Here is a 72,089-nt window from a genome sequence, read left to right on the forward strand (position 1 = left end):
TTTATTAATTTAAATTTTATTGTTCACCACAAATACATAATTAAAAATAGTTTTAAGATAGTTACATATTGTGTAGTACGGTGGACTTACGTGCATATGCTAGTTATCTAGCATGACGCGGTACATAAACATGGCGACAGAATTTGTATTTTCAGATGCAGGTCCCGTCCGTCGATTTAAGCGGTCGCTGTGGACGATCTGTCGTTGCCAAACTGTCATAGATTAAACATTCAGAGCAGGAAATCGTAGAGCTAACACAAATCTTTGTCTACACGTTCCTTACACCGCTATACGATTGTTACCAAACGACACGTGCTTATGTGAAGCAGCCAACCATACATTTATAATGATTGTGAACTTTTTTTAACTTTCCTATACTCATTATTGTATCCAAAATATTTAATTTGCCAGTTCATAGGAAAATGTTGCTCTCAATATCGTGTTTCTATAACTTTTTCATTTAGTTCGTTACTGCGCTGAATTTCCTTTATACATTTAGATGAGCAAAACTTTTTTGTTATATTTGAATTACTGTTAATAAAAAAAATATGCAAAAACACAAATTTTATTTAAAAAAAAAAAAGAAAAAAATTTGTAACAGTTGTCTGTCTAAATTATCAAAATTTGTCATATGGATTGAAATATGAAGTATGTCTTCCTCAAGTAAAAAGTTCAGTATATTGTTAACTTGTTTCAAATTATAACAACAATAAATATCTCAAAAATCCTTTTCCCCTGTTAAATTAAAAAGTTAAAATGGAAAAAAAAAACAAGTATAGCCCTTATCCGTACGCTGCAGTATCCACAAAGTTATTATAATGAGAAAAGATATGTAGTGTACAATATGACGTATGTATGTACAAAATTTGTATTTTTTTTTGTATTTTTTTTAACTTTTTAATAATATACGGACACTAGAAGACGCTGTAAAAACGATAAATTTAATTTTAAATATAATAAAACATTTTTTGTAAATTTACAATTCAAACCTTTAAACACGTTAAATATTAACAATTGCAATACGAGTTATGGTATACAAAACCTTGTATATAAAAATGGAGGTCTATTTATACATAATTATATACCTACAGAGGGGAATTTGTAAGCTTAGGCACTTATCATCTAAAATTTGATCTTACTGAACTATCTAGTATTAATACTATACGAAGGAATAACTTATAAAATCCATTTTCAAATTTAACGTCTCATAATAAGGTAGGAATTTCAATGACGTCTGTCGCTAACCAAAGCCCACCTTAATTTCGTTTATCGACATGATTTTACGGTTACACGTTGAAATCCTTTGTTCAAACGCCGTGAAAGTCTGAGAATATCAATTTCAATGATAATGTACTACCTTTCTAATTAAATTTTGAATAGTCTCATTGTTAACAAGAGCTTCTAGAACTGTGTAAGTTTTAAAGTCAAATGTACGGTGTGTTCAAAAAAAAATCGTTTAAATATAAAATTCTACTAAGCACAAATGTCACTAAATTAACAAAAATTTGTAAAAATATTTTTATGCAACGTAAATTTTGTGGTACAACTTGGTTGCAGGAAAATTCTAGAATAATTTTAATTGATTGACTAGAGCACCGACACGGTCAGTCGGAGATGCAGGTTCGGTCCCCGCTGGAACGGTCGATTTTTGATATGGCATTAAGAAAATGTTTAGAATTCTAGATTATTTACTATATAAAGTATGGATATTTTTAGTGCTAATAATTTAATTAACTCGATTATTTATTGGTTTTATTCTATAGGTTTTATATTATAATACTTAAAATCCTTTATGTTTATGGTAGAAATTTGAAGAAAATGTACATATATAACACTAGTAAATGTCGTTACAGTTTAAGTATCGATTTTTATGTAATCTTTACTGCTACCTAAGTTGAAGTAAATGTAGCTAAAAGATGCTTATGTAATCATAAGTGTCAGAACATATCACATATACACGTATATATAACATATCCATGTCACTTAACATACATAGTATATTAACTTTCTACTCAGAAACTAATAAACCGATGTTGATGATGGTGTGAATATTTGCAGTTTCAATAATGTAACATAATATGTATATTGATGACCCACTATTCAGTGCCAGCTTAAATGAAATATTCGTTATATTGAATTAGTGGAATGTTTAATTAATCCAAGATCAAATAGATGCCTCAATAAAGTTCCAATGCTAATAAGTGACAATTATCAAGTTTTTCAAGACCTAGCCTATAACGTCTATTGTAGTGATTAATGCTATTTCACGAACCGTTCATTTTACAGATTACGTCAAATGTAATTAAAAATTCATTCAATGAAATCAAATTTAGGTGAATATTAAAATAATTTCACAGTTAAAACGGTGTCAATAATTCCGTGTGGCTATGAGGCTGTCATGTAATGGCTGTGTGGCTACGGCATTAAATAATATAGCCGCCACCTCTTCTCTTCCCGAGGGTATCGTAAGAGGCGACTAAGGGATAACACAGTTCCACTACCACCTTGGAACTTATGAAGCCGACCGATGGCGGGATAACCATCCCACTGCTAGCTTTGAAATACACAGGCCGAAGACGGACAGACAGCACTGTCTTAGGTGCGACAAAGTCAGCCCTGGGGTCACCAACCCGCCTGCCCATCGTGATGACTATGGGCAACACACATGAGTTCACGCTGTTTTTGGTGCAAACTTGTGGGAGTCTATGTCAAGCAGTGGACTGTGGTAGGCTGAAATGATGATGATGTGTGATGAAATTAGGGAATTGTTTTTTTTTCTACAAAAAGACTTAATGTTCTAAAGTTATTTGACGGGACACACTTCAATCGTTTTTTTGCTTATTACGATTCGATTCAGCCTGTATCATCCCACTACTGGGCATAGACTTATTCCCCGCGTAGAAGGGACGGAGATTATTCCACCACGCAACACCACTGCGGGTTGGCGGGTATGTTCCCTGCTATGCTTAACGATTTCTATCAGCTCTCTATGATGATAAGCGGGACCAACAGCTTAACATGCTCTTCAAGACACGGGTAAGCCCACAAAAACTGATACTCATACTGGAAAGAAATATTTGCATAAATACAGATATCCATCCCGAGCGGGATCGGGTTCGGTACTGCCAGTATTTGAACATACACGTACCACTATACCAGAGCGATGCCAATGTCGGTTACTTATCATGTACATAGTTGATGTATAGACATGCTTGCGTTTGACTGAGATGAGAGATGGCACTTTGATGTAGGAATGTTTTAGGAGAATCACAAAATTTGTTATTAATTTAGCTAATAATAAATACTCTGTTATATAAATATAAAGAATTTCGAAATTCGATCCATGTATCATTATCATATCTATGAAGCATTTTTTTGCATTAAATTTACTCATGTCGTTAATATCTTATCAGATTAGTGTACATTTGTTTTGATTAGTACGTTCGAACACTAAAAATGTTAAAATAAATGTCGGCTCCTGTGCTGTCGTACATCGTTAGCAAGGAATTTACAAACAACAGATGCACCAATCACGCCATCTAGCACATCTTTCAAAACTCAACTACCCTCACTTATTCTATTACTCGAGTTATTATGACCTGTATAAAATGGCTAAGGCAGCCTAGGCTTAGCACGGTGCACTTGTTGTATTCTGCTAGTAGCTTAATTTAGACGCTTTGGATAATTAATTTGTACAAACGAATTAATCGGTACATATTATATTACGATCTATAGTGGTTACCTAATAATTATCTTGTGTTACCTTACATTCTAATTAACTAGGATGACCTCATTCCTACATATACAGTACGCTTTTAATAAATATACATTATAATCAAATATTTTATGTAAGTAAAGTTCATTATATAAAGAAAATTGTGTTATGAGTAATATTCATTATTCCTAGTCACAGCGTATCTAGTGTATGATTATTTTTTACAACATACTTTTTTTCTTCTTTTGTTCCTTTTTTGAAAAGATTAAAAACAATAAAATAAGTGAAATGATTAATTTAAAATAATAAAATAGCTTGTTTTGTGTCAGTGTTCTTACGACATATCAAGCGCTGTATATTTCATAGTACTTGGGCAGTTCTTTGCTCATAAAAAAGGTTTCTTATGACCACTTACAATGAGAATCTTTATCATCATTATTATATATCATAAGAAATAGTCACGATTCGCATATATAGCTACATTGTTCGTTTACTTATTCAACGCTACGCAACAAATTCTGATACGATGTTCACTGTTATATTTTTTATGTAACTACCCTCTATATTGTAACATACGTTAATTGTGAATACTGTTTATTTTACTTTTCTAGTCAAGAAGTTAAATTCTTTGGTGAGTTGTTTCATAATTATGTATCAAAACAATATATTTTAATTCAATTTGAATAAAATAAAATATTAACTTTTATTAATTGTTAGTAAATCGATTTATGTACCACATGACATATATATTTCCTAAAGCCTTAATATTCTAAAATACCTAATATAAGAAATAATTGTAGACATTTTGAAGAATTTTCCTCGGCAACATGGTTATGTCTTAGGCCTTCACCTATAAAACATTTTTTTTATAAACATACTCGTACATTAAGCTTTTTTAGGGTATTCCTTACCTCAAAAAGAAAAATTGAAACCCTTATAGCCTCACTTTGTTGCCCGTCTGTCTGTCAAGACTCTTTTCTCAGGAACGTGAGGAGTTATTCCCTTGGAGTTGTGAAAAATTCAAACTCCTATGCTAACGCAATCAAAAGATACAGTCGTTTCTGTGCAAATTTTCGAAACGAGCAAGGGAATCAAAACCTACTGAGTACATCCCGTGAACTTAGAATCCTAAAATTTGGTACAAAGCAACATATTAAGCTTATTATAGCACAGATAGAGAAAAAATTGCGAAATAGATAATTTTTTAGTAATATCATATATTAAAAACATTTTTAATAATTTGGTTTGTAAAGAATCTTCGGTGCGCGAGTCCGACTCGCACTTAGCCGTTTTTTTAAGGCATTGAATATTTTGAAAAATATTTTATTAGGTACGTTATCCTTTTGAAAGAGACCTTTTGAAATAAAACTAAAAACACTTCTTGTAGTCGAGTACTAAGTTTGCCCAAATAAAGTTAACATAACTTGATCACTTAATGGATACCAAAACTTCAATTTCCATTATTAACTTTAGTAAAATACTTAACAAGATACTACGGTTATAAAATTAAGCTAAACAGTATTATAAGTAAAAAGCGAGGGAAGCAATTGTATGAACGTGCTAATCATGGAATCTTAGGACCTATTTCAAAAAATTGTATTTACATTGACATCCTATCTTTTGAGGAAGGTAAAAAGGTGTGCACGTGAGCGTGCACATACTTGTCTCTGTATGTATCAGGTTATTATTTCAACGTGATTGTTCCTTACACTTATGATATTTGGTTGTTATATCAGATGTACGTTTAAAAGTGCAAATTATAGTCGTGTAAATAATGGGGGCTATTACACACACACACACATACACATACACACACACATATATATATATTTCATAAATGAATAATCTTTTAAGAGTTCTATTGCTGTATTTATCGAGAGCAATAAAAAACGGGCGTGGTCCAATTGTCCAATTTAGGGACAATAAAAACTTGTGAAATTTGTTTCTATTTGATATACTTAGATATAAAATGAAATTTTCGGTTTCAGTAATTTCTATATTAAGTATTGTTATTGATTTATGTAATAACGTCACTGGCTACGCTAGTGGCTTAGAGTGTTAGAGTTTGTTTTCTTGTGAGTGAGTTGTGTTAGAGATTTAAATTTACCATTGAAGGATATTCATATAATCTGAGAGATTTTTCTAGAAGATTTTATTTCCTATTTTCTATAAGGTAATAACTTCATATATCTACATATCTGCTCCATAAATTGTAATCAATCAAAACTAAAATAATATATTTCTGAACTGATTTTGCACTGTACCATGTTTTATGATTACGTTAAATTTGAATTTGTTTTATGGCATTTGTCAGTATATTTATAAACTATATTTTTAAACAATTTTTGCGTATTTTACGGAGAGTAATTGTCTCATTATTGTATTTATAATTTTTCAATTGTATCACAATGTCCGTAATTAACCTATAAGACGTATATCGCTAATAGTTTTTGAGATAAACATTATTGTTTTTTAAATTGTTTCAGGACTATGGATCCAGATCTTATCGTAGAGGAAATAGGGGAAGTGACCACCACTTCCCCATACACCACCTTTCCAACCAATCACAGTTTCTGGAAAAATGGCACGGAAAACAACCTGAATATCTACTATTTTTATGACGTAAGTATTTAAGCCAATAACAAAAAAGACATATTAAAAAACTAAATAGACATATTAAAAATGCAAATTTTTAATAAAGTATATTTTCCTTCAAAAAAGGAGGAGGTTACTCAATTCGACCGTATATATACATATTTTTTTTATGTATGTTCGGCGACAACTTCTTCGTTTATGAACCCGGTAAAAAGATATGAGGTAGCCCACACACAAAAAAAAACATTTGAATTGAGAACCTGATTATTTTTTAAGTTGGTTAATAAAGTACCCAAACTATTTACTGATTGAAATACACCCCTAAGCTATTAAGGACACATTTACAGATACCAACATGCTTAATTAGAGCAGCAGGTACTTATTAGGACAATAAGCTTAAAAAGGGGGTGTAAAAGTTTCGATAACTTAAATGGTATATAAAAGTTTGTTATAAATGAATAAGCCTGACCCACAACAGTTTTAAAAATTCAGCACGCAAAATTTGGTGAAACGATAAATGAAAATTTGTAGTGTTACTATTTAATATATTATTTATTATTAGGATTTGGGTTACAAATAAATAACAAAATAAAACAGCGCGTTAGAAAATAGCATCCTTACTCGTATGAAATAGGGACTGACAGTTTATACGAAGGTCTCTGTATTGCTAAAAAGTTATTTTTGGCATGAAAATTGATATAAATATACTGTCATTTTCAAAGCATAAAAATAAAATGTGATTTTTTCGGCGTTTATCTATAAAACAATAAGTGTTGAGTATTTTTCGTTTTTTGTTGTTTTTTGTTTAACTACACCGCTGTGTAGGTGAAATAGGTTAAGTGATTTTTTATAATTCAGGTTGTTTCAAATTAATTTATATTTTAACACTATTGAATATATATTTACTTAATACTTTGTGGCAAAATGGTAGGTAACCTAACGCAGTGCAATTGTGGTCTTATCACTGACAGTGATTTCTTACAGACAACTCCTGTTTATCAAGGAAATACTGATAATATGGCAAACTACACATATATATATTTTCATTCTGTATTTATTTGACTTTGATTATTTGTTCGACATAAGCTTACCTTAATACAACTACATGAGGTAGTACTTTCGGTTATTAAGTTAGACACAAAGCCTTACGACCAATGGAAATTGTTAATTAAGAAATCGAATAGAAAATACAAGCAATATATTCTCAACATCCAGACGCTATATCACCAACATCTTTGTTATTGTATTTTCAATAACATCCACCTACAAATTAACAATCCCATTGTTACTCTATAAACTATAATTACATTTTTAAATTTTCACTAACTTTTTAATTTAGAAGAAAAATACCAAAAAGTGATATGCCTATAGGAAATTAAAATAGTAATGAGTGACTAAAATATAAAATTTTAACATCTAATCATAAAATAATCTTTTTATAAAAATTTAAAAACAAAATAAGTTTGGATATTATCCTAAAATAAAATATTTATATACACGTGGGTTCACAAAAATGCCTTGTTTACCGTTTGGCGGTTCATTGATTAGAAAAGTTTGTGGATTGTTGACTTGACAGCTTTTTTATATTTAAGTGTATTGTAATAAATTAGAGCTCGATAACGAAAGACTTGCGTTTGGGTAAAGATGTGAAATTATCTCGGTAACATAAAATATGTTCCGTAATAAAAAATAAAAAACCATGCTTTTACTGTTTTTCATCACAAAGCTTGCACAATGAGCTTAGAAATTTCATATTTACGGTCCGCTTAGATTAAACCACGCACAATTTCATTAGTTTACATTTGAGAGCAAAAGTTTAGGGTACAAACACATACGTTTATTAAACTTTGTTAAAACATTTATGCACGGGAAATTGTATTAATTTTATAGTTATTATATTTATTACTTCAAAACGGGCTTTAAAAGCTTAAAACAAGCATTGTGTAACAAAACAGAAATATACACTCGTTAGGTAATATTAACTAAAATACACATTTATATTGAAATGACCAACACAGTGTGGTATGAAAGTAGCAGCTCTTATTTACATTACTTTAGTAAGTTTGATTCTGATCTGATGTTTATTATGTATATATATATTGTATAGCTGGAAGGTACCTCACGGATATTATTCTATAAAATTGTCTATTATAACAGATTTGTTACTCACTGATGTAATGACGTGAGTAGTATATATAATCTTTGCCACAGCTAGAGTTTTATCAAATAAACTGCTGGCGTTGTAACATATATATTACCATCCATATTGTCACTGCAGACAAACATATTATATCGTTATAATATACAAAATTCTAAAAACTTACAATAAAATTGGAAATTTCTACAGCCGGCTATCTTATACATTAAATCATTCTGTTAAAATAAACATGTTTAATTGATACTTAAAATATAAATTGTTAAACTAATCGAACAAACAAGAAGGTAGTTAAAGAAAGAAGAATTTAAATAACATTCCTTTTTCATAAAAAAAAAAACAAGTTACTTTTTAATAACTAGCGGTTAAACAAAGGTTAATCCATAGAGGTACAGTTTTTAATTTTTAAGACAATTTCATTTAGTACCTTACTTAATAATCTTTTACGGCTTATGTAAGAATGAATTTTCTTATGATTTTTTTCCGTGCAATAATATTAGAGAGAAAGTAATTAGTTAAGGTAATTATGCTACTTCATTTGACGTTTAAGTAAATTTAATTCTTGTAACTCTGATTGGGTTGAATTATTTTAGGTCTACTGTGAAAAAAAATGATATGAAAATGGTTTATGATTCATAATCGTAATGAATCACATCTTAATAAGTCTTCGGAAATTTTGCGTCCCAGATCGTTGCTTCGACAACAAGGACAGGCAATTGAAAATAGGGACAGTTCCATTCAAGGTACGATGTGTATCAGGTACATAACGGGCTGTTCTATCCAGTTGGGGATATAGTTTCCCTGTCAAATGTGACTATAGTTAAAAGGTTTAATAAACTTTATTCAATCTTATTGTTTTAATTTATTATTTCGTTGTATCATTAAAGAAGACCACACGAAGGACCACAAGGAAAAAGAAAGAGAGGAAGACCCTCTACCCGATGGGAGGATGAAATAAAAAAAGTTGCTGGCCCAAAGTGGTGGCTAATAGCCTTTACCCAACCTGGGGACCTTGTTTAACTTAAGTAATTTAGTATAAGTAAAAGTAAATAATTATAAGCAACTAGTAAAACTTTAAAATAATATATTAAAAATAGTTTCTTTTGTACTATAGCATGGTCAAATAAAGGCTTTTTTATTTATTTATTTATTTTATTTATCATTAAAGAAGGCAATAAATACTAAGTCATTCATTCAAATATTTTATATATCTCTGAGTATCTTATTATAGTATGTCTAAATAATGTGTTTTAAAATTAATTTTGAATTGACATGACGCTTTATTTTGTTGAATATATTTAATCAAGACGCTAGTAGTAGTTAGTCTAGAGCTATTATTAAGAACTTTCCGTTACTATCTGATATCTCGTAAAAAGTAAATTTCACAAATAACATTATAAGAAAAGGTATAAAACTTCTATTAAAAACGTGTCCCTATTTGGTATGCATAACGACATCATATCAAGGAATAATAAAATAATATGAATACCAATTTAATTTGTTACATAAAACAGATAAAACTAAACTTAAGAGGTATTGATTTTCCTTTTGTAAAGGATAATCTTATCATCTTCAGGAAGGACTTAGTTTTAGTTATACAAGTTATTTGTTTATCTAATAATTCGAATATAGTCCAATATTTATTTTTCGATGTACGTATTTATTATATTTTCATTCGAGAGTTTGGAACTATGCATTGATATCCTATAGGGTTGATTAGCACAGTTGAAATATAAAATTATAACGGATATTCATTTAAACATTTCGAAAAAAGTACTTTAACAAAAGTTCAAAAGATTTACCCGTGTGGATAAACAAGAACATTAAATAACTTGATCTGATTGATTTCAACTTTTAAAATTTGCAAACTAAGTAAGTACGAGTACAAAAACCTCGGAACAAGCTTTTATCAATAGAAATAAATAAAATCGGAGTGGCTGTTTGTAATAATAAAATAATCACTTTTTAATAAATGCATATGGATGTATACACGGTACATAATTATACCAAAATAATATTTTTTAAATTTTCTGTCTGTCTGTATGTCTGTCTGTCTGTTTGTACCGGCTTATCTCTGAAACGGCTGAAACGGGACTTTCACTGGCAGATGATGTCATAAGGAGTAACTTAGGCTACTTTTATTTTACAAATTTATTTATTTTATAACTCTGCAAACTGAAAAATAACTTTTTTATTAAATTCCACGCGGACGAAGTCGCGGACACAGCTAGTACAATTGTGTAATGACGTTAATGTAAAAGTTTTAAAGGAAAAGTTTATTTTATCATTTTTAACACATTTAAAATAAATTTACTTTTAATTTATTGGTATACAAACTATAGTCGTTTTATATATGTAACTATAAATAAAGCTTATACCTTTTGAAGGAGTAGTAAAAGTACACAAAACAGCTTTGTAATGATACCACTTCTTAAAATGTTTCAGGCCTTGGGAAAAATAAAATTTACTTGAAATAACATAAACAATGCAATATGCACATCATAGAAAACAGAAATTGAGTTTCAATATTTTACTCATGTATGTTTGTGTGTTTGTTTTATTTTGTTGTATTATCGATGCCTAACTACGAATAAAGATCCCAAATGTCTTCATAAGAAAATCAATTACAGTCGTTACTTTCTGAAAAAAAAACAAAAGTTTAGATAACTAAACTTTTGTTTTTTTTTCAGATTTTTTTTTTTATTTTTTTTCAGTTTTCACAAAATTTCTTTATTTTTCCTGTGTTTTAGTAAATAAGATTTGTAAGATAAATGCTTATGAATCGCTTTACGGCTTAGCAGTTTCATAATTTGTAATTATCTAGAAAGAAAAGAAAGTATATTCGATCTTATTGCAGGTGTGTAAAATAGATTTACAGTTATAATACGAAATAATAATTTTATTATACATTTGTAAATAACGCGTGTAGTCAATGATTTCCGCCCACATGTTTATGGGGATTAGGGCCATAACGGCTGAAAGGTTTCAATTCTGTAATGGACATTTTCGTAACACTGTGTTGACGTGATAGCTTATCAGCTACTTTTATCCAAAATGTTGTATGCTTTTAATATTGTATGTGTAGCATATCTCGATAACGGTATTTATAATTAATGAGAATATTTTTCAATATCAACGTTTATCGCTGAGCTAGAAATTCGGTCTCCTTATAATATATTAAAATAACATAATATTATGCAATATTCCCACACCAATAAATTAGCCTTCTTTTCATAAAAAAGTATAAATTTAGTAGTGAAAAAAGTAAAGGACAAACAAAATCGATCTTTTATTTTATGTCTCGTGCACAAACGTTCTGCATGGAATACTTGGCAAGCACAAATCGTTTGTCAACTGAAGCCACTGTCAATACGCTTAAATTTATATCACCGCGTTCCATTTGAGTTTGAAGTATATCGATGTGATTGAATATTACCGAAATGTTCATTGAATAATCACGTTTTATTGTTATTTATATCATACAACTGAACATTTATCTAATAAATAGCCGTGTTTCTATAATACTTTAAATTTATTATTACTATAAATTAAAATATTTTAGTAATTAAAAGTCATGATATGATAATAAATGTAGTAAAGAAGTACACACAGTAGACACATATAAGCGGTTGAACCATGGTGTATCAAATAAAACTTTATGTATTGCAAATAAAACCTTATACTATACCTACAGCAGGTAACCAAATATCGTAGACAGATATAAAAAACCGTTGTTAAAAATAAAACGCTAAACAGATCATTCATTTACCAGAATCTTGAACTTGTAAATGAATAAACTTTTTTTAAATAACACTTTATTAAATTACTTTCGCTAATTCCATACATATATTTTAGAAAAACAAGTGTTAGTTAGGTAGGAAGCAAAGTGCGCAGTAAAATTTTAAGTGCTTGGGTGGATTTTAGCCAAATTGGTTTCTATTCTATAGTAATATCTATATATCTACCACTTGACGAGTTTGTTTGCTTAAATTATTATTTGAATTTATGAAGCTGTGCGCTTAGTTGTTCAGCTTGTTTTCTATGTTTTATTTCAAGTGCTTTTAAGTATTAATTATCTGATTCTTGGGAATTGTTTACGTACATGTGTTATACTTAATTATCAATATACCCATAAATATGACATAGAATATCATTTTACGTATTTTACGTATTTTTTTTTTCTTTTGTGCACGACATTGGCGAAAACATGTGTGCCATATTAGCATCATTATAAGACATTTAACAAAATTAATTAATGCGTACATTTTTTTCTGCAGCCGTTGCGTGTAACGATTAATATTTTATACCTAACAGGTAAAATATACTCCTGCATATCATCACTTCAGCCTAATACATTCCACTGCTGAACATAGGCCTCCACAAGTTCGCGCTAAAAATGGCGCGAACTCATGTGTGTTGTCCATAGTCACCACCCTGGGCAGGCGGGTTGGGGGCCGCGCAGGGCTGGGTTTGTCGCACTGAAGACCCTGCTGCCCATCTTCGGCCTGTGTATTTCAAAGCCAGCAGTTGGATGGTTATCCCGCCATCGGTAGTTCCAAGGTGGTAGTGGAACTGTGTTATCCCTTAGTCGCCTCTTACGTCACCTACGGAAAGAAAGGGGATGGCTATATTCTTACTGTAGTAACCATACTTAACTTTCAACTTACTTTGCTTTTTCCTTTATAGTTTTCTTCGAATCCGTAATAGACAGAAGGACCTAACTAAGTCTTACGGTAATTAAAACGAGTTCAAACATGAAGTACGATTTAGCTGCTTTAAGCTTAAAGAGTTTTATCTAATGTCTCTATTATTAAATTTACTCCACGTTTCCTCTATGTTTTAGTGCTAATGTTATTAGATTCCTTGAAGACCTAATCTACGAATCTAGAACCTTCCCATTTGTATTCAACACTTGAAAATGTTAGTACTCGATGTTAATATTACGTCATCTGCTTCTAGTGAATCAACATTCGTGTAAAATATCCTGAATATATGTGTACCTACGGATAAATTTAAAAATGTTTGTTTGTAAATATATATTTATATTAATTATTATATTTACTTCGTTAAATTTTTAATATTTCGGTAAGATATAAAATAAATTATTTACCAGCATCTAATTGTTATTAAATAAGTTTTTTTTTTTAGGAAAATTATTCGAAAACGGGATATTTACCATGTTTATTATTTTCGCTTTGCGGAGCTCGATATTTCGACATTGACTTCGAATGTCTTTATCACGAGTTTTTTTTTTGTATCGCAGGGGTGCCCATTTACGGGTGATATCGATTAATATAATTATTAACAAAATAACTTTACGAAATAAATTATCACTTGCTTTACAATATAATTTAAAATAACTATGTATAACTAAGTATACGTATTTACAATTCACAACTTAAGAACTAAATATTTACAGATAGGTATGGTACAAATGATGTCCACGTGGAATTTCTTCAAGAATGCTGGCAGCATTTCCCCCTTTTTTTACGTGGAATTTCTTCAAGAATGCTAGCAGCATTTCCCCCTTTTTGACGTGGAATTTCTTCGACAATACTAGCAGCATTTCCCCCTTTTTTATGAATCTCATTTAATAATTTTGCGATACAGTCTCCATTGAAAATGACCGTCTTAGATTAAGGTAATCGATATTTTATAAAGTTATTAAAAATCTAGTTAAAACTTATAAATATTTTACAGTATTTATGCAAGTTAACTGTTAAAATAATCTAGCAAGACCTCCTTTAAAACTTAAAATAGTTTTTAATAGTTTAATAGTTTGCTCGTATAAAAAAAATAGTAAAGAAAAATAATCATTTAAATACGCATTAGTACCTATGGATAACTCAAGAAGCACCTACTGATCATATACATATTTCGAACAAATTTAAACGGGATAACATAACAAGCACCGGATTTTGAATTAATTAAGGATCATTAAAATTGGCACACACTTTAAAAATAAGGTAAACCACAACTACAAAAAAAAAAAACCTGTCGAATTGAAAATTTCCTCCTTTTTGACATTGTGTGATTGTAATTAGTTGTTTTAGTTTTAATATAATAGAATTATTGTTAAAATTGATCATTTGTATTTAGTATTATTTATTATTAATCTGATTTTATTATTGTATTATTGTATTTTTCAAATTTTCCTGACATTTATTCATTTTTTAATTGTATTTGTATCATAAGAATTGTTTAAGTCAAATTGTTTTATGGGTCAAATTGTTACCTGAAATAAAGTATTATTATTATTAATATTATTATTATTATTATTATTTGATGTCCGTAAAAACCTCAGAAGGGAGCATAGAGGCGTATTCTATATGACCGTTTTGGTGACGTGAAAATGTGAAAATACAGAAGGTTAATAACACAGGTTATACCTTATGAAGTAGTTTTATTTCAAACTTTGAGATAACTTCATTAAGATATCGTTATACTTGAGGAATCTAATGGAAAGTTACTTCATTTCAGACGGTCCAGTTCACAGTGATGTGGGTACTCTTCGTTCTGATCGTAGTCCTGAATGCGTCAGTCATCGCCGCCTTACTGTGCACAAACGCTAGGAAAAGCAGAATGAACTTTTTCATCATGCAATTAGCCATTGCAGGTAAGATATACGTTTCATTGTTTTATCCACGAAGCTCAATCAAAATCATTTTTTTTGCATATTAACTAATATTTATGACAGATTTGCGTTTATGTCGTATGCTGCTAATATTATCAATACCAAAGATCGTGAGGACGGATGTATGTATGTATGTATATTTGGTACTCTTTTACGCAAAAACTATTGGGCCGATTTTTATGAAATTGTAACGTAGATAGCTGGAGATCTAAAATAACGCACAAGGTACTTTTTATCCAGATATTCTCACGGGATTGGAAATTACGCGGATGAAACCGAGTGCTGCAACCAGTTTTTGTATATTTTTTATGACATGTGTAATAAATAAAAGTACTGAATTAGTAACCATTGTCGACAAAATTTATGAAAGAGATTTGTAGCTTTAAGTTCTTAAAATCTAAATTAGTATCTATTTTATGTCATTCATTCCTAATCATCATTTCACATTTTTGAAAATGATTTTTATTATCAATCTATAACTTGACAAGCATACGTAAGCTTCAATATATGAATCTTATACTATTAAACGAGCAATTCTTGTATATATATATATATATATATATATATATATATATATATATATATATATATATAGAATCTGAATCTCGGAAACGGCTCCAACGATTTTCATAAAATTTAGTATATAGGGGGTTTCGGGGGAGATAAATCTATCTAGCTAGGATTCATTTTCAGAAAATGTCGTTTTATCCCTGTTTTTAGGGAGCGAAAAAAATATCGTTAGAATGCGAAAGTAAATTTCGCATTTGTCAAGTTAGTTGCAATAGCTCGGTGGGAAATCGGTCGGTCGGGACCAACCGAGAAGATCATGGTTCAAATCCCCATGTCCCTGGTCAATTATTTTTTCTTTTTCTTTTTCTAATTGCACTGGTTATTTTTTATTTAAATAGGCTGTTCCTTTTTATTTATTTATTATGTCGGTAAAATCGAAAAATATTATTCATATTTTATCATTATTATTTTTTAATTATTTTTTATTTTTGATTTTTGATTTTTTATTTTTATTTATAGTTTTTATTATTGTCGGTAAAAAAAAATATTATTCATATTTTATAAATATGTAATTCGTAAATATGATTTTCAAAAAAAAAAACGATTTGTTGGAGCGCCTATCAGTTTTGAGAGGCAATTACTCTCAATCTTGTAATTGTGTATTTTATATCAATTTTTAATTCATCGTTATTTTTTATTTTTATTTTGTGTTAATTAATTATTAGTAATTGTGTTTGCAGGCAAACGAAAAAAAAATCGACTTCAATTACATCGACAGGTAATACAATGTAGGTACACGGAAAAATAGTCGAGAAATACGCATTATCAAAGATTACTCCAAAAGTTGTAATCAGATCTCGATGAAATATGACCACATGATAAATATCGGCTTTCGATTAAGTTAAAAATCATCAAATTCAGTACACCCAGTAGTATGTTAAGTATTATGTAGTTAATGTAAAGTTATGTGGATTTTCGAGAGTTTCCCTCGATTTCTCTAGGAGCCCATCATCAGATCCTGGTTTCATTATCATGCTACCACACCAGGGATATCTTCTTTCCACCAAAAAAAGAATTATCAAAATCTTTTCATAAACGACGAAATTATCCCTGAACATACATTAATATATATACTAGCGACCCGCTCCGGCTTCGCACGGGTATAAAATATAATTATAGCCTATGTCATTCACTGAAAAAAAAACGATTAATATCGATCCAGTAGTTTTGATTTATTCATTACTGCCTGTGGTCCGCACGCGTTAACTTTAGAGTAAAAGCCGGCAGGAGCTGCCGCAAACGCTACGTACCGCAATTTTTAAATCTACAATATCTTCAAAAATATTTATTTAAATCATATACTGTAAAGGGCCATATAGATCTATATTAAATCAACAATGTATTTAAGGTATTTAATTAGATAAGGATTAATGCTGTATTGATTAAAATCGCTTTGAAAATTAGCCATTATTTGTCGTAAAAAGTAAATGACAAAAAAATTTTATTGTGGGATATTCATAAGAGATAGACATATATACCATAGCGGAGTTTTCTGTAGAACTTTTCAATGTGTATAATACTTAGTATACTATTTTGATAAATCTCGTAGGGTTCAGGCTGCGTTTGCAATGTAAGCGGTAAAATTGTAATTATTTACAACATCACAATAGAAACCTCAAAAATAACAGTATATCTCCACTATTTAATGGATGTTATTATAGATATAAACCTTCCTCTTCAATCACTCTATCTATTAAAAAAAACCTCATCAAAATTCGTTGCGAAGTTTTAAAGATTTAAGCATACATAGGGACATAGGGATAGACAAAGCGACTTTGTTTTATGCTATGTAGTGATATATATATCGCAACTTCGGTGCAACAAAGTCACAACAGCTTATTTCTTAATTTTACAGGAGAGGACTTTTAATTATTTTTTTTCGCTTTTACTTCCTCTTTTCTGGATTATTATTTATGGTAGGTTTGAAATCTTTATAAAATTAATAGTTTACTTTCTTTGCTATAGTTTAAAAATCTTATATTAAATTATCAAAAAGTCCTAATAAAAGACATAACAAAAAAAGTGTCCTGAATTGTGACTTTGTTGCACCGAAGGTGCGATATATATATATTGAGTTTCCTTCAGCCGAATTGAGAAACCTCCTCCTTTTTTTGAAGTCGGTTAAAAAAGACTTCATCCAAACTGGCAGCGAATCATTTTAACTCTTTTCTACTACTAATCCTTCACGATTTACTAAAAATACCGAGCACATACACGATTTACTAAAATTTGTAGCCTCTAACTTCGGTTTTATCAAGCAGGAAGATCAATTCTTTAATCAATTATTTATTAACGTACATAAACTTATTAGTCTAGTGTATTTATTAACATTTTTCAATTGATATGCTGTTTGTTAAGCTCATTTTAAGTTTTTTAAATATGTACTAAGTAATTATTTTACGTAATTATATTGTATTTATAAATAAACAAATCGTGTGAACAAAGAATTTACTTCGAAATAAAATAACTAACATTGTACATAAATTTTGTAATTTAATAAAACACTTTTTTCGGATTTTATCGCGGTTTATTGTTAACTTTTGATTCCCGACGTTTCGTCCACACTTTTTTCGGATACTTTACAGCAACCATGGTCCTCCCGTGACCATGGTTGCTGTAAAGTATCCGAAACGTCGGGAATCAAAAGTTAACAATAAACCGCGATAAAATCCGAAAAAAAGTGTTTTATTAAATGAGTAAAACTCGCGTAAACATTAGAAAATAAATTTTGTAATTTAAAATAACATTTACTCACTCGAAACAAATGCAACTTAATATAAAAAGAGTTCTATTATTTTATCCTAGCTACGGCATTAATTCCTTTCCCAGAGGTCGAATATGTCGGAGTATGAAAAAGAGGGTTGATTACTCGTGTTCATAGTCGAGGTGAAACAAGAGAGAGATTTTGTTTACCTTAATATAAATAAAAAAGGTAACTTTCTAATGACACTAATAACGTACAAAACGATATATAATGAATATGTAAATACGAAGTTACCATAAACAAATTATACTACATTCAAATTTTGAATTTAGAATACATGCCCTAAAAATTCCTTCTATATTAAGTTTAAAGTATAGCGGTATTTTTTTTTTCGAACACTAAAGTGCAGTACTAATTAAATAGTAACTGAAGATAAAGCAGGTTTCGAATCTTTAGTCAAGTTTTACAAAGAATGTTTTAAAACAACAAGGAATTTATGAAAGTGTTCAAATACGGAATCGTAATTTTGTTTTATATTTCCTACAAAGAATTAAGCAGTAATATTAATTAATTTTAAAAGTAAAACTGTACCGTTTTTCTTCTATCATATAACAATCAAAAATCAAAGTTTAATTTAGTAGTTTAATTAATAATATGTATTGTTATAGAATAGTTTATTTAAGCTTTTTTATTTAATGATTCAAATATTTTAATTACCAAAATATAAACAATTCACATAATCTGTGAATTATATATTCACCAGTTTGCAAAAAAGCAAACATCAGTCAGGATATAGCGTATTGTTTATTAGTCGATTTAATTAATAATTAATTATATTTTTAAACGGTAAAGTGTTTCCTGTAGTTTACCCGCTAATAGTAAGTTGGTATAATATTAAATAACTGATAAATGTCGTAAATAGGTTTCAAAATTAGCCTGGAAGCCAATGTTAGATATAAATGAAGATTACTAATGTTGAGCAAGTACTTGTTGAGATACCGACATGTGTGCGAGGAACGTTACGCATTTTTTTAAATGGGACTAAGTCGGTAAACAAGTGTACAATCTGGATATTTTGTAATCTTCCACAATAGGTTAATAAAGCAAAAATAAATTTTGTAAGGAAAAAATAATTATTATTAGATTTGTATGTAGTACTCTACTGTACGTTTACTTACTTAGTATGTAATTATAATTATATATAAAAATGGAGGAGGTTACTCATTCGACCGTATATATAAAACGCGCTAGTCGTCACTAAAAAATATATGTATATGCTTGTTATTTTTTTTTTTTCGTCTACTTACGTTGTATTACTTGTCGATTTAATTGAAGTCGGTTTTTTTCGTTTGCGAGCAAAAATAGTTATGTCTTTATATATTTCGAAAAATAAGCTACTTAAAATAGTATTCCGCGTGTCATTGTAGAAATAGAAAATGTAGTAAGTATTCTTCGAGTTTGTTATAAGTGGACCGACTAGCAAACATAAAGAAATGTTATAAACGTACCGTTTTGTGTTTTTGCTCGTTAGCGGATAAATACCCTGCAAGGCGAAATAAAATGATTTACTCGAAAATAGAACATCAAAATACTACTTTCTCTTGAATATATGGTAACATTGCTAAATAAAACAACATGTAGGACAGTAATAATCTGTAAAATAAGTTACAAAAATATATTTTACGGAACGAGATTAGTTATACGTACGGTATGTTAGCACATAGTTTTTAGAAGGCTAATAACTGATTATAAAAATATTTTAATAAGAACTCTTGTGGTGTTTTACATCTTAAAGTAAACAAACACATTTAATAAAGTAAAAATATTCATACAATATATAACAAAGAATCGAATCATCAGTGGAGTTTAACGCTTCATAAACCATTCATGTTTCGTACACAACTAACAATGAAAGAGTACAATGGGCTTATAGAGGATAGGATGGATACGTGTATACGTCCAAAATCATCTTATACCGTACAAATCCGTGTGGTTTTATCCGCATTTATGGCTACTCCCATGGGTTGCGGTTGAATGAATATTCTAAACAGTGAAAATGTTCTCAAAAACTTTTCATTCTATGAATATGCATGTCTGTAAATTATATCATTTGAAATAATTTTTATATTGTTACAAAAATCTTCCGCCGCGTTGGCGAAACGGTCACAGCTATGGATTGTACCTGTTGCGCTGGCGGTTGCGGGTTCGATCCTCGCACATGACAAACATTTGTATGTGGTCTGGGTGTTTGTGCAGTCCCTGTGGGTCTCTCCACCGTGCCTCGGAGAGCACGTTAAGCCGTCGGTCCCGGTTGGTATCATCTACGCCTGATAGCGATCGTTACTCATAGTGGGGAATATATCCGCCAACCCGCATTGGAGCAGCGTGGTGGATTAAGTTCTGATCCTTCCCCTACATGGAGAAAGAGGCCTATGCCCAGTAGTGGGATATTACAGGCTGAAGCGTACAAAAATCTGACAATCGTTCTAGTGAAGTGGTGCGTGTAGTATTTGTAACTGTACAAACACTAATTACGTTTACTGCAGCCGATGGATCGAAAAAAAACCAAAATGACTTAAAAATACTTTAATTAATTAAAATAAAATTACAATTAAGAGATGTGAAACCTATTCGATGCGAGAATTAGGAATGACAAAATTTTGTATAAAAATTAATAATGAAATTAAATTTAAAATATGACGAAATCGCTGCGTCGGCGGCTCGTGGCTGGACGGACGTTGCGACATGGGCTGCATCGGTTTTCCGTTGTTTATTGAATATGGATATTAAATGCATGCTCGGCATTTTCATGGATGAGCTTAGGGTACTGTATGATAGATAGTACGGTTCCGTACTTAACACCTCCACCCGCAGAACAGCAACTATTTTGTCAGCTTCAGAGAAAATGTTGCTGGAAGTTCATCTCGTCTCTTGATGCCTTTATCCATATCTTCATATACTGGTGTCTTAGGCGTTTGCTGCTTCTCTTCATTTTCTGATTTTAAGGGCCAACATCTATATTTTCGGCTTACTAATACAACGATAACTACTGATACACATAAAATTAAGATATAAAATGGTATCGTTGTATGGTATAAAACAATTGATTGTGTCTTGTCAATCTGTATAGGGGTTTCTAGTAACAATTTATCTTGGATGCTGTGAAGATCATCTAGACTAATCATCTTGGAACCGGTATGGGTATAGGTAGTCGTTTGGTTAATTTGGTTGTATGGGATCCTTGATAGCTTCAGCGGCTGGCCTTTTATCTCATCATTTTCGTTGATAACGGTGAATTCTTTAGTTCGCAACAGGCAGTTCATGGGAATAGTGGCCAAATAGCTTCCTTGTAGTATATTGAATTCTTTTCTCTCACAGGCTAACTGTACTTTCTCCGGCTTAGGTAATGAAATAACATAGTGTTGATCATCCAGTTTATCTATTGCTACAGCAGACAACATAACCTTCGTGAAGTGGCAGGTTTCCTTAAGATTTTGGTTGATAATAAGCTCTTGAATGCAGTCTGGTTCTGTACGAATTTGATGACTTATTTTTTGGTCACAGAGATATAATATCCTGCTATACTTCGGGCATTCAGCCTCTATGTACACGAATGCTTTTTCGTTTGTTGCTATATAAGGAAAGGGAGGAATAAGGGCTAGTTGTTTTTCATTTGGAACGATGGATAGTTTGTACAAGTTATACCTGTCTATGTATATTATAGGAAATTTGTAAACTATAACTATTGTTCTATCATGATAGTATGAACCTGGTTTGATTAAGTCATAATATTCCCGTAATTCTAAATCAGGAATTTGCTCCTTACTGTATATAGTTATTAACTTATCTAACATCGTTTTTAATACTCCTATATCTATCATAGAATGATGAGTGCTGGAGGCACGAATAAAAGCCATTATATTTTCTAATCTAATTATTTCTAGCACTAAATCCTCTACATTATTACTTATAATTCCTAATAATTGGGCAAACTGAGCAGACTGGACTAAACTGTTGTCTCTACGAGTATTTACTTCTATAAGAAATTCTAATGTGTTATTAATTTTTTCTTGATTTATAGTTAACTGATCTAAAATACCTTTATGTTGTAACATCCATTCTTTACTAAGACTAATATGACTATTGAATTCGGAAATAATTTTATTCTGGTTGTTTTGCAATATTTGAATAGCCTCATTATACTTTTGAGCATCAAGATAGTCTAAATTACCAGTAACACTTTTTATTAATGATCCAAGACTATCTACAAGACCTCTTTTAACTCTAATGGGTTCTAAAGATTTAACTTGACTTAGTACCTTGTTTAGCTTGTCTGTAAGATAATTAATCTGGTACTCGTAAAGAATGTAAGTTTCATTGTTCAGTCTGGTCTTAAAAGTGTTAAGTTGTGTCTGTACAGAATTTATCTTATCTTCAATATCAGTCAATTTTACATACTGTATAAAGGAGTGGTAATGTGATATTAGTCTGGTCGGTCCTAATTTGTAGGGCAAAAGTCCAGGTCCATCGGCTAAGCTCTCAAGTCTTATGGTTTGAGGATGCGTCACGTGTATTGTCAGCAGTAGCAGAATCCTGCAACAATCGGTTATTTTTAGGGGCGCGTTTTAGACGTGACTTAGCTACGGGGCCTCGCTTTTTTTAATGTGTATATATGAATTGGTAAATCAGCTAAGACTGTGTCTTGTGTGTAGCGAGGTGCAGTTTTCTGACGAGAAGCAAAGGGATTTTTAATAAAAACTTGTTGTCCTGGAACATATTCTACTTCTGGTTCGCGAGATTTATTTCTATTTTCAATTAAGGCTGTTCTATTGCTCAGTGAGGACTCATTAATTATGTCATAAACCTGTTTCATTAGTTGTTTATGATTCTGAGCGTATTGTTGCAAAAGATGTTCGGTAAAATCTATGTCAACGGGATCTCTAGGATCGAAATGTCCGTTCAATAAATCAAAAGGTCTACACTTTGTAAAACTGTGAATAGTACTGTTGTATGCTATAATAGCGTATGGCATTAATCTAACTACTGGTTCATCTTTGTGTTGTAACTTAAGAATTCTTATGTGTTCTAATAGGGTCGAATGAAATCGTTCAATGTTACCGTTATCATTAGGGCTATGAGGTAAAGTTTTATGATGGATTATCTTATGGAGACGAATAAACTCTGAAAAAAGCTGATTAGTAAATTCCGTACCGTTATCGGTTATTATAGTGAAAGGTATTCCGTGGTGAGTACTGAAAAGTAATAATGCTTGTAAGATGCTAACAGCGGTTCCATCTCGTAAATGATACGCTTGACCGTATTTAGTAAAGACATCAATGAAGGTGATATATTTTTCGTTTTGAACTGTAAAGAGGTCCATGTGGATAATTTCAAATGGCTTGGTAGCAGGGGGTACTATATTAAATTGAGGTTTAATGGGATTTCTGTCGTATTTACTTTGACCACAAATAGTACATTCATTAATGTATTTAGTGATCTGCTCTCTCATTTTCGGCCAATAATATTTTCTAGACAGAGCGAGGTAACATTCGTTAATACCACGGTGGTTCGTTTTACCGTTATGATAATTCTGAATGATGTCTTGTTGTTGAAGATAATCTTTAACATTTTCGAGCTCAGTTTTACTTAATACGAGGTTAAGAGAGGAGCTTTTAAACTTTTCTTGTAAAATTGGTATTATCGAATACATTTCTAAGGGAGGATCTATCAATATAGCTGTTTTAACTTTCGGGTTAACGTATTCATTAATAGAATTGATAACATCGTTTTCTAAACTAGATTTCGACAACTGAATAGCTATCCGCGTATGGTTTTCAAATGGCTTAGTTATAATCGGTCGTCGTTTTACATCACTAACTACAGTAAAGTAAATTTGTCTGTGAAACTTGTTAAGGGGAACGTCAGTGATCGGGACTTCTAATATAGGTTGTTCATTACTAGTGTGTACGGTGTCAGTTGAAGAGTTTCTATGTTGAGATGGGGGTGTTTCTGATGGGTTATTAATCATTGACTCAAGCTCTCTAATACTATCCATTACCGATTTAATTTCGTCAGTTTCACTGATGTGAATTTGAACACGAGATAGAGCGTCTGCGTTGGTATTAAATTTACCTTTCTTATATATGACCGTAAAGTCGTATTCGCTCAGTCGAAGTCGCCATCTTGTTAGTCGTGAGTTAGGTTCTTTTAGATTCATCATCCACTGTAATGGTCTGTGATCAGTAACTATTTTAAATGTTCGGCCAAATAAATAAGGTCTAAAGTATTTCGTTGCCCATACTATTGCTAATAATTCTTTCTCTATTGTACTATAGTTGAGTTCGCTATCATTTAATGTACGAGACGCGTAACAAACAGGCTTGTCAGAACCTATGGGTCCCTGAGATAATACAGCTCCGATGGCTACATTTGAAGCGTCTGTGGTGAGATTGAACTCTTTGTTAAAGTCTGGATACTGAAGGATGGGGTCGTTAATTAAAAGAGTCTTACACTTATTAAAAGCTTCTATAAATTCTTGACTGTGGACTACCTTACTACCTTTTTTTAAACATAACGTGAGGGGCTTAGTAATACGGGCAAAGTCAGGGATGAATTTTCTGTAATAACCAAGAAGACCTAAGAATTGTTTTATTTCCTTGGGTGTACTAGGTATAGGGTATTTTTCAATAGCTAAGATTTTGTCAGGATTAGGTTTAACACCTTCTCCGCTAATAATATGACCAAGATAGGCGGTCTCAAGTTTTAAAAACTCGGACTTGTCCATCTGTATTTTAAAGTTGGATTCTTTAAGACGTTGAAAAACTTTTTCTAGGTTTTCCATATGTTCCTGAAGGGATGTACTGTAAACTATTATATCGTCCAAATAAACTAGACATATGTTATTTTGAAGACCTTTAAGGACATTGTCCATGACTCTTTGAAATGTAGATGGTGAATTTTTTAAACCCATTGGCATTCGAAGAAACTCGAAATGGCCATGTTCCACATTAAATGCGGTTTTAGAAATATCCTGAGGGTCCATTTCGACCTGATAGAATCCACTAGCAAGATCAAGGGTTGTAAAATATTGACACTTGCCTAACTTGTCAAGGACATCGCTAATATTCGGTATAGGATACTTGTCGTCTATTGTTTTTTCATTAAGTTTTCGAAAATCGACTACAAGACGCCATTTCTGTTTACCGGATGCATCTATTTTTTTAGGGACTACCCATATGGGTGAACTCCATGCAGAGTCTGATGGTCTAATTATACCTTGTTGTAACATTTTTGAGATTTGGTCTCTAACCTCTTGTCGGTGAATAAAAGGATATCGATAGCTTTTAGTATATACAGGAACTTCGTCCTTCGTTCGTATGCGATGTTTAATTTTGTTAGTAAAAGTTAATGGCTCCCCATCTATATAAAACACATCTGCATAACGAGCACAAAGTGTTAACAAGTTAGCCTTTTCTTCTTCATTAAGATGATCGGTACGTAATCGCGACAATACTTCATTTACTCGGTTTGATTTTCCTAATGGTTTGCAATTAAAATTGAATATCTCAGCGTAAGCGGGTTGATCTAATGAAAATATGATGTCGTTAGGTGAAGGATTTTCTATTTCTACAAATCCGCGACTACCGGTAACAGTTGTAAGACATTCGTGAATAATGCAATTACATAGAACTTGTTCGTTAATAAAAACTTCGCCATCCGGGGCGTTAATGGGTATTTTTACTAATTTTGAACTTCTACCTGGGATAATATCTTCGTATAAATTAACGTTACGGGAATTGTAAACCTTAATAAAGTTTGTTGCATTTCGTGTAATTAATTTGAAATCTTTTAAATCTATTTTAGCTTGCCACTCAGATAATAAATCTAACCCTATTAAACCATCGAAATAATCATGAAAACGATAAACGAATAACTTTATATTATTATCTTCATTGAATTCGTTAAAACAGGGCAGTGTTACGGAATAATCATTTCTACTAATACCATGTACGTTTGTAACTTCGAAGGGGTCATAATTTAAAGGATAATTAGGATAAAAATTTTGTACGGCCTCGGGGCTAATAAACGATTGGTTAGCGCCTGTATCTATCAAGAACTTTAAAGGTGGCTGTGAGATTTCAATATAGGGCAACTGTCGTTGAGTCTGTAAATTAACGTCTATCCTTGCTCTTTTGATTTTTTGTCTACTTGAAAATCCTGAGGTTGGGATTCACCGCTAGGGCCTGGCTGAGATTCTAACTCATTTACTATTTCATTGTCATAACTATCGTTACAGTAAGTCGGGTTGGCAGCATAATCATAGGGGTTGAAGTAGTCATTCGGGTCTGTATAATAGTCATAGTCCGGATAGTCAGTATAGTATGAACAGTCGGGTGAATAAAATTCATTTAGATTGACCTCGCGTGTTTTAAAATAATTAGTTGGTGGTGGGTTGCCAGATTTACGCCAATCATGACCTGATATCATAGGCTTAGGAGTATAATGTTGAACTCCACTCATTGGTTTCGCATTAAAATTTTGTGGTGGATTTGATCGGGGTGGTAAGCGAAACACATTACTTTGGGGGTTGTAATTCGGTGGTGGTGCGCGAAACATTTGTTGGGTTCGACTAGGGAAACGATTTTGTTGACTATTGAACTTAAAAGCTTGGGGCTGTGCGATAGGAGAGTTAAATCTAAAACCTTGGGGTTCCGGCTGGTAATAACGCGGTCCTACTGGAACGGGCCAGTTAGGTACGGGTCGCATAGCGCTGGGCGTATTTAATACTATGTTATGTGACGTAGCTTTAGACGTATTCTGAGTATTATGCTTAGGAAGATCATTACGCTGCTGTAAATAAATTACATTTAGTTCTTCTTGAACGAATTCTAAAGCCTTTTCAATAGTTTCCGGGCGCATGCAACGGATACGTGAACCTAGGGGTTCTTTTAAACCTCGTACGAAGGCCTGCATTGTAACCTTTTTATAAAGTGTCCGCTTAGCTTCAATTGTCGTCTGTAAGCTCTCATGTAACGTTACGTATGTCATTATAGTGCTGAACAAGGTTTGACATTGATCATAAAATTCCTGAGGGGATTTATTACCCTGCGTAGCTAAGGAGAGGTCATTGTACAAAGCCGTTTCATCTCTTTGATCCGAAAAATTATTAATTAATGCTGATCTTATACCAGTCCAAGTGTCAGGGATGCCGTTGGAATTAATAGTTGACGCGGCGGACCCTGTTATTTTATTTAGTATACCGTTTAAGAGACATAAATTACTTAATTCACTACCTGGCTCGGCACTCGCATATTGCAAAACTATTTGATCACATATATTTATGAACCTAGTTAATATATTCGGGTTACCATCGAACTCTGGCACCAGGCGTAAGGCCTTAAAAATAACGTCGGGATCGTATGACATGTTTGAATTATATGAAATATTTAAATTAAAATCTAATTTACTGTCTATATTTCTATAACTATCTACTATATAACGACGAGCCTGACGGGATGCAGGTTCCCGGGGACAAGGCTTTTCGTGATGAAAAATCTTGAGGATAAAATGACTTAGGATAGAAGGAAGCAACACGAGAAAGATTCAAGTGTACTTACATATGTTTCATCTCTGGCTCTTTTTCGTGAATCGATGCTTGGATTCTCCACTCAGCTTGGCAGCTCCGTAGATTCTGGATACTCGTAGCGTGACTTGACAGCCTCCCGGGCGACTCGCGAACGCGAATATCGATATGAGAAAATTCTAATGCTTGCGAACCGGCCCGCGAGTATCCTACCGACTGCGCCAATTACGTTTACTGCAGCCGATGGATCGAAAAAAAACCAAAATGACTTAAAAAATACTTTAATTAATTAAAATAAAATTACAATTAAGAGATGTGAAACCTATTCGATGCGAGAATTAGGAATGACAAAATTTTGTATAAAAATTAATAATGAAATTAAATTTAAAATATGACGAAATCGCTGCGTCGGCGGCTCGTGGCTGGACGGACGTTGCGACATGGGCTGCATCGGTTTTCCGTTGTTTATTGAATATGGATATTAAATGCATGCTCGGCATTTTCATGGATGAGCTTAGGGTACTGTATGATAGATAGTACGGTTCCGTACTTAACACACTTGTTTGTGGTTTTTGTTTATGTTATTGTAAGCCTCTCAACAACTAGACAAACTTGCCGATCTGTCGATTCTGGTTGTTATTATAGACACCTAAGTAATCACTACTCGTGATTGGGATGTTATTAGCCAACAAACGGTAGAGTAATCCTTCTCCTATATGAGGAAGAGGCCTCAGCTTAATCTATAAGCATACTAACTATCACTTAGTAAGTAAATAATAGTTCACATCTTAAAAACTTTATCTGAAATAGCAATAAGGAAAAAGCGACATTTTGCGTAATGCTAAGGGCGAATGCTTGACGTGTGTCGCATTGTGTTGTCTAGTTTGATAAGGGTTAAAATTGAAGCTGACCTTAAATATTGACACAGGATATCAATATTTAAATGTCTGTCAGTCCGAAAATTATATCAAATAGTTTGACTAATACAAAGTTTAATTGTCGCAAAAAGGCGGTATGTTTAAAAATCAAGTTGGCGTGAAAAGGACTTTTAGATCGATATTTCAAAAATGATTATTAGTATTTAATAAATTTATTATGATTTATAAAGGAAATGATTTGGAATGTAGATCGGAAAAATCGGCAAGAAAGTCAATAACAAATTTTTTTTTTATAACACTTGCCGGTAAACAAGCTTATGGCTCACCTGATGGTAAGCGATTACAATAGCTTATAGACGCCTACAACATGAAAACCATTACAAGCAGGTTGTCGACCCTACTCCCAATCTCGCCCAGCAGATCTAGCCGCATTACTCACCACAGAAATATTATTCTTCTCTATGGTCAAAGTCAAAGTCGGTCTGCCCCTAACTCAATGGAATATATTATATATTATAATCATCTTTCAACAACCCAAACTTTATCTATTTTAAGAACATCAAAGCTAAGTGAAATCTAATTTTAATCTGACTTTTGATTTAAAGATATCGAAAACCATTTTGTTAACTCGATATTTTTGTTTACTTTACGACAGACGACCGTGTGTGTATTTTATAAGATATTCGTTTATTTACAACACATACCTAATTGTTTACCACAAGCCGCTATAAATAGTTATTTAGGATATTGTGTTACTATTAAGTCTATTTAATAAATAACGTAAATCCTAAGGGAGTACACAAATTATGGACCAAATTAGCTCATAACTTAATCACGTCGACGTAATTAATCTGATAGAGTTACCTTATTTATAAGTGCTATTAACGCGTTGTCGAAAAACAAATTTTATTTCTAATTTCGTTTTTGTGGTTTGTTAAGAACCTTGATCCTTTAGACTGTTTTTCTTTATTATTTGGAAGGTTTTAATCGGATTCAAGAGCGTGTAAAAATAAAAACGTATTTTGAAGTTTGTTTATTTTTCTTCTTGAAAATATACGAGAAAAAGAAACATTTTATAACATACACTCAAGGTCGTCTGTTCCCATACTAAGCAACTCCACTTAATACTTGTATTATAGATAACAGCTGACTGTTACATCTACATTTTTTTTTGATACATATACATACGTAGAAATAATACATATATAAATAAATAAATACTAATATTACAATCGAATCGAACGCGTACCTCGTAGAGCAGAAAACAAACCCACTAAAAACTGCGCCAACGGTCTAGTCAAGTTCAATAAGTCCTAGAATCAAGTTATTTTTAAATAGCATTTATATCCGTATTGATTATTTATTACTGTGCAGCCGCAGTAAGTGTAAGCATCAGAACATCTGAAATATTGATCTTATATCATGGACGGCTATGAATTTATTCAGCAAAAGGAATTGTTAAAGTCATTATCAGACTAACAATATTCACAATATTTTGAATTTAATATTAAGTGTAATTACTCGAGCAATCATGCACATGTGCTTGGAGAATAAAAAAATAAATGTAGATCATGTGGGACCATTTGTTTGATATAAAATATAATGTGGTAATATTAAGACACATTTTATTCAGTTTTTATAAATATATTATTTATAGTATAGATATCTATAGATTTTTCCTCTAACTAAGCATAGATTATGCATATGTTATATTTTTTATATAATTAATGCCGGTTTTTTCATTTGAAGGTAGATTTTGAGTTATGACACAATATTTTTCGAAAATATCGATGTGAGAAATAAATATAAAAAAGTTCAACTATTTTGTTTTATTTTTTCAGAGATAAATTTGAAAACACGTTAAATTACACTTCTTTACATTTTACTAATTTCATAGGGACTCTAAATAATTGTTTACAATTCATTGTAAGTTAGTTGGAGTGAAATAAGTATTCAGAAATTAAATTATTTAGAAGTAATACAATAGTTAGACAGACATGAATATTTAAATATCTGTCAAAGCGAAAATCATAAGTATTAAATTGTTTACGAATTGTGCAATTAAACAAACCTGATTTGTGACAATATTGTGGTTTACTCAGAAACATTACTATTTAAATATATGTACTTTTAAAAAGTTTTAGTATAATTGTATGATAAAGATAATTTTTCCTTGTTCATGGTGTAGTTGTATATTAGCTTCATTGCACGGTTGTTTGTTCACTATGAGTATTATCTATGTCGAAACTTTCATATGAGTTGCTCGTGAAGCTAGATAGAAGCTAATATATTAATCTGAAAGAAAAAAATAAATATTTCCCTTAGCCGTGATCGAAACTTTTCTCTCCATAATATTGATATTACGAAGTTCCTAGGAACAACAATAGTTATCACTCTATGACACAAAATATTTCTGTAAGGATATCTATATCATCTGTGGTGGTTATAGCAGTAAGGGTGTCGTGATAGGCGACAAAGGGATAGCACAGTTCCACTACCACCTCGGAACTTATAAAGCAGACCGATGGCATGATAACCATCCAACTGTTGGCTTTGAAATACACAGGCCAAAGACGGGCAGTAGCGTCTTCGGTGCGACAAAGACAACCCTGTGGTCACCAAACCGCCTGCCCAGCGTGGTGACTATAGACAACACAGATAAGTTCACGCCATTTTTGATGCGAACTTGTGGAGGCTTATATCCAGCAGTGGACTGCGATAGGCTGAAGAAAGTGAGTGTGAGTGAGTGATCTATATAAATAAAAATTAATTGCCGAAATTTATTCAAACATATTACTTCCGAACGACTCCGTCCTCCGACGTATTATAAGGCAGATTGTAAAAGAAAAATAACACGAAAATATATTGCGATAAAAAAGTTAGCCAAGTCAGTTGATATTTAATTATTATTATACAATTTCGTCGAAAAACTTTGTTGATAAAACTACTAGTTGTGTACTTAACTTAAAGATTCCGCAACAAATATGTTAAAAGCATGTTGAGAGAAATATAGAGTGTCGACCGGTTGACGTCACGTCAATTGCTACTATCCTAGCAGTCTCGTGCTCAATCCTCGCTTGTAAATAATATTTGAGTAAAATATGCGGATGTTTGTCTCGGCCTAAACTCTCGTATTTGTTATTTGTGTGTTTTTAAGTCATGAATATGCTTTCGGTCTTTTGAGATTTTTTTTCTATCGTACCAGATGAATGACGAAATGTCATCATCATAGGCCTCTACGTCTATTCCAGACGATTTAAGCGGTGTCTGAAGAGCATTTCTTCTGATGGCTGTACAAGCCGATACGGGAGCGGCAGATTCTACCACACACCGAACAAGGAAAAGATGTGCTAGTGTCACTGATGTCGCTGTTCTGGTGTTTTTTGTTTCTCCTGTCCGATAAGAGTCCAAACCAGGCTTCATCGTGATGTTGTTGACCATCCTTCACGCTCTTACGCCATTGGTCTCTGTTCTCGGCTAACTTTTCCCAGCTGTTGTGATTTATGTTAAAAGCGACCATATCGCGCTTGGCGCAGTCTTTAAAACGGAGCAAAGGCCTCCCAACATCCCTCCTTGCGTTCGCAACTGCGCCAAGCATGATCTGCCGCGGAAGTCGAGAGGGGTCCATCCGGTGTACATGCCCCAACCAACGCAGCCGACGCTGTTTTAGCATGGCAGTTAGACTGGGCATCCGCGCAATTTGTAGAACCCTCTCGTTGGTCGCTCTGTCTTTCCAACTTATACCCAGGATGTTCCGTAGGCAGCGCATATAAAAAGTGTTAATCTGACGTTCTTGCTTCGCATAGGACGTCCACGTCTCCGCTCCGTACAAGAGCGTGCTCAAAACACAGGCCTGAAATACTATCATCTTGGTCCTGTTGGTAAGATGTTTGTTGTTCCACACTCTTGTACTGAGCCGCCCGAACGTAGTCGCCGCTTTTCCGATGCGAGTATTGATCTCTGCTTCTAGAGAGAGACTGTTCGAGACAGTCGATCCCAGGTAGCAGAACCTATCAACCACTTGTAAAGCAGTGCTATCCAGCATTATTGCAGGTATTTGACGAAATGTAGACTTACAAAAATTACATATTTCATGCAACTTTTAGTGTGTAATAAATGTCCTTAAACAAGCACTTTTCTTTTTTTCTTGCTTATTTTGTTAATATAAGCATCTGTTAGGATCGCGGAAATTTACTTCCCTACACAGAAATTTTTAGAAGTTTGTATCTATGAATTGATATTGAAGTAGCTTGACCTAAATTTCGTTCCTTTTACATAAAATACAATAATATTCAGCTGTGAACTGTGCTCTTTGTTTGGGGTGTTTTTAAATAATAGTAGAAGAAGTACCTACTGGTCTAAAAATTCATAACCATTTTAATTGTTTACATAACGCGTAACTATACCGTACGTACTTTATTATATTAGTCACGTAGCACGTAAGTAACGTTTTGAACAGTGTACTTCCTTGTATCCAGTCATATTTATATCGATTCTACCATATTTCCATCATTTTGCTATAAATGAAGTAACGCCTTAAACTCGAACACCGTTTGTAAATAAACTGCGTCTTTAAACGATGAATAAGCTAAAGAGAAACTATTAAATTTATTATTTCACGCAAATTTGAATTTTACGTTTTAGTGTTAAGAAATATCAAGTTTGTTTGTAATAATGTTTTCTAGAACGGAACTTTTGTTTCGGTATAAATAACGAGGATTTACGAGATTCACTCACGACGTAAACTTACATAGTTTATTTTGAGGATCGGTCGCAACGGTTCGCTTGTCGGATTTTATCTTTGGGAATCAGAACGATCTTTTGTTTTTCTTTACAAATTCTTTGAGTTGTTTTCATAAAAATGCCACTAACGTCAACCCAAAATAATACAATCTAAACTTTGCTTCATATTATTCACTTGTTGATAGTTTGATTGTGTTTCAACAAGTAATTTTTTTTTAAATATCTATACAATACACACACGGTCGTCTGTTCCTAAAGTAAGCAACTTAAGGCTTGTGTTATAGGTAACAGCTGACTGGTATATTTTTTTTTTTCGATAAACATACTTATAAATAATACGTATATGAATATATAAATAAATATTTATATTACACCCAGACTCGGCGGGGTCACTACAAACTGCGCCAACGGGCTAGTCAACTATTTTACACTTACAGTTTCACTATACTTTACAATTTTTTTTTCACTATACTTTTACTTACAGATTCAATTTACAGCCAAATCGATTGCTTCTATGTGTACAAACGCTGGTTTTGGTTTGAATGTTTTTATTTGATCATTTCCTCATGGTATCTCATAAAGTATTTGAAGCCGTCAATCCTAATTATTATTATGAACATCTGATGATCACATTTCTCATGCTAGGGAATTTATTCGACAATCTGTAGTTAAGTAGCGTAGCTGAATAAGCTTAAAACCCTAGTCCTTCATAATAGAGGCTTTTATTTAATATATATATTTAACATTACGTACATATAATTTCAAAATGTAAACTTAATAAAACATTTATCGTTTCAAAATTGTAAGATTGACGTTAAAACAAACGTTTCAAAAACAAACCTGGCGAGCGTTTGTTAAGATAACCTTAATTTAAAATTTTTTAATTTCTATTTCCGAATTTTATTTGATTATGTAACCGACCTCAAGAAGGAGGTTCTCAATCCGATGATTTTCTCTTTTCGATTTGATATGTTTCTTCTTAGTTTCTTATAACGTTCTACTAGATATATCAATTTTGACTATTCTTTATTTTAGTGGATATATCATGACTTTTTAATTGATTATTTTTTCGACTAGATAAGTTGACTAGTAGTACTTGTTGACGTAAATTGAAATCGGTTTTTTAGCTTTTTTTTCTTTTTAGTTTCCTTTTGGTAGTCATCATTTCATAACTGACTGACTATTATTAGTTCATATGTAATAGAGTACATTTGTAAAAGTAGACCAAATGCAACAGTTTGTTTCAGACCAGCCCGATGTGCACACACAATTTTATAAAAATCGATTCAGCCGTTTCGGAGGAGTATTGTAACTAACATTGTAACACACGAGAATTTTATACATATATGAAATTTGTAAAAACATAGGATATACCTAGCATAACTTGAGGATAAGTGTACATAATATTTTATGAACACAATAATAATATTTTAAAAAAAGCAAAAAAAAATATATATCAATACCTTTTTGCACGTAAGATATCAATTAAGTTAGCGTAATTTTGGTCGGTGGACTCACGTCTGAATTAGGGATACTAAGATAGCGTAATTAGTTCTCTTAATGTAAGCTGCAGGTAGTTAGGTACCAAGTAACGATTGCGAACGACGTTACGAAAATTGGAATAACAAAAGCACGGGCATTATAAGCCTGTGGATATATATATATATATATATAAACTTAACTTTATGAATATATTTATAACCGTGCTTATTAAATAGACTATTAGAAACGCCGTTAGCTGATTTACTATTTTGCAATCAGATATAACTGACTGTGGTTTAATTATCTTTGATGTTGTTATATATTGGTTCTGACTCAGGTACAAAAAGGTTCTTAAAACCTTAAACCATTTTTCTTCAAGCCTTAAACCTTTTTTCTTTAAGCCTCAACGTTTTGAAAATAAAAATGTGAATAAAAGATGCATGGGCACTTAAAAGCCCATGGATGTTAAACAAAATTTTGTAAGTTTAGCTTACAAAGATTTTGTACGCTCTTCACTATTCTATAAAAAGTTGATCAAATACACGTATTACGTCGTATGTCGCACATCATAAAAAATACCAAGTGAAATCCTATTATTTTCAGTCTAGACGTAACCAATTTACAATCGCAAATAGATTTAAAACTACAACATCACTAGCTAAGTCGTTACTGTCTGTTCAGCGGTCATTTTGTTTTATTCACGCAATAAAAACGTCAAATCACATGTTATCGCGTCTACGATCTATCTACGAACTGCTACTCGTGATAATAAAAAAACTCTTTATATATATATATATAAAGAGTCGAAAACGCGAAACGTGTCTAATGTAATGATTTCTAAATAAGCGGTGTGATGTATCAACAACTGGTATAACTGGTTCTCAACTTCGCATTGGGCAAAGGCCTTGTTGAGGTAAGATAAACCAGGAAATTCCTTGCTCGAAATTCGGAGGAGTCCCACTGGGCAACCGCATCTTTAAAGAATATCACAACTAAATAATAGTGCTCTCAAACTATGTTTTATTTCTTTGGGGAGTAAGGTAGCCAGAGCTCTTGAGGGTAGGGACTGTGGTCAGGAACGTGCTTTAATAATCTTAGTATTGATGGCGGCCAGAGGTATTAATACCAAGATCATTCAATATTAATTTTAATATAAAAGAGCCAGTCGTTTTCCTAGGAGAAGGAATAATCTTAATATACTAATACAATGTTTATCTTTAGGGTTTGTATTACTTAAGTCACAGAGTAAGTGTTTATGATGGCAATGCTAATGACAGATCCGTATGATTTCCAATTCACAGACATGAGCCTTCAGAGATTAAAAAAATATTCTAAATGGGATGTAAGCCTGTTGCCGGTGTTATTGGAACTTTCGCCCTAGACCAGAACGTTTGTCATTGCTCTGCATTTATGTGTCATACTGCACGTCTACTTCTACAGCCTTACAATAAATAAAGACTAATAAAAATAAATCACTGCTAGCAATACCGTATTTTACTAAACATTATTATGAATCTCTCTTAATTAATTTGTTTACAACAGTGTATTTAAAAATACTTTTCGAAAAAAGCGTTACAGTAAACAATAAAAAAAGCTCTTCATGACATTATTCACACATACACACACATTACACTCACATTATTATTATATAAGTGTTTTATTTATACTACATACACAGATATAGCCTATTACCATAATTGAAATCTGTTATAGATGTAGGTACATAAAAGAAATAAAATTATAATTCGTTCATTTGAATGTCACACAAATACCAAGTAAATCGATTTAAAAGTAACATGAGGTCATGTAAATTTAGATATCATTTTACGATCGACATAATTATGTGTTAATATAGAATTTTACACACATTTGCTTAACATTGTTCTGTTATTTTTTCGTAGTATTGTTTATCAACAAGTTCATGCGTAATTTTATTGTTGTTTCCTTAATGCCAACGAACAAATGTTGCCAGGTTATAAAAACTTCGGTTGAGACCTTTTGATAGCACGTATTCTGACACAAAAGACTGGTCTTACTCGAGTGTGATATTATGTTTCACGCGTTATTTCATTCACAAAAACTTTAATATATTTTTCATGTTGTAATATTGAATATTCTATTTCTCTGGTTTCTGTTTTATATTTATTCGTGTTTACGTAAATTCTATTTACAAAAACAGATACTTGAAAATATTTGCTTGTTCGCAAGAACTTCTTTTTAATATAGGAGCAGCTACACTATATAATTGCTGAACAGCGTATATACAAATTTTGGAATTTCACCCAAAATATGCAGAATTCCTCCCGTCATTTTCTTTTCTTTACTAAGAAGGAACCTTAATGAAGCGGGAAATAGTATATATAGTAATAGTAGTAGTGAGTGTCAAACTTGAGATTGTAAATATTAATTCATATGTTCTATTTACGAAGTTATCTCTGATGTCTAATGGTGCAACACCTATCAACATATATCTGTTATACCTGAGTCAAATGTACTAATATGAAGAGCGCTTCAGCCAAATGCTATTATCCCCTGTAGCTAGCTGTGTTAGCTGTGTGGTTACGGTAATAAAAAATATAGCCACCGCCTCTCTTCCCGTGGGAAAGTAAGAGGCGACTAATGGATATCAAAGTTTCACTACCACATTGGAACTTAAAAAGCTGACCGATGGCGGGATAGCCATCCAACTGCTGGCTTTGAAATACACAGGCTAAAGACAGGCAGCAGCGTCTTCGGTGCGACAAAGCCAGCCCTGCGGTCACCAACCCGCCCGCCCAGCGTGGTGACTATGGGCAACACACATGAGTTCGTGCCATTTTTAGCGCGATCTTGTGGAGGCATATGTCCAGCATTGGACTGTATTAGGCTGAAGTATGTGTGTGTGTGTGAGTGTGTGTGTGTGTAATTGTCCCCTGCTGGATTCCCCGATCGAAATACATAAATATATACATAAATTCGATATCATAGTAAATACTTTTAAAACTCGGCGTCGATAACCATCAGTTTTTTTTTATTAGGTAATGAAGTGGTTCAGATTATTCTTTGTTTAGGCATAGTACGAGTTTCACTGCCTAAACTGTGATATTAAATACGTGTTAGCTGGGCCAAAAAGTTTACCGACCGTCAATCATGTTGACGTTGTTTAAAAATTAAAGTCATCATATATATATATATATATATATATATATATATATAATTTTGATAATTAATTAATTTACATAAACAAATAAAATAATAAAGTTTTTTGTTGTTGATGTCGGTACAGGAACCAATTATCTATAAAATGATATATAATTTATGTGGAGTAATTGTGAAGTTTTTTTTTTTTTCTAAAAAGGGAGACAAATATCCTAACATTAGCATATTGATATATGTGATTGTTGCTAATTTTAACATCACAAATATAACGTGATTATTTCGGGACTCAACCGAGTTCCTAAAATATATTTGCGTTAAATAACTTATTTATTTACGATCGTCGTGGGCTATTAAAAGTCACGCAATGACGTATATGACAGTAATAGTAACCAAAAATATTATATAAATTTGTCTCCTCATAATTTGAATACGTAACTTTTTGCTATTTTTGGTGCTGATAAGACTAACATGTAGCTACGGAATAAATAAAATATGACGCTTAAGTTTAAAATATTCAACCGTTACATCGTTAACACATTGCGCTAGTTAGGTACTGGTGTTATATTTACGGATTTATATAATTTTTATCAGCATTTTAAACACTGAGTTTTTGTTTTCATTTACTAATTAGTCATGTCACATAGCACCTACATTGACATCTGCAGCTACAATTTTGCGATTATGATTTTTTTTAAATAATATTTGTATTGGACTGTGTGAAATAAAAATTTGAAACACAATATTTTGGATAAAATACAAGAAAATATATATTTGTAGATGATTACTATAATTAAAAATAAATATGCTGCTGTAAAAATAAATTTATGTCTATATGTCTCATTTGAAGATTAAAGAAAAACTTCACATAGGTTTAGCGGAGATTATTTACTACGTTTGCCATAAACATATGTATGGCTAAATCAAAAATTGCTTTTTTTTTCAATTATTTTTATGTCCATCTATTATTAATACTGAGTGTTTTTTTTCATACTAACAAATGTCAATTAATATTTCACATAGCAAACTATGTGTAAATGTTGTTAAGTATGTTTTGCACTCATTCGTTTTAAACGTTAATTTATTAAATTTTTGACCCTTATCGATAAATGTAATCCGTCGCCATTAGGCAATTTTGTGACAATTATTAGACGAGTTTAACGACAATGTACAATTAGTGCTATTAAAATTAAATTCAAATACTTGTTTGGTGAACTGTCAGTTACTAAAACATAAATTTCAATTAACGCTACCACAGTAATTGCTGATGCTGTTTCCAATACGAAATTAGCAATCGATCAATACCACTTGATTGTGAATTGACAACACAATTATTGCAAATTGCTTAATTTTGATTAATCATTTCTTCAATTCCATTAAGTTTATCTTGGAATTTACTCTCTGGAGCTCTAAAATAGAGCTTTTTACAAAACTATGCTTGGAAGGAACCTATAATGTGCGATTCCTGAAATAAATACTTTTAAACAAACAGTTCCCCTACAGATTTACATTAATTTAAATCTATGAATCACGTAATAATTTCGTGAAAAATTTATCTTCGAATAATAACTCTTTCATATTTTATTACAGATTTATTCGTGGGCTTGATATATGTCTTCGTGGATATCGTTCAGAAGATTACGATTGCGTGGCTGGCTGGCGAATTCATGTGCAAAATTGTTAAATTCCTGCAGGTAACGTAAATGATCTGAATGTTATAATAAATCCTAGTCTTTTAAATTGGATAGACGGGGCCGACATTATATCTGAATTATTGTCGCTTTAACAACTCATTTTTACATGGTGAAGCTACTTTTATTGTTCATGTTTTTTTTTTTTTAATAATTATGTCACTAATGTAATTGTTTATAAAGCAGTATAAGTATTGGAAAAAAACTGACTGTAAGTAAGTGGTTTTCACCAGAGTTATGATTTAAGGTTTCAAGTTATTATATTGCACAGTCTTAAGATTGCTTAAAAAAAATTGAATAAGTTTCGAACACTTAGACAAGAAAAGAGTTGATACACACAAAACCACAAAAATTTTCGACTTGATTGTATGAATCCAGATTTGATTTAATTATCGATGAAAAAGAACCGTACCATATTTTTTTTTTTTTAATATCGAACTTATATTATATATAATATGTTGGGTGTTTGTGCAGTCCTTGTGGGTCTCCCCACCGTACCTCGGAGAGTACGTATAGCCGTCGGTCCCGGTTATTATCATCTACGCCTCATAGCGATCGTTTCTCATAGTAGGGAATATATCAGCGTCATAAGCAGCGTGGTGGATTAAGCTCTGATTTTTCCCCTACATGAGAAAAGAGGCCTATAGTAGTGGATATTGGCCCATGGATATTGGATATGGCCCAGTGGTGGAATATTACAGGCTGAAGCGCATGTTGTACATAAGTGTATATTATTACTGTCATCATCATATATCCTTTGACAACTGTTCTTGTGTAGTGATACGAACATTCCAAGTAGTACAACCTCTAGTAGTCTTGGATCGTTGTTTTAGTATAAATGCACGTTTGTCTTTATGTATTCCCTTTATTACCTCGGAAAGCACATAAAGCTATCGATCCCGGTAACTACCATAAGCACCTCATAAAGTTCGTAGGGAAGTTATTCGCCAAGCAGTGTAGCAGTTCGGTGAATTATGATCTCATCTTCTATAAGACGAAGAGGCCTCTGGTCAGCAATAGCACGGCATCAGTAACAGGAAGCTCTTTCATATTAATTTAGTTTGTACATACTTGATGATATAAAGCTGTAGATTTTGTTTCTTTTTTTTATAAAGAAATAATTTAATGACCGTTCGAAATTGAATATCTCTAATGAGCAAAACGAAAAAGTTAAATTCAAATCAATTTCCAAGGAGAACTAATGAAAAAAAAAGGATATGTAAACGTTTGGGTCAAAGTAGTGCCTATCCATTAGCTGAATTTTTAATGATGATTGAATGACTATAATCAAATATTGATAGGTGTTCTGTATTAAAACGATTCATCTAGATATGACAAAAAAAGATAAAGAAATAAATTTAAAAAAAAATGGCTCATGACTTTTTATAATTATAAAAATATAACATTGATTGACAAAATTTTTCCTAATTGATATTTACATAATTGTAGTCGAAACAAGTTAATATATTTAATCAGACTCTATATGACTAATATTACGTTACACTAATATCGAATCTAGTAGTATTTTTAGAAGTTGGTATTATTTAAATAAGTCTAAGTAGGAGCTGTCAATCGCATAAGGTATATTCATAGTAAAATATTTTTCTACTACAATAGACGCCTCCAGATATTTTCTTCTTTGTGTTTAAAGTTAATACGCTATAAAGGCTAAATCAAAAATAGTTATCCATCGCGTGAATTGAAAGTTGGCGGTTGTAGTCACATTTAATGCATAAATTAGTAAGTTACAATAGCCAAAACATTTTATTAAGTAGAAGATTTAATAAGTAATCTAAAACTTGTGAGTTTAGTAACCCTGTATTTCAGTCAGTTTATATTATTATGAAGTTTATACCTATTATAGGTATATTATAGAGCATTGATAATACAAATGTGATTATATAAAGTTTGTTTGAAATTGAATGATTTTTACTTGATTACAATTGGATATTAATATACATTTTTCATTGCAGGCAGTGGTCATGTACGCTTCGACGTACGTCTTGGTTGCCCTCAGCATAGATCGATGTGATGCGATCACCAACCCTATGAACTTCTCCGGGAGTTGTAAGTTTTACACTTTTATTATTAAACAAATATTTAATTAATTGAACAAAGTTGTAAGATACATTATAATTATATGTCTAGCTTTGATGTCAATCTGTATAAATTCTTAGTAAAATTCAGTTTTTGTGTACATTTGATGTGTTGCGGCAGCGGATCACAGCTAGGGGTGCAACCCAATGTCGTTTCCAATCCAACCGGATCCGGTTTACATTTTCGTCATCCGGCGCCGGGTTCGGTACGTGCGGGTACAGTAAAGTGATGCCGGATCAAGCAAATTACCGGATCCAGTAAAATCCTTAGTCACAGCACTGATTGTAACGCTGGCGGACGCGGATTCAATCCCCTCTAGCTAAACGTATATATAGGTCATACTGGTGTTAGCCGTCGTCTGGGCATAAACATGATTAGTGTTTCCGGACCCCCGAAAGAAACTCGAACTAGGGGCCGTTGAGTTTAAGACTTTTGTTTATTTATTTAAGTGACGTCAAAATTTTAAATAAGACTTAGAAAATTAAGCATTGAATCATTGAAGCAAATGTATTTAAATTTCTTAAATAAATTCTTAATTTATTTAAGAAATTTAAATACATTTGCTTATTCGTTTAATGCCTCAATAATCTTTTTTTTTTGCGTTGGCGCTACGGTTACAGCACATGACCAACATTTGTATGACCCATACAGATTTTTGCCGTGGTCTGGGTGTTTGTGCAGTCCTTGTGGGTCTCCCCACCGGACCTCGGAGAACACGACAAGTCGTCGGTCCCGGTTTTTATCATGTACACCTGACAGTGATCGTTACTCATAGTAGTCATCCGTTCTCCTATATGGGGAAAGAGGCATATGCCCAGCAGTGGGATATAACAGGCTAAAGCGAAGCGAATCATTTCATTTAATAATCTTTAAAAATAGCGATTGCCTTTTTATATTGACCGTTCATTAGTATTTTGAATCTGTTTTGAAGTCAAGGTTTTATTGAAAATTAATATTTGACCTTTTTTAATTTAACATTTTTGCAATATTTCTTAAATTGGTTTGCACCTCTGCTATAGTGACAAGTTAATGATGTTTGTTCGGCGACCAAAAGGCGCTTAGTTAGAAGTTTGAAGGGAACAAGCTATTAAAATGTCTGCATATTATAAATTGCATTTAATAACAAAATCAAATTTAATTTATATAGAAAATATTAAATAGCAATTGTAATTGTTAGGTAAGTTTGCAATTATTCTACGATGTGATTGGAAGTTATTTTATTTAATCGTTAAAACTATTCTTAACTGTAGATATTAATGTCTATATTTTTATAATACTTAAGAGAAAAATAAATATCAAATAAATAATACCAGCATTGCTACCAGAAATGAACAAATGAGGAATTGATTTTTCGTTTTTCTTTTTCTTTGTGTGAGAAGTTCTTAGACTACTCTACTATAATACAATTAATTTTCCTGCTATCACTTCATAGTTGATTTTATAAGCTACTAGCTGTACCTACCCTGCGCGCGTTTGCTACGCTATTTTGATCATGACATGATGAAATACATAGTTTACGACTCTATTAAGGACATACAGACAAACAGTCCTTTTTATATATATAGTTGTCTAAACCTAAAATGTTTGTTTATTTAACATCCTTATCTCAGGAAGTACTGGTTCGGGGAAGGTTATAGTTATTTTTAAAGGGGAATACAAGTTTTTTTGACATCTTATTAGGAAGACTCGCTGATAAAGTGTAACAAAGATTATAGAAATTGTAACAAAGATTATTTTTTCCGTAAATTAAACTCGTGTAAAACCGCGATTCACAGATAGTATCTAGTATTGGTGGTTAACAACATAAATTCTCTATTGATTTTGATAGTTATTGCCACGTGTATTGCACCAGCGAGGCATATAGGATAACGTTTTTTAATTATATGCTATACCATCTAAGAAACGAAAAGGCGAAAAAATATATTTCTTGTTACTGAGTGTATTATGACCGTCGATTTAAATTTTTATATGTATATAAATTCAGACATAGGTATGGATATATTAAACACATTTATTTTTTTTAATACCTTTTACAATTGATCTTCTCTTACACTAACAATAAATTCTAACCCCACAAGCCTGGAGGCTTATGCTGATATAAAAAAAAACATTACCGTGTGTGTTAATTTTAGTAAAATGTAACTTCGGCGACCGCATTACAAGTACCATTTCCTGCATTAAAAGGTTTTACACCAACGCTTTTACGAATTTGTCAATGTCATAAAGTCACTTTGCAGATCGTCTTAAGTGACTGTGAGTTTTGTATAGTATAAATAAATGAAGTACTGAAAATCAGAAAATGTTCTATTTGTTATTCTTTTTAATATTAAATAACTAGCGGTTCAATAATCAACTAAATTTCCATCAAAAATAGTGAAAAAAGATAAATTACAAAACTGAATGCCTTTTCTCCGTTGCTAACAAATTAAAGGAATGTAGTTTCTTAATAAAACAATAAGCTATTTGCGATTGTTTTTTTTTCTTTAGTTAATGTAGAACTTTGTTATGTTATTGTTTATGTTATACAAAGTTTCAAAAATTATCGACTCTAGGCTAAGAGAAAACAAATTGTTTTATAGCTAGCCCGCATAAATTTTAATTCTTAAATAAATTAAAAAACAAAAATCATTAACAAATATAAATATACGTCTTTTTATGTATGTTCCTAAGGCAAACAAATCAATGTTGGAGTTATAGGTAACAGCCGTCTGATAATGCTACATTTTGTTTTTTTGAAAAACAAATATAAAAATAATACACACATTACACCCAGACCCGGGGAAGGAAACGAACCCACGCAACCGGGCAGAAACTAGGGTCATGGTGCCAGTCAAAATAATATTTATCGCCAATATTCAAAAGCTCCGAATGGAATTATACTCTCTATTTCTTTGCATTGCGTGAATTCTCTGACCAAGGGTCACAAAATACAATCGTCCAAACACCACAACGAATGAATTACCTTTACAAATATTATATTTTTTAGTTGTAATCAATATATCCGTAACTAAAATTTGATAATTTTACGTTTCTGATCAATATGTTTCAATTTCGAACTTGTCTCCATTGAAATAAGTTTCAAGCTTCATTATAGTGAACGAGTGACAGATTTTAATTCAAGATTATTTTACATAGCCTTTTTTTAAATGTAGTCGTAATAAAAATACATTTCAATTAATATAGTTTTTGAGTATTTATTTCAGAATAAGCAATAGCTATGTAACTTATTGAAGAGACTAGAATTGTCTAGTCTCTTTTTCTTTAGAGAGGACAAAATTTTAACATAAACATTTAATAATTTGTTACTAAATTACATCTTCTTATTTGTATTTCATCTTTTCCAACCACCAAAATCAAAGATACCAAAATCAAAGGGGATTAATATCGGTCGTAAACAATCTCGTACGCCAACAATTTCGAACTACTAAAACCTTGCGTTATTTTGGCTAGGTGGTACGTTAATGCAATACATTTCTTATATTACTAGTTGTGCTCGCGACTTCGTCCACGTGGAATAGGGACATTACATGTTCAGCGTGACTCCTTGAATTGGCATAATTTTTTATTTATTTATGAAACAATTGACACGAAACAAACACTAAATATTAATCTAAGCTTGCCACAATATATAAATAAAAACTATATCTAAATCGAATAAGCCGTCTCTGAGATTAGCGTGCGCAAACGCACACACAAACAGACAAAAATTCTGACAATCATATGTCCTAAATGTACAGACAGCGACTCATTACATTTTTTAACCGACTTCAAAAAAGGAAGAGGTTACTCAATTCGACCATATATGTATATGTATACGTATGTATATATACATTATATGTATTGATGTATTTTATTAAATATTTTGAAACAAACGAAATGTGATTATTTAGAAATGAAATACATACTCGTAGTACGTCAACTGTTTTCTTCATATGAGTTAATCTTATAACTGTCACGCTTGAGAGAGTTTTTCATTTGATATACGAAAACACATTTTGTTTCAGACGACACATCCGCTAAATGTTTCTTGTGACATACAATAAGTTTATATTGAATTAATGAAAATAATAAAATACGTCATCCTTCTAAAACTGAAGCGGAAGACATAAAATATTTTATAACTTGTCATCTTATCTTATAATATAATATATAAATATCTTTAACATACACACACGGTCGTCTGTTCCTGAGATAGGCAAATTAACATCTGTTTTATAGGTAACAGTTGGCAGATATAAACACATATTTTTGGTGTAGCTGTACATATAAATGTTTAATAATAATTACGTTTTAGCCTGTAATATCCCACTTCTGGGCATAGGTCTCTTTCCCCATGTAGGAGAAGGATCAGCACTAAATCCACCTCGCTGCTACCATGCAGGTTGGCGGATATATTCCCTACTATGAGTAACGATCGCTCTTAGGTGTACTTGATAACAACCGGGTCCGATGGCTTATCGTGCTCTCCGAGGCATGGTTTGGAAAGCAATGTAACCGCCAGCGCAACAGCCACAAACCAGTGCTGTGACCGTTGCGCCAACGCGGCGTAAAAATAGTTATAATACATTTTAACCCCTTAGCAGTTGACCGCGTTTAGATGTTGAGGCATATAAAACTATTCACTTATATTGCTTTTCATTTCTAATTTCTATAGGGAACAGAGCCAGAGGACTCATCGCATCTGCCTGGCTGATCAGTATAGTGTTCTCCATTCCACTTCTCATATTATACGAAGTGAGGGAAGTACAAGGTGAGTTATATACTACATTATTAGGAAAAAAGATTTATTCGTTTGTGACTTTGGAAATAATGACTGATATTAATAGCACTATGAACATTATATATATATATATATATATATATATATACATATATATATATATATATATATCGTGGTTATACCCCGATGCACCTGCTAGAATGTCTTTGTGTGAGTCAGGAAAATAAAAAATAAAGACTACAACTAACATCTCGATGTCGTATTTAATACAGAAGTCATTGCGTTCTCATAATGTAGCTTAAGTGAAGTTTCATTGAGGAACAGAACAACAAATTAATACAATATCAATTAAAATAATAATTTTTATTATGTTGTGTTATGTTGTATGTGTATAATGACTTTATTCAAGGAGACTTCGAAAGCACTTTTGAATCGTAATTTTACAAATTTAAATTATAATTTTTTAATGAATTAATTATAGGTGACAGACAATTTGTTTTATACTTATGAGTAATAGTCGTTTCAAGCCAGCTACGCTAATGATAACTTACCACTACAATAAAGATTACATAGCAGATTGGTTTTAACAGAGTATCATAAGGTACAAAGGGCGGCCTTATCGCTGAAAAGCAATCTCTTCCAGGCAACCTAGGGGCAGAGAAGATGGTATTGTGTCGGTGTAGGTGTACGAATTGTAACATAAACGTGTGAATATATTTACTTAAACACATATACATATAAGTACATACATACATAGATACATACATACACACTACATTACATGTTATTTATGAGAAAAAGCTAAGAATATGTCCAGTTTAATTGACAAATCTTTTATTTCGATGTGTGGCATAATACATTGAAAGTAAAGTAAAAACATAATCTTTATACGAGTATATAAAATATGTGTTTTAGTGTACGTAAATTATAAGTTAAATATTTTTTATTCAGCTACTTTGCATACAAAAGAGCTACTGTATACCTCCGCAAATGCAAATCTTGTGTCAAATCTTGACTCAGCTTTCATGAAATGTATTGAGAGTCGACCTCCTATCTAATCCTTTTATGCTCGTGTAAGCACTTTTATATTTCTGTCGTGAATTCACAATAACTTCTGAAAAGATTCTGCAACTCTTCAAACTTGTAGTGGTTTGAGTCTCGATGCATAACTTTTTGAAAAAAATGTTTTTAAAAGCATTTAGTTCTGTGTTACATGTATCTTCTTTAAAATATTTTTGATATGTTTTTTTTATTAATTTATAATCTATTTATTTTTGTATAAGCATAATTAAAGCTTAGCAAATTTGACAAACAATACACAACGTTTTTATTGATTTTTTCTTACGTCAATATTTTTTCAAAACAATTTAATATAGAAAGTCTGTTCATTTATCTTCTAAGTCATATAAAATAATATAAAAAGGAGTCCAGTCACGAGAGTTGCTTTAAGTAATTAATTTACTTATTCTACATATATGCGCACAGTCCCCTCAAATACCATTTTAGAGACTTAAAGAGGTGTTCGAGACTATTTATTCGAAACGTATTCAAGATTTTTGATACTATCATTTATTTCTCTTGAGACCAGACGAGTCAACATTAGCAGAAAATGCTTCAAAGAATTTTAACTTTTCACGTTATTTTGAAAGGTCGTTTACATTTACATTACTGCGAATCTGAAACGTTATTCAAAAGTACACATAAATCTATTTTGACTTCGTTACAGTAATTACAATAATTTTAAACTATGTTTTGATGAAATGATAATTAATTAAAGTTTTATTTAACTATAAATGTCGGTAATTTAAAATTATGTGATTAACTAAATTGCGTTATGTGATAACAAAATTAAAATGTTACAAAAAGCGATGTTGGTGTTGTGAACATATTTTACAGTCTTTTGTTTTTCGAAAGGTTTTGCTTAAACAAATGTTCTTTTGATAGTACGAAAAAAAGTAGTTCTTTTTTTATTCAGTGTAATAATTTCGTACTTAATTTTATACGAAAAAGCTTTATAATGTGTATATTTCTACTGTGTACTGTGTGGCTACGGTACTAAAGAATATAGCCACCCCCTCTCTTCCCGTGGGTGTCGTAAGAGGCGACTAAGGGATAACACAGTTCCGCTACCACCTTGGAACTTAAAAAGCCGACCGATGGCGGGATAACCATCCAACTGCTGGCTTTGAAATACACAGGCCGAAGACGGGCAGCAGCGTCTTCGGTGCGACAAAGCCAGCCCTGCGGTCACCAACCCGCTTGCCAAGCGTGGTGACTATGGGCAAAACACATGAGTTCACGCTATTTTTGGCGTAAACTTGTGGAGGCCTATGTCCAGTAGTGGACTGTAAAGGCTGTAATGATGATATTTCTAAATCTCTATTTAAACTAGTTATATAATTAAAGACTGAAGTACGATTGATTTTTAATAACTAGAATTAAATAATAAAAAAGTGAGTGTGTACTTAAGTACGCACAAGTGATGTACCGGATATCTGTATTACTATAGACACTAAATATCCGTATCCGGATCCGTGTCCGCGGATATACATTTTTAACGATCACTAGTACGCTCGTAAGAAGGTATACCTCATTGGCTAGCTAACTTCATGTTGCTAACTTCTTCTTCGTTGACTAGCTAACTTCAGGGTGTCGGTTTTTTGTAACGGCGTGTGCGCGCATCGTAAAATTTTACTCTGATCATTTTTCCCTAACGCACCAAAAAGGGTATAAACTCAAAAAAAAAACATACGTAGTGTGCGTTATTTAATTTTTTTCTGTTAAACGAAATTTTCGTAATTTTTCATAATTTTGCACAACTTTTAATGAAAACAAAAGTCAAATCGACAAGAATAAATAAAATTGTTTTATTTGAAACATAACTAACTTAAACGCTTAAGTATAAAATATACAGTTCCTAAACCTACTATTGGGTAATAAATCAAATCCTCATACGCGATAATAGAATCTGATACCGGAAACGACAGTAAAAGAAATATAGTGAGATTCATATCAGATTTTGTTACTGTTCGTCTTAAATATTTCACGATGATTTTTTCAGGTCAGCTTCAATGCTGGATAGAGTTGGGCACAGCTCGACGTTGGCAAATCTGGATGACGTTGGTCTCTGTTATGATATTCGTGCTGCCAGCGTTAGCCATTGCCGCTTGTTACACTGTCATAGTGCTTACTATTTGGACAAAAAGCAAGGCAGTCGTCATGAGCCCACCAATAAATTCTAGAAGAACAAAGACTTTAAGGAATGGTAAGTTACGTATCATAAACACAAATCAAAATCTGATAAAAGATGAACTAATAAAACAGAAATATTTGTTCACAGAAATATTGTTAGTTTGTTCTATTATATTATTAGTATTAAAGTATACAATATTTTTAATGTAACTATTACTCGTTTAATTGATGTTACTAGGATTCTGGATTTTTCGAGAAGATTTTTTTATTAATTTATTCATCACATCACATCATCACATCAGCCTTTCGCACTTAGTTAAACGAAAGAAGATTTATCACAATAGTTTACTGTAATAACAAAAGTTTTTAATACAAAAAAGTACAGTTCTTTATTTGAAAGGTCAAGTTCATTTGTTATCCTAAATTAAAGAAAACTTTTGCACTTACTAAAATTGTGTGAGGATCGAACGAACTTTTGTAACTTTTATTCTATCACAAAAAGATAAATTACGATACAATTAGGGCACAATGTTTGATCGAAAAATGATGCATCTTTTTAATGTTATATTTTTGAAATGAAAATATAACGATAACAAGAAAATGTCGAAATGCTGAGTTGACAGGAAACAAACGCTTCTTTGTTGTAACAGGAAACAGATTTGACACATCTGGGAGGTTGCTAATGACTTTATTATTATTAAGCATAACGTATATTTTAAAAATAACACGAAAAAATCATATCACTGGTATAGTATTTACAATAAAACAATATATTATAAAATTGCATATAGTATGACTTTGAAGTAACCAAAAAGCTTTCATTGAGATTTTAATAATTGATACAGACTAAACTATAAAAAATATTTTTCGAAGTTCAAAAAAGAGTGATGAATGAGAATGTATATAGACTTAATCTCTTATTAAATCATATTTATGTCTCAGTAAATTAGTTTGTGAAAAGATACTAGACCTGTTGACACATTGCTCCGATCTGAACATATGATACATAAGTTGCATAAATACATTAAAATTAAAGTTAAGGTCTTCACGAAGTGGAATACTTTCATTTAATTTCTTAAAATCTTTGTTAATTTACTAACATTGCGTAGTTCATTTGTAGTGGTTACTATTCTGTATTAAATTGTAACTTTAAATCTAAAAAGTTGTACGTAGCAAAACGTTAATATTAATAAAATGATTTACAAAAATGAAATATTTAAATATTTAGAAAAAAGAGGTTATTGTAAAATAGTTTGATATAAGTATGCGTATCTTTCTCGAAAAATACTCATATCTTGATAGAGTATTGTTGTATTATAAAGTTTGAAGTAACAAGGCCGTAGCGTGGCGTATGTTTTTGTTGTATAGAGGTTATGTATTCGTAGCTGCAACTTTGAAAAATACTATTCTATGATAAGACAAAGAAATAAAAATAATGTTAATAAAATAAAAAATGTTATATGTTTAAAATAATAAATGAAAAGATAAGTAAATGACATCTCATTTAATTCGTTTCTATTATTAATCCACAAAGCTAATTTTTTAAATTCCGAATAAGAAATACGAATTTCGTTAAAATAAAAATAAACTACATTAAAACGTAGAATTTTTAATTTTTCAGGGCAAATGGAATGCGACCCGGATTCGAGACGCGCCAGCTCCCGCGGTTTAATACCGAGAGCTAAAATCAAAAGTGTCAAGATGACTTTTGTGATTGTTTTTGGTAAGTTACTAATTGAATTTATTTGTCGTTAATAGGTGTGAAATTTTTCATGTGGGTGTGATTATACAGTACAGTACAGAGATACAGTGAATCATATATAAATAGGAAAAAAAAACACAGGGCAATGCTTCTATGAATAGTTATTATGATATATGTGTGTGTGTGTGTGTGTGTGTGTGTGTGTTTGTGTGTGTGTGTGTGTGTGTGTTTGTGTGTGTGTGTGTGTGTGTGTGTGTATTAATATTATATTGCTGAAAAGTTTGTTTGTTTGTTTTTTTAATGCGTTGATCTCAAGATCTACTAGTTCGAATAAAAAAATATTTTTGTGTCGGATAACCCATTTACCGAGGTTCGACTTATAAGACAATTAAACGACTATAGCCTATTTTTTTCCTCAAATTAACGCGTGTGAACCACAAGGCAAAGCTAGTTTAAAGTTAAAATTAAAAACATTTTTATATCCCATAACTAACTTTTAACTAATATGTGCAGTTTATGTGGTATCCAGTTAATACTACAAAGTAATTTTTTTGAAATTAATGTCAAATAATTTATTTCAACAAGACACGACGAAACATAAAAAGCTTTATAAATGATATATTGTTATTAACCGACTAACGGGCACGTTTGATATTTTTACGTCACTAACATCGATTAAATGAGGCGCGTTCTGAATATTTAAAAATAAAAATGACCGGCCTCAATTCAGTTCAAGATCAAATATACATTAATAGTGTGTTACTTAAACTTCCTGACATTTTACATTACGCATCTGTTGTTTTGGTAACATGTTTTTTATGATGTCCTAACTTTCTTTCTCGTAACTAACAACGTCAAATTTATAGAGAAATAACTTCTGGACAAATTAGTGTCGTACTCATTTACGGATTTCGTTCTAATTACGTGTCTTTATCTCTCTGATTTTTTTTTTAATTTCTATTATAAACTTGCACGGCACTGCATGTAATTTGTACAGCCTTTTTTGTGGATATATTATTTTTATTTTTTATTTTGAGATAACTTGTTTTATTAATAACGAATAAAAAAAGAATTGTCTATTTTGTGTAATTGTTTGGAACTTATTCGGGTACAAATATTTTGGCCATTCATTTTTAGTTATATTGAACAGAAATATTTATTTAAGAAACATCAAAATAAAACTTTGTTAGTCATGTAGTAGATGACGTTGCTATTCGTAAACTTCAATTTAGAAGTTTTGGGTGTCCCCTGAGGATGCAGTCATCTCATCGGGAAAAACTATCCTACGTGTTAGATTGGGGCGTGAACTACTAACGTAGAGAGTTTTATTATGTCTTTGTTGTTTTTTTTTTCGTAATATTATATCCGTATGTACCTATATAGATACACGATATTTCTAAAAATTACTGTATTAACAGCCTATCTTGTTAGACTTGTGTGGAATAACTATTTATAATATTAAATTTACCAGCGTAGACAGATGACTCCTTTTGAAGCTTAATTCAATTCATGATGTAATTGTAATTCAATTATGTAAATTACATACTTTCCTACGGCTACTTAAGCGGCGCTAATAACACAGAAAAAGGCGGTAATTAAAAAAAATCATCTAATTTAGAGTTGAGGTATGAGGTAAAGCTATTTTACTAAGATAAATAAATATGGACATCTAAATGGCTGTCTTCCATTCAAAGTAACGGGAAAACCACATTAACTTTAATAGATAAACATAGATAGAGGATTTTAGGCTTTTTTAAATGTGTGGTAGCACATAACTTTTTACTAGGTGAACCAATTTTGATGTTATTTCAATCGAAAGCTGGTACTTGTAATGTAATTTTAAATGGCCTCCACAAGTCCACGCCAAAAATGCAGTGAACTCATGTGTTTTGCTCATAGTCACCATGCTGGGCAGGCGGGTTGGCGACCGCAGGGCTGGCTTTGTCCCACCGAAGACGCTGCTGTCCATCTTCGGCCTGTGTATTTCAAACCCAGCAGTTAGATGGTTATCCCGTCATCGGTCGGCTTTTTAAGTTCCAAGGTGATAGTGGAACTGTGTTTATCCCTTAGTCGCCTCTTGCAACACCCATGGGAAGAGTGGGGGTGGTTATATTCTTAATGCCGTAACCACACAGCAAGTTGCAGCATTGACTGTCTTACCGACTACCTACGTTGTATGACCGTTGAAGTCGGTTTTTTTAATATGTACGGTTTTATTTTTGTGTTACCCACACATTAGGAATTCTAAACATTTTTTGTCGGTTTGTTTTTTTTCGCTTGCGAGCAAACACATTACTTAAACTTCTTTTCGTTAAATCGCCAATGTTGACCTTAATGTGAAAAGTTGTGACGTCTTTGTTCATTACGCTAACAAGAAAACTTTGACACAGTCAAATTTGAACTTATTCGTATATTGATAATAAATATATGTTTAATGTACACAGATGGTTGTCTCTTCGATGATGGTTCGATTTAGATAACAGTCAACAGACATAGCTAAATAAATAATACAAACACAGCATCACATGAATAGGACCCTCATATTATGCGTCTTACTTAAATAATTACTTCCTACCATCGTGTCAAACAATCGCTGAGTGTTTAGATGTTTGATTGTTTATAATTAAATTTCACTTTCCTGAATATGTTTCAACACAACACTGTAATATATTTATTTCGTCTCATGTCTTAAAAAATAAAAATAGGGTGGTCTCATTCATGTGACGCAAACCTAATAGCAAAAAGCAATAGGTTTGAACTAAATTATGGCTATAATTTGTATACGAGTAGCTTGGAATCGGCCTGCACAAATAAGTTAGCTTGATTTAGTTGGACTACTTTAGTTAACTTAGTTTGATTTGGAATCCCATGGATTAAAAGGATAAACTAGGTCAAATATATAGAAAATATGCCCTCCACTTGTTCAAATTGAGAGAAACATTTCAGTGTTAGCTTTATATGTTTTTGTTTGCAATGCACCGCACTCGAACGTCTTGATGGAGTTGCTTGCTAAGGAAGAAATACTGTATTCAAACTCTTCACCGTATGTTAGATAAACAAGTTTTAGATGAAACGTAAAAAGTATAATGTTTTTAAAATTCTGTTACTCCGTTATTTTTTTTTTTACATTTATATGCTTGCTTATGTTACCTTTTCTTTTCTTTTGATTTTTTTAAATTTATAGACAAGAACATCCCTAAATGCTTGTGTAATAACCGACTGATATAGCTACGTATTTTTTGTGATAAACATATATATAAGTAATACATAATAAATATACATATTAAGCCCAGACTCAGGGTGAGGTCGAATACATTACCTCTGGAGTAAAAAGTAGAGCCACTACAAACTAAACTAACTAAACTAATAGGCTAGTATCTATAAATATAGCCGGTACCAAAAAAAAAATAACGTTTACATTTTTGCTCCCTCTATATAAATGCTGTCTCTTTTTTCAGTGTTCGTTCTCTGCTGGTCACCTTACATCGTGTTCGATCTACTACAAGTATACAACCAGATACCGCTGACACAAACTAATCTAGCCATAGCCACTCTCATCCAGAGCCTCGCCCCTTTGAATTCTGCAGCGAACCCCTTAATATGCTGCATGTTTTCGCCACACATTTACACAAGCTTAAGGTGAGTTTAAGGTTTTTGTTACAAAAGTTTTTATGAAATTTCTTTCAGTTAAACAATAACCTAAGTTACATTTTTTTTATTCAACACGTTCGAAATAAAAAGAGTGACTGAGCCTAAATTAATTTACTTAACAGATTTTTTTTTCTATATAAACTTATATTCTTCATGATAGATTTTAAAATTATTTAAGATTTTTTTAATGTAATTTTAATAATTTTAATCGCTTGCTTACTTTATGCCATTTACGTTCTATTTTAGGCGCTTTAATCTAAGGCTACGTTTAAAAAAAGTTTACTAGTCTATCGAAACATGAATGATAATTAACATAAAATAATATAAAAAAAAGATAGTAAAGTAAATCGATTTGAAACGGTAAAATGGGTAACATAAATTATGTTATATATAATAACAAAAAAAATGCTCGTACTGTGAAGATGATGTTATATATGTAGGTAAATACGTGTTTATTAAGTAAATGTTGCTTTAATAAAATAATATTAAGTTATGTATTCATAATATATAAGAAAAGAAAAATAAACTTTTGATAGAGTTTTTTGTATAGCAACCGAGAGTAAAAACCACATTTATACTTTGTCATGTGTATTTATGCATATGTGTCACCAATGATATTTAAGATTACTAAATAATATACAACGTTCTATTAAACTGGCGTCCTTCCATTTAACTGCGATATCAGAATCGATATTACAACCTAAATATGCAAAAACACAACAAAATTACATAATTAAATAATGATTATTTATAAAATTATCGTCGTGTGTACGATAGTGTCGTGGTGATGGCCGAGTCATCTGAGTTTTACTGTTAAGTCGGTTATTAATATCCCTTTTACCTATGTCTGCTCAACTTTTTTTTCAAATGTGTCTATTTTAAAAATACCTAGTAATAATCTGTACTGACTACTGCCATATTTTTTAACGTATGATTTCGGCTATAGTATACTTTCATTTATTTCTCTATGACTTTTTTGATGATGATGTTGTATAAAGCTACTAACTTTTCAACTTTCTCCGTTACTAAACAAAGTATGGCACACGTGTGCGTGTATCGTGTAACACTAATGAATACTTTTTTAATAGATACGTGTAATGTTGTTATACACCTGATAGCAATCGTTACTCATATTTGGGAATATATCCGCTAACCCGCAGTGGAGCAGCGTGGTGGATGAAACTCGGTCTTTCTCCTACGTGGATAAAGAGACCTATGCCCAGTAGTGGGATGTTACAGCCTAAAGTGATCAGGCCACATATATATTTCAGGCGCGTGCCGCCCTACCGCTGGCTGTGGTGTGGACGCAGACGCAGACGGCACGTTCGCGGCACTGTGCGCTCGCGCTCCGACTCTACCGCTAACTCTGATCTCTTAAGCTCTACGCATGCGCGTCGATCTCACTCCGTAGCCACCGTATGTATCTACTACTATTACTACTACTTCGACTACTAATACAACTACTACGAATATTTACTACTATTAAACCCAGTTAAAAAAAGCCGATTCGTTTTACTCACTAAAGGTACACCTTTCATTCAGAATCGTTCATCGTCATAACGTTCAATCATTTTGAAACATGTCGTGTTTCTAATTGAAAAGAATTGTTTTTTTTTCTTCAAATATACTGACTTTAGCCATTCATTTATAGTTTTTTGGTGGTTATTAAACGACCTCAAAAAAGGTTCTTAATTCAATTTTTTTTTCTTTAATTGTGTTAATTAAGAACTTTTTTCTGATGTTGATTTGTCTGTATGTTTAACCGAATTCAAAAAAGGAGGAGGTTACTCAATTCGACCGTATATATATATTTTAATGTATGTTCGGGGATAACTTCGTCGTTTATGAACCGATTTTGATAATTCTTTTTTTGTTGGAAAGGAGGTACCCTGTGTTGTACCATGATATAGAAACCAGAATCTGATGATGGGATCCCAGAGAAATCGAGGGAAACCCTCGGAAATCCACATAACTTTTTACTGGGTCAACCGATTTTGTTGATTTTTAATTTAATTGAAAGCCGATGTGTATCCTAGGGTTACATTTAAATTTCATCGAGATCTGATTACAACTTTTGGAGTACTTTGATAATGCGTATTTACTTGACTATTTTTCCATCTACCTACGTTGTATTACTTATCGATGTAATTGAAGTCGATTTTTTTCGTTTGCCAGCAAACACAATTATTTTCCAAAGAAATGCGCGGGAAAAAAATTGAAAAAAAAACCCATTAATTTCTGTAATTCCAGATGCTTAACCGCACACGTAGTGGCAGCGTGTCGCGCGCTCAAGAGCAACGCCGCACGCAGCTGCTAGTGCTGCTGCCGCCGCGGGACTGACGGCGCGCCGCCGCGGGCTCCTGTGACGTCATGCTCTAGCCTTTATACTGCTGAGAAGGAACTATTATAAACTTGGTTAGATGTATTATCTATATAAATACAATTTAATCGTTATATGTTGCTAAGCGCGAAACTCGAAGCTGAACCAAGTCGGGCATTTTTTTCAGTATTTCTTATCATAAATAATAAAGGAAATTGTGTAGAAAATTGGAAAATATCTGAAAAATTAGCTATCATTTAGACATCATTTAACAGTTTCCGAAGTCAGGATATTGTCTGTTATGTTATTTAATTTTTAGTAAATATCTATACACACAAAATATACATAAATACGCTATATCAAACTGGCCAGTTCAATAACATCTAATTCCATATGTTATCGCTAATCACCCAGCTGAATATAAGCGATAAGCGTTAATTTAAGTCACAAATACTGCATGAAATTTCTAAAGTATGTACCAAAAAAGTAAACAGTCAAATATTACCAATGGTTACGGTAGCTACACGATATTAACTCGGCTGCCTGAGTATTAACATCTAGCTAAGTATTCGTTTCCTTTATTATTTATCTATATTAATATTATAAAGCTGAAAAGTTTTTGTTTCACTACGCTAATCTCAGGTTCTGGTTTGAATTGAAATTTTTTTCTATTGGATATCCCATTTACCGAAGAAGGCTATTATTTTCCTAAAATTAACCTGTAACCGCGAGGTACAGCTAGTTGTATGGATAAGAGTCAATAATTTGTTTTTGTTTAACTTCTGGCATCTCGCCTGTACGTTTATTCGTAAAAATGGAACCCTTAAACTATACTATATTATATAAAAACATGATTTCTATAAATGTACGATTAACCTAGTCTATCTTATCAATATCGTGTGAAGCTTTGAGTAAAGCTTTTAAAAGTTCTGGTCAATAATAATTACTGCACGGACTTAATAAAATCAACTGGCGGTTATTATTTGAGATATAACTAGATCGCTTAATAATATGAGGGCACATAAGTGTTAAAAAAATGTCTAAATGCCAAACATACTCTCACATATGAAGGATATCTTAACGGTATAATGTTTCATAATTCATACTAGCTGACCTGGCGAACTTCGTATCACCTTATTTTTTTCTGAAATATAATAATAACATAATATATCAAAATAAAATATAGCCTATCTTTTAAGTTGGATCGAACTGCACATGGTGTGTGAATTTTATTATAATCGGTTAAGTGGTTTAGGAGTCCATTGAGGACAAACATTGTGACACGAGATTTATATATATTAAGATTTAAAAAGATGTCTTAATTCAAATAGCTTCAATTCTGTTTTTATTTTCGTTTTATGTATGTATCTTTGTTTGTTTGTTTCTTACACATGAGTTCAAATTTCTTATTCATGAGTTACGCAAACTTGTGGAGGTCTATGTCCAGCAGTGGACTGAGATAGGCTGAAATGATGATGATGATGATGATATATCTTTGTATCTATGTACTTTATGGTAAGCATACCATGATTTTAAAATATATGCAATTAACATATTATAATATTGTAAGTTGAAAACGTCCATTAGAATTTGCTTATATGACGTGTTCTTTGGTGTGCTAAATGGTTTATACCATGGAAGGTAGAGAAAGTATGTATAACAGAGTCGCGTAAAACCCAGCTAACATTATTTTTGCCCGGTCCCTGTGCTCTGGAAACGACTCGTTTTACATACGGTACATATACAAAACGAAAAGTTTATTAAATATAGGAATTGGAAGTAAAAGTAATGAGCGTATTAAAATATAGTTGCTTAATGTATTTTAAAAAATATGATATATGTGTGTTTTATTTTAAACTCTTGCTAACGTAATTAATTTCGCGTATAATCGTTGTATCGAACAAGCATCACGTGATATGTTTGTGCCATTATCATGTTTATCTTTTAAGTAGTTCTAAATATATATTTAAGTAGGTAATTCCCTAAGTTTAAGTATTTAATAAGGACGGTACAGAATATAATGGTACATTAACGAAAAATTCTATGAAACAATTTCTATGTTTTGTTCAGTTTCCACTGCTTTTACAAACACAGATATAATTTCTTTAATGTGAATTTGCAACGTGCTAGTCCGTTGCTGTAAATAGAAATTTTCAAGCAATGTCATGTGTATAGGTTAAACCAAATGTACACCACCATCTTTGGATAAATGCTAAAACCTACTCGTATACCAAACAAAATTCATCGTTCGAGTTGCAAGTAATCTGAAACGGTGTTTACACCTTGCATGTATTTGAATATGGAAATAAGAGAAAAAAAAATGTATTCTATTTTTGGTATTTTCAAAATCTTGATGAAAATCTTGGTGTTTTATTCAGTAAGACGATTGACAGTCCTGTAATTGTCTTGTAAAGTTAGTTTTGTTTACTGTCTTAAATGATCTACGTAAGATTGTGCCGGTGTAGGCTGGATGAGGATTGCGAAAAACCGGGATGTCTGGCGCGGACTTGGGGAGGCCTATGTCCAGCAGTGGACTGCCATAGGCTGAACTGACTGTCTTAAAAGCATTCAAACTTTAAATACAAAGTCTGGTACAAGCAACCAGTTCTAGCAGTAATTTTTTTTGGACGCAAATAATGCCATTTTCGAATGAATCTGTTAGTGTATTTACTATATATTTATTACACAATTTTCTTTGGAATTTTGATAGGAGTTTCTATTTTAAATATTTTTACAACGCGTAATTTGTTACAGAAGGAATGATCCTCTAAATTTTGTTTTCATTAATATTTGTCTAAAATTTAATCCATTTTTTTTTAATAATTTAAATATGTAACTAAGTAATTTAAATATGCGTTTGCATATTGTCGTAATATCTCTTTCTATTTAACCAAAGAATTATTGGTATTTTTGTTTGTATAATCTTATTTATAAGGGTAGTATTATTATTTAATCATTGTAAGATAATCTTCTTTTATTTATTTACTTCAAAATAAATTAATTATTACCTACTTATAACTTTATATTATTAAAATAAAAACCGAAAAAATACGATTATATTCGACATTTATTGTAAAACAAATTATTGAAGTATTAAGTTCTTGCCATAAAAATAAATAAATTTAGAATTTTTACTTATTTTAAACGTGAACAACGATTTGTTCAAACTGAACGCTTGTTTTATGAACCTCGAAAGTTTACTAGGGTTAGGTATTAAATTCGGTACTAAAGCGCTGTTGTTTTCTATTATACGACATTGATAGGCAAATTGTTTGCTCTACAAGTTCCTGTTTGACGTTACAACGCAAATCCAAACACATAATCAGTTGAGAAGTATGTTAATATTTATAATTAGACTTATTATAACATAAATAATAATAATCATTATAAATATTTCAAATAAAGTAATATAATGTACTTTTTGTAAATATGATCGGTCCGATTTAAAAATTATTTACAATAAATTCGTAAACAAAATTATTAAGTTTTTCTCGTGCATGAAAAAGTATCGTTTATTTTATTTTTATTTGCAATAGGATTCGTTTTATTTGCTAATATTATTATTTTAAATATTTTTTTGTCAAGTGGCCGTTAGTACCTACCTACATATAATTATTTTGTAAGTTGTACTAGTATATATATTCAAATATTTATAGTTTTAAGTATTGTAAATTAAGTCATGACCACCATCCAAAACCATTTGTAAAATTAACCGTTGACCCATTCGAACGAATTAATTATATCAAAAATATATGAAAATAATTTTTAATACATTGTAAATACAAAAATGTACTGACTGTACGTGACTTACCTGATATTAACATTTCAAGCAATTACATTATAGTTCTGATTGACCTTACATGTGTTTTTAAATCGGTCAAAATAATTTTTTTTATGACTTACATATTGATGACGAAATAGTTTGGAGGGGTCTAAAAGTGTATGTGTGTTCTGTAACGAAGCCTACTATACTACTATATACTTAGTACTGGCTATTGAAATATTACCTTTACAAGTGTGACCATGAAATATGGAACTCTTATATGAAAGATTAATCTTAACGAGTGACACCAATCATCAACATAAAGAGTTGTTCTGGTTTAACTTTCACATATTCATGAATATTTTGAAATAAATTATTAATTAAAATTAATATATATTTAAATTATAATTAATTATAATATAATAATATTATAATTAATTAAAATTATTAGTAAATTTGTAACACATTGTTTTTTTTTTAAGTTTTAAAATTTGTATAAATACTGTAAATAAGTTATGTCGTATTTGTAATATAAGAAAATAATTGTACACAACAATTATTTTTGTACTGTAAAAACATGTTGTATTTAAAACTATTCTTAATTAAGAGATTATATAATATATTGTATCTGAATTTGGTCTTTTATTTCACGACATTCGTTTATGTACAATGATTTCCTTTTTTGCTGGGTTCTGACTGCAAATTAATAAAATATCATAAACATCACTTCCGCTTGAAATATCCCACTGCTCTTAGGTCTTATTCCCCATGTAGAAGAAGGATCAGAGCTTAATCCACCACGCTGCTCCAATGCGGGTTGGCGGATATATTCCCAATTATGAGTAACGATCATTATCAGTTGTACATGTTTAAAACCGGGACCGCCGGACTGCACCAACACCCAGACCATGGCAAACATCTGTATAGCCAATACAAATGTTTGTCGTGTGCGGGGATCGAACCAGCAACCGCCAGCGCAACATCCATAAACCAGTGCTCTCCGCCATCTTTCCGCCAACGCCTATATGTTGCTCAACCACTTTTTCTATCTTTCAGAGAAAGTCATATGAAAATCGGTTTAGCCGTTCAAAAGATAAACCTGGACAAACTGGAAGATAGATAGACAATACTTTTAAAATCGCTTGTTTGTGTTTCAGTAGGTATCGTGTAAATAGCTATATGCACTTGAAAAAACACAGTCATTTTGAAATCACAGATAAACACTTCAATTTTATTTACATGTACAGATAGATGCAAAATGTATATTTTAAGCCTTGTTTTTGTCTGCCTGTATAATATATCTCTCTTATGGACTTCGGTTGGTCAAAGTTTTATTATGTGAATTGGTAATAAAACCGAATGAACACAGTTGGACAGATTCTTTGCGTGTCGATGTAGTTTGCAAATTATCAATTAGTAATCAACAACTAGCAAATGATTCATTAGCAAGTTAATAATATAGTTTAGATCGATTGTATGTTTGTGATATTTTAGTGGAAAAAATATAATATGTGCTGTGTGGTTACGGCCGTAAAGGATATATCCACCCCCTCTCTACCCGTGGGTGTCGTAAGAGGCGACTAAGGGATAACACAGTTTCAACGTTCGTCTACCACCTTGGAACTTAAAAAACCGACCGATGGCGGGATAACCATTCAACTGCTGGCTTTCAAATACACAGGCCGAAGATGGGCAGCAGCGTCTTCGGTGCGCCAAAGCCAGCCCTGCGGTCACAAACCCGCGTGCCCAGCGTGGTGACTATGGGCAACACACATGAGCTCATGCCATTTTTGGCGTGAGCTTGTGGAGGCCTATGTCCAGCAGTGGACTGCGATAGGCTGAAGTGATAGTGGAAAAATATGTTTTTTTTGGCGTAGGTTATATTTCTAGAAAGTATTTTCTCATTCTTAATCTCGTCACGTACAATAGATAGAGACAATTGTTAGGTTAATATAATTTATTTATTTAGTTAGGGTAACATATTCATACTAATTATATAATATGACACGTTAAAATAAAGAATGATAAATGAATTCCTAAATTTTTAATTACAATTATTTTAATACCAAAATTTATATACACTAAATCCTAAGAATTACTAAAGCCATTTAAACGGAAAAATATTACAAAGTATTGTGATTGCTGAAGGACATCAGCCTCTAAACGCCCCACAGTTGAGCTGAGACCTTTTTTCGTTATGTGAAAAGAATAGTATTGTGATGGATTGAGTTTAATTCTAGGAACTACAACTTTCATTTAAATGACACTTGTCTTGGGGTCACTACGATCTAGTAGAAGATTGGTGTAAATTGGTTATTTATTTATTTATTTACACTTTATAGTACACCAAACAAATAAAATAAGCAAGCAACATTTGCAATAATTTGTAGAAAAAAATGTACAAAAGGCGGCCTTATTGCTAAAGAGCAATCTCTTCCAGACAATCTTAGGGCTAGTTATTAAAGTTTCATTTCATAATACTAGTCAGATTACTTTCACAAATAATATTTTTTTATGAAATTATAAAGAAGAAAAAAAAAACATTATAAAAATAAAAAGTAGCTTGTTTAACATTTGTCAACTAATTAATATCTTCAAGTATAATTTTTCCTTAATAATCTGATGAATTACGACAACCCTATTGGTTAGCGAGTATACTTGGAAAACATTTGCACAAGTACTGATAATAATAAAACGTACTTATCTTTATTATTTATATACACATTATTGCAACCGTCAATCAATTCTAATCTTGATTGTTCAACTCAGCAGTCGTCAATATACAATGCAGTTTAAAATTTTTATTACGTTTGCTCTAATTTTTACATATTTAGAGGTTTCAAAATCTTACGATTTAAGCGTTGGGAACCCATTGAAGAACAAGTTGCACACTAATAAGACAGTTTTGCTTCCAGCTATTGCGGGGGTCGTGAGAAGTGAAATAATCGATGTAAGACCACAGAGGCCAATAAAGGTACGGTAACTCTTGTATACGTCTTATTGACATTTAGCCTTCAGGAAGGACACAGGAGGATATATTTTGTTCAAGATTTTAGCTGCCTGACTGAGGACGTACCTCAAACTTACAGAAGATCACAATTAAATAATTCTGCTTTCAAGCAGTGTTTTGTTGGTAAGTAAGGTAGCCAGAGCTCCATCAGAGGGTCAGAGATATGGTCGGCAATTTTCTTGCAATGCTCCTGATGTCGCTGGCGTTCATAGGCTACAATATTTGCTTACGATCCCGCGGTACGTATCGTACGCTTGTTTTCCACTTCTATATTAAAGAAATAATTGTGTTTGCTCGCAAACAAAAAAAACCGACTTCAATTACATTGACGAGTAATAACAACGTAGATCGACGAAAAAATAGTCAACTAACTACGCGTTATCAAAGATTACTCAAAATTTATATGTGACCACATGACAAACATCAGCTTTCGATTAAATTTTTCGATTAAATTTTTTAGTTCTAAGTTTGTGAAATAAAGATATTATTATTATTATTATTATTATTAAATTAAAAATTATTAAAATCGGTACACCCAGTAAAAAGTTATTGCGGATTTTCAAGAAATTTCCTCGACTTCTCTGGGATTCCATCATCAGATCCTGGTTTCCTTATCATGGTAATAAATTAGAGATATCTTCTTTCCAACAAAAAAAGAATTATCAAAATCGGTACACCCAGTAAAAAGTTATTGCGGATTTTCAAGAGTTTCCCTCGATTTCTCTGGGATCCCATCATCAGATCCTGGTTTCCTTATCATCGTACTAAACTTGGGATATCTCCTTTCCAACAAAAAAAGAATTATCAAAATCGGTACATCCAGTAAAAAGTTATGCGGTATAATAAACGTAGGTCGACGAAAAAAGCGTCAAGTAAAAACGCATTATTAGATATAACTCGAAAAGTAGATCTCAAATAAATTTAAATGGGACCAATTGGCACACACCATCTTTGGATTAAAAAAAAATTGTCGAAATCGGTCCACACGGTCAAAAGTTCTGATGTAACATACATAAAAAAAATACAGTCGAATTGAGAACCTCCTCCTTTTTTGGAAGTCGGTTAAAAATACCACAGGCCTTTTCTTTTTTTAGGAATAATGAGATTCATGTGCTATGTTGCTATTCATGTGCTATGTTGCTATTCATGTGCTATGTGCTATGTTGTACATGACGTCACTTATTTGAAATAAATACTTAAAAGATGCATATTCTCAAATATTGTTTTTGTTGCTATCCTGGATTCAAACTCGCGACCTTTCAAATATCATATTTTATCAATAAATCAATTCTAATTACTAATATATAAGGTAAATAGCAGCGGATATATGGACTTAATAAATTAATTTATAACGGTTCAAAAAATATTTTTTGAATACTCCTAGTTGAAAATAATTTATTAATAATATTTAGATCTTGTACACAAATACAATACTTAATTCTTTTATTTTCAGGCTATAAAAGCAATAGATTTAAACAAATCGAGTGTTCGACCAAATATAACTTTGGGAGGACTTGGATACAATTTCGTTTCTATAAAACTGAAAAGTGACCGCGGAAAGAGTCTCAAATATAGAGTTGAAGTGTATGTATAGTAAAATTTCCTTACGAAGGGACCTGATGCATCTTTAAATATCACTTGTAATACTAATAATAACAAAGATATGATGTGATGTGATAAGTAAACGAATATGTTGAACTATGTTGTCCTTTTATTTTATCACTTTGTATATGAGAATAACTTTAATTAGAGTTGGCGTAGAAGTCACAGCATTGACCGATTCTGTTAGACCATATCCAAAAATTCTACCTTTTTTCAGTTATGAAATGTAACATACTAGGAAATTTATTACCTTCATAACAATTCTGTCATGTATACATAATATCCTTTTCAAAACTAAATTAATTTTGTTTAGTATTTTCATTTACCATTATAAACATAAGATAACGTTTCCAAAACGTAAACGAAACAACATAACTTCTATGTATTATTTATGTAAAACTCATAAACGATAACAGATGATTGAACGTTATTTATTGAAGAAACATCGCTTCCGATGCAAATTTTCTTCCAGTTTCTACCTAATCTCTGACTTCGAGGGTATTAAAACTTATAAATAAAATAAACACAATATTCGTACAATATCTTATTTATTCGCTAACGAAAAATGATTAAATGTATATTTTATTAAAATGCCTTAAATTTGATAAATAAATATTGATGTAGTTAGTTTTAACATTTTGTTTGTAATATAAAATATTAAACATAATCAAATTCAGTTGGAAAAGTTTTGTATAACTTAAATTCCAACGCTGCTTATTTATATACTAGCTGTACCTGTAACTTCATTCGATTGGGACATTCTATCTGGATACTTGTTATTTTTTTAACGGCGTGATTCTAATCCCGTGGACTATGGGATAAAAAATATATGTTGCCATGTGACCTCCTTTATCTTAGCTGTTACAAAGACAAATTGTAATATAGACAAACATTTAAAAACGTTTTTTTTTTAAGAATATATTTTTCACGCGTAAATGCTGATGTCTGCCATGTCCGATTGAGAATTCCGGAACAAAATGTAACCTGTATTATATATTTTGAAATTACAGACATACAATTTTATTTAATTTTATTTATTTTACATATAATTATATATATATATATATATATATATATATATATTACTTATTATTATATATATAATTGTATCTGTACGGAATCATTTTAAAGTAAATATGTATAGTGTTCTTCATATTTTATTTAATTAGTATTTATTAGTAGTGTTATATTACAATAATTTATTATTATTATATTCATTAATATTGCTATATATATGTATATACATCAATATAAAGAATGCTCTTCTTATTTATAGGAATATAAAAAATTAAACGATATAATTCTTTATTAATTTTTTAAACCTTGCATTCGAACTTTCAACATTGGGTTCATAAATTTTAAGCTTGAACTTTTGATCATTAATTTGTTTCATTTAAATGCCTGTCAGAGCTCGTGTACTGAATTAAGAGAGGTAAGTGATCGCGAAATGACTGTGAAATTAATGATCAGAGGCATTACAATTAGAACCTCTGTAAATCTCTTAAATGCTACGAAACGATAAATTAATAAATTAATGAGACCGCGTCTTGGCAAACGCAGTGTGGGACGTCCTCCGGCCCGTTGGACCGACGATCTACGTAAGATTACCGGTGTAGGCTGGATGAGGATTGCGGAAAACCGGGATGTGTGGCGCGAACTTGTGGAGGCCTATGTCCAGCAGTGGACTGCAATAGGCTAAAACTGACTGACTGACTGACTGATAAGTTAATTACAAATATTTTTTATATTACATCGTATAGAAGATTAAGGTTATATAAAATTTAAAAAGCCTCTAAGTTAATCTGCGAATGCATTTCTACTTTTAAATAGTAGTTTAGGAAAAAATAAATAAAAATTTTGAATTAAACAAGAAACAGAATTAAATATTCTTGAACTCCGATGATTTTACTATGGTTATCTCGTATATGTGTGTATAAAAAAATATATATATATATGAAAATAAATATATATACATACAAAATGACAAAACTAAAAGAGTATTTTAATACCAAATTCAAATCGAAAATTTGTATATATGACTACTGGGCGACAAACAACTATTTAATTATAAACTCTTAACTTTATGCTACACCAGCATTTACTACCAAGCAATTAACTTTATATCAACTTAAGGCGCATATTAATTTATAGTTCAATTTTAATTTAACAGGTAATGTTACTTAATTAATGTTTAGGACTGAAAACAAAATGTAATATTGCAAAATTTATTGCTATTCTAATTTTCAACATAATAAGCAGTTTCGTTTTAAGGTTAGATAAAGTTATAGTGTTTTATATATAATAAATCTTGTTTTGTATGAGTTATATACAAACCGAGTAAAAGAAAATTAAGAAAATTTTAATTTATTATATTAAAATTATAATTTAGTATGAGAGACATAATATCAAGTAAAATAAAAAAAATGGTGGGGGAGGGGTCGGTTTGACAACGCTATGGCAATGCTCCTTGTATTTCTGGCGTACAAAAGGTACGGCATCCGCTTACCATCTTGCGGACCGTACTCTTATTTGTCAACTTTGTAATATAAAAAAATCATTGTGGATAAAAGATAATTATTTGAGGATAACTCAATTCTGTTTTTTTAGTTATAATTATGTTCAGTTGACAAAACATTTCTTGTAAAATTTGGCAGAGAAATTATTAATTTTAAGAAATTTTTTAATATAATAATATAAAAAATGGCCAGTATAAATGATTATAGCTGTAATGTAATTATGATTTGCACATAAAAATGAAATATAAATATTATTTTTATATAAGAAATATTTTTTTTCACAAAGCATACTTTTTATAAGCGAATTACTTTTTATAAGTGAATTATTGTGCAAAGTCAGCTAAAAATTTCAGCTTTATAAGATTCGGTATTCGATTCGAAGACTTTCCAGCAGCTGTCAACGAAACTTTCCGTGAATCCAACTCTGCGATCTCAATATTTCATATTAGTTCCGGATTTATTTTCGACAATCTGACAAAACCGTACAATATAGCAAAAGGACATCAATTTTCCAACAGACAGATTCCAATGCATTTTAAGCAAAGAAATAAAATTTTTGTTTATTGCGTTCTTTTTTTACCTTTATTATAACGCGATACTAAATACAAGTAATGTACACTTTCACGCTCAAATTGTTCGATACTTTGCAATGAAATTTATTATGTAGCTTATTTCGACTGAGCCCGTAAGGCTCCAGTCACCATACAGTAGCGTTTTTTATTCGGGGATTGATAGATCGTTCGTTTCGCTGCCCCGAGTCTGTTAAAAATTATTTGATCAAATATTATTTATTTGTTGATTAATTTAAATATATATTAATTGGCCGTTTCCTAAAACACAGAAACGGACGACTGAATGTGTACTTTAAAAAAACATATTATTTATTGTATTTTAAGATTCACACAGGCTTTTATCTCCATGTCTTTAATTAAACTTTACGCTTATCGTACAGGTGTTTTATTACTTCAGACTGCTGATCGACAGTCCTGTGACTGCCTAGTAAAACTAGGACGTAATTAGCCGCTGACGTGTCGGTTCTCTATCAAAATATCTTGTTTTTTTTTTCTCTCTTAAAGATTAAGACTGGGACATTAAAATTAGTGTTTAAAAAAGGCAACATACACTTTTTCTTCAGTCTAAAGCATACTTCAATATTTATAATTATTGTAAATTATTGTTAAAAGTTAAATGTCCCAAAGAAATTACATGGATTCTTCAAAACATTGTTATTGAAAAATATTTGTTATACATATAATAGCATTATTATGAAAACTGTTATTGCTTAACGCTTACGTAACTTAATTCAATCGAGCTAAAAGGGGACCCAACTTCAATGGATCTTAATAAACGAATATATGATCTTAACTTTACATCCATTATTCGAAAACCTTCGTAGTTAAATTAACTTAAACATCACCTTAAAATATACCTTAAAAGTTATGCTTAAAATCTATTTTAGCAAAACAGGTCTACACTCATCTTAAGCCGTGTAATAAAAAAAAATTAAACTTAGAATGGTTGATATCAGTTGGAAGAACGGAATTTTTAAAAGATACTGTCAAAAATCTCACTAATCTTAACGCAATATTGAATTATTTTTAAAATTACTACTTACTTACGCTTTATATTGCAAGACTCCATATTATTTTATTTACAGTTACTAACTTGTTTTTTATTTTTATAATATATTTTATAAATAATTTATAATAGTTAATTAACTATTGCTTTGAAACAAGAGTGCACAATTACTAATTATATTATTATTTTTGTTTTCATAAAAATGTATTCCCTTATTTGTAATATTTGGTACTTTACAAAACTTAGTCACTGACGAATTCTGCATAATCTTTAACACGCTTTCATTAATAATTAATAAAGAGTAACTGCGGAATTTCTTTCCGATTTTTCTCTGCAGAATCAACATTCTGAATCGGTGGTAGTTTCATTTTTACCTATAATTAATTAATGAAAACCAATATAATTTTAATTTGTAAAATGACGATCAAAAGTTTTTTTGATTCTAATGACAAACATAAGAAAAAATGTATATAAAGGATTAGTAATTTAAAGCTTTATAGGTAGAATAAATTCTATCGGATTTTTAAAAATATTCAATGATTATTATAAATACTTTTTTCTCTATCAGTTATGTAACTTTCTTTTTACAATTGCAAGAATAGCGCAACGTAGCTATAAAGCGAGCAGTTCAAAGGTCAAGCATAGTGAATATCTGCCATTGTGATGTTATTCGTGCTTAGAGAATTGTCATCGTGAGATTTCAACCAGAAAAAAAGATAAGACTTAAAATGAAATTGGTATTAAGTTTTAACTGTAACAAAAAAAAACTATTTTTTTTTAAATTATTGTAACAAAAAAATTAATAAAATATATTTTATAGACCTTACGCATAAACACGTGGATATTTTATTATATTTGTTTGACACGATTTTTATACGACAGGCTTTATATATTTTCTTAGGGAATGAATTCAAAAAGAAAAATATAAATGTGTATAAAGTGTATAACTCATACCTTTATTGCGTTTGAAATTCTGAAAATATGCTTCATCAAAGTAATCTAAAACTCTGGGTTGGTTAGACAAGAAATATTTATTATAAGTACGTATTTTCATTCATTGAAAGTAAATTATTATTACTTTAATAATTTGGGCGTAATTTTCAGAAAATCTTCTTATCAGTGAAAATTATTATTTTATTCATTTATATAATCCCTTTGAAATAAATATTTTGTTTTGACTTGTGCCATATTGAATATAACGAAATAAAATGTTCATATACTTTGCAAATTACGTCAAAGATACGCCTTCGCACAAATATTATGAATACACTAATATATTCATAAATATTTATTGCAATAAATTACTCATTAGCACCGACAGACGGTTGCCCTGTTCAACGAACTGTTAAGCGCATGAAGTTAGAATACTTTTCATTTTTTTTTTGAAAATTTTGAATTTTATGCGCCAATTTCCTAATTTTTCATTCCATAAAATCATTTTAAAAGCTGTAAGAAATCTTCGAAGCAAAAAATTAGCCCAATCGGTCAAGTCGTTCTCGAGTTTTGCGCTAAAAACACATTTAGCGCGATTCATGTATATTTATATAGAATATTATATATATTACTAGTTGACCCCGCAAACATTGTTTTGTCATATATGCCTTAACTCCCCCCCCACCCCTCTTATAATTTAGGGGTATGAAAAATAGTTGTTGGACGATTCTCAGACCTACTCAATACGCACACAGAATTTTATAAAAATCGGTCTACCCGTTTCGGATGAGTATGGTAAGTGACGTTGTGACACGAGAATTTTATTTATAAGATTACTCTGTCAGTTTATCATATATATACGTGATACGATAATAATGACGCCCAGCAATATATTGCGCGATTACTACGCGATTGTCATATTTTTTTTATGAAAGTTTAGGTTTATGAAAAATCGAGGCTGTATTCTATCTACATATATTTTTTTTTACTAAATGTAATATTTATAATACTCAAAAATATTTCTTCATTTTATATAGCGAATTGGGAATGGATACAATGCTAACTGAACAGGAATAATGATTTTTGTTAATCAAATTATTCTAAGAAGCTTTACTCTTAA

General features: G+C 31.4%; 2 protein-coding genes across 2 annotated transcripts; both read left to right on the top strand.

Moving 5' to 3' along the window:
* The first annotated feature begins 6,205 nt into the window (after positions 1 to 6,205).
* LOC123654407 (cardioacceleratory peptide receptor-like) lies at positions 6,206 to 57,712 on the top strand. Its single transcript, XM_045590316.1, has 10 exons — positions 6,206 to 6,337; positions 14,946 to 15,081; positions 39,785 to 39,888; positions 41,859 to 41,952; positions 46,637 to 46,732; positions 49,764 to 49,967; positions 51,516 to 51,617; positions 55,055 to 55,235; positions 56,519 to 56,663; positions 57,498 to 57,712. The coding sequence occupies exons 1-10, from the start codon at positions 6,206 to 6,208 to the stop codon at positions 57,585 to 57,587; spliced, it is 1,284 nt and encodes a 427-aa protein (XP_045446272.1). The 3' UTR covers positions 57,588 to 57,712.
* Positions 57,713 to 64,038: 6,326 nt separating this feature from the next.
* On the top strand, positions 64,039 to 66,041 carry LOC123654669. The gene is made up of 2 exons (XM_045590559.1): positions 64,039 to 64,304; positions 65,794 to 66,041. Exons 1-2 carry the CDS (start codon positions 64,116 to 64,118, stop codon positions 65,932 to 65,934), a joined length of 330 nt encoding a protein of 109 aa, XP_045446515.1. The 5' UTR covers positions 64,039 to 64,115; the 3' UTR covers positions 65,935 to 66,041.
* Positions 66,042 to 72,089: the final 6,048 nt, after the last annotated feature.

The sequence above is a fragment of the Melitaea cinxia genome, chromosome 6 (genome assembly GCF_905220565.1).
Source record: "Melitaea cinxia chromosome 6, ilMelCinx1.1, whole genome shotgun sequence".
Classification (NCBI taxonomy): Eukaryota; Metazoa; Arthropoda; class Insecta; order Lepidoptera; family Nymphalidae; genus Melitaea; species Melitaea cinxia.

What these genes read in the sequence shown, in the direction of transcription:
- LOC123654407 (XM_045590316.1), top strand. Translation starts at nt 6,206, where the DNA reads ATGGATCCAGATCTTATCGTAGAGGAAATAGGGGAAGTGACCACCACT. An exon ending in AACAAAGACTTTAAGGAATG is followed by an intron (nt 49,968 to 51,515) that starts GTAAGTTACGTA and finishes TTAATTTTTCAG; the next exon opens with GGCAAATGGAATGCGACCCG. An exon ending in CACATTTACACAAGCTTAAG is followed by an intron (nt 55,236 to 56,518) that starts GTGAGTTTAAGG and finishes TATATATTTCAG; the next exon opens with GCGCGTGCCGCCCTACCGCT.
- LOC123654669 (XM_045590559.1), top strand. Translation starts at nt 64,116, where the DNA reads ATGCAGTTTAAAATTTTTATTACGTTTGCTCTAATTTTTACATATTTA. An exon ending in GACCACAGAGGCCAATAAAG is followed by an intron (nt 64,305 to 65,793) that starts GTACGGTAACTC and finishes TTTTATTTTCAG; the next exon opens with GCTATAAAAGCAATAGATTT.